The sequence below is a fragment of the Pinus tabuliformis genome, chromosome 6, assembly GCF_031772625.1.
Source record: "Pinus tabuliformis cultivar Carrire ecotype Pingquan chromosome 6, CPIR1, whole genome shotgun sequence".
In the NCBI taxonomy this organism is placed as follows: domain Eukaryota; kingdom Viridiplantae; phylum Streptophyta; class Pinopsida; order Pinales; family Pinaceae; genus Pinus; species Pinus tabuliformis.
In genome coordinates, this window is record NC_142292.1 from 1,798,907,712 (window position 1) to 1,798,979,800 (window position 72,089).

Consider the following 72,089-nt stretch of genomic DNA (forward strand, 5'->3'; position numbering starts at 1 on the left):
CCATTTGAAGGATGTACCTTGGACATACTATCCCCTTTAAAGATAAAAACCACCTAATAGGATACTTGGTTAACTCCATTTGGAGCTTGGAGACGTTAGCACATGCCAAAGCCCACTATGGAAGGGCATGCCATTATGAAGTGCCCACTTGTTGTCCATGGTTTGTAAGTTATTTAACTCGATTTCCTTTGATGAATTATACTGGAAGGCCAGGGGATGCATTGGATTTTATGTAGGATTGCATATGGTTTCCATTTTGGGTCTGGTCTCCCTATACAGGGTCCTAACCCTCTAGAGGGCTACATTGGCAAATGTAGGGTGTGTGTTGAGAGCCATGAACCTCCACAGCGGTAGACAACACTCCATGGATCCCCAGAGTTGTCAGAGATTGCTCGAGATTCACTTATTGGACGAGGAAGCTGCACCCGGTTCACCATACCCAACCAACCTCACAATTGTATCATACACTTTGCAGATCACCCAAGACTTGTATGTTGATGTGGCATCACTTACACCATCATCTGAGCCTTTATAGATGGTCTACAAACATCTTTGACCTACTTGGAGGCCCATGAGATTACCTGTGTGCCCTTACACCCATTAGGAGCACCACAGGTTTATTATTTGGAGAACAAGGGGCCAATCCCTTGTCCACTACTTTTGGGAGTCTTGTTCATCATTGTGGCACTTATGGACTTCATCAGACTTTTTAGAAGGCCCAACGACATGTATTATTGATCATTCGACCTCTTGAGAGGGTTATTCTTTTGTTTATGAGCTAATTTGCTGGGCTTGTCACCAAAAGTTAGTTGTTTTGCACATTACTTTATTTTTGGGGCTAATGTAGGCCCAAGTAGCTAAATCAAACTCATTAGACGTGTATAAATAAAAGTGTTGAGGATTCATTTTAGCATCATCACTTGGATTTGGAACTAGTATCTCTTTAGAGATTTTCACTATCCTTCTTGGAGGATGGAATGAATTTTGATGTTTGGATAATTTTCATATGTTTTGAAGCTTCTTGATGGAAAGTTTTTGGATGGTTGGATATATTCTTATACATGTAAGTACATTTTAATGCTATTCTCTCTTTCTAATTTTGTCACATACATTGTTGCTGGGATTTCGCTATACTAGGGCTTATTTGTTGCATCTCTTATGCAGAGTTGTGGAAATTTTGTTTCTAGATAGTGAATGCTTCATGTATGGGCCATGTATAGTGAATGAATGTTCCTAGGGATGTTTCATTAATGAAATTCATTTTGACTAGCCATTTTTCTTGCAAAATGAAGTATAAAGTCTTTGAAGCTGCTTTTGTTGCTGCCCTAGTGCCAAGTGAAGTTGTCTTTGAGGCCTCCTTGACCTAGAAAATTCAAAGGTCTATAGTCATAATTCTACCCTACTCCAATCTCCCCAAAGGATTAGTCACTAGTCCACCCAAAGGTGATCACCTTAAACCTATTTTCCTCCTCGCCTGAACTCTTCTCTAGGTCTAGTCCTCTAGGTCACCTAGGGCATCAATTATCTCATGATCTAGCCATCCAAATACTTCGATTTTTGGTCCACAACTTCCCTGATGTGTCCTCTAGAAGTCCAAATTTCATGAGATTTCGACGGTGAGGTCTTGAGATGTCGTAAGCCCTAGCTCGAAGACCAATTCTTGCCCTTGGTTTCCATTAAGCTAGAAACCTCACTGGGATCTTTGCATTGCCTTTCATTGAAAATTCATTCCTTGATCCCTTTCTCCTCCCTAATTAGGTCAAGCATATCAATGGTTGCTAAATCCTATCCCCTTGACCGAACCCCAGGTCCACTTGGTCCCGTGTGGTCCCATGCACTATCATGGTTAATTCTTCAAAGATCACCTGGAACCCAAGTTTCCACAAGAATTCTAGGACTTAGAGATTCCCTTTATAAGACATATACTTAAAACCCAACCCTAGAAATTTTCCCCAAGCCCTTCCTAGAGAGCCTTTCATCTTGTCTTCCAAGACAAGCAAGCCACATATTTGAGCCTCTCCTGAATAGGCTTCCAGGATCACCCCTCGCCCTATCATTGATCCATCCATGTCGTGATCCTTATCATAACAGGTCTCCTCCCATCGGTGAAAGTTTGTAAAGAGTAGGGAGTCTTAGCTGAGGTGATAGTGGGCTATCACTCCATTGTTTCCCTTAGCCTAGTAGCAACCCTTTAAGGATTCCCTTTTAGGACGACCCTTGCTAGTTTGAGTGGTAACAGTGCCATAGCCTTATCACAAGGCTAGTATAGTCCACTAGCACTCCAAAACCCTAGGTAAGGAAAACAATGAAAACCTTGGCTTAACCAAGGAGTTCAAACATGTCTTTCAAAGCGAGATGTCTTCTCTTCTTCTTTTGGATGAAATACACCTAGGGTTTCATCACAAAACCCTAATCTCTATCCTTGAAGGGATGAAACCTTAACACTAGATTTCAAGATGCTCCAAGAAGATCACAAAACCCTAGCAACTCAAAGCAAGAGAGAGGCCAAGTATAAATGAATAGGTACGAGAGAGGAGACGACTAGTGTGTTCCTACTCTAGATCACATATCTACACAACAATGAAATAGGAGTGAACATAATAATCATCTCCAACATCTTCTTCTTCACAAGTGCAATCTCCAATAAATATTTCCTTCTCCCATGTATCACTTGTCCTAGGGTTTCTTCGTGAACCCTATTGAACCACTCCAAGAAGACGAGTACAAAGAGAAGAGTATAATGATGAAAGGAATCTCTTATTCCTCTATATATATGAGAGGTAAGGGATGCCAACAATACAATGTGGCCCAAGCCTTTAAAAGCAACCTATAATAAACACTTGTAGGCCCACACAAGTGAATTTCTCTACTCCAAGGGTACATATGTGATGCTCTAAGGTGATGTACACATTAACAATCCCAAGAGGATGTAGCCATAGATGAAGTGTCCATACATTTCTATTAGAAGCCTACACAAATTCCATTGCTCCTCTTAAAGCCATGTACTTCTTTGGGTCCATTCCCCTTGCTTAAACATTGTCGTAACTCGGATCCTTGAGTCCATTCTTGTGACATCCCCATCCCTCCTGCTAGAAAAAACTACGCACACATATATCAACCAAGACATAACTGAAAAAAGTTGCATAATTTAACCAGAACATTTCACCACGGGCATAATGAAGCCATAATAACAAAAAACGGATAAGAACATAGCAACATGCCACAATAATTCATAAACAAGCACATAACAGGTTTCAAGCACTTATCTGTGAACTTTGTGGGCTAGCTATATGGGCCTCAGAGGATCCTCCTAGCCGTAGACCATGTTTCTCTAGTTCTCTCAGTAGTCAGTCACCCTTGATTTGGGGCCATGGCTCCACTTGGCGTCGACTTCTCGAGCCAGGGACATGCCTTATACCAAACACAACAGGGCCAAGGTACCAAACTCAACAACCTCCAACTAGCAGACTCACATCCCCCATCAACCCCACACCCAAGTTGTGCACCCTTTCACTGCACCTGTAGTCCCTTAGCTGTGCCACCACCTCCAGGGTGTCTATCTCAACTGGCCATGGATGTCTAGATTCCTGCGGCTCCAAGAGTTCTTGATGCCCTCACGGGTCTTTAGGTACCCTCCAGGCCCTCACACAACCAAGGTACCAAACTCGCAAGGGGGCTTCACTCAATGAACCTCTGACATATCACGTGCATTCATGGCATACTAAACAATACCTTCAATTTGACTACATATTGGAAAATATCTCTAAAAATCACATTATTTAACCCCTTACCAATACAAACCCAATACAGCTTCCCAATTAATTTTTTTTTTTTTACTTTCACTATATATTGTAAGTATCCATTTTTTCATTAACATTTTTTATAGCCTTTTTTCCATTAACTTTGAGCTTCATTTTTTATACCTGCCAATATAAAATCCCTTTACCCCTTATTATATGCTTAATATATTATGTCATTTTTTCCTCAATATATATCCCCTAATACGAATCCTCAATATATATCCCCCAATACGAATGTACGTGGTATGGTATTGTTACCCCAGTGAAGCCCCTGTGCAAACTTGATAGCCCTCAACCAATAGGTTTACATACCCCATTAGCCCTTATCTTTGTTAGCTAGGGATGTCCAAAGCTTTGTGGCTTTAGGAGTTCGTATTGGCCTCACGAGTCTCTAGTTTTTTACTTAGGTTACCTAGGGACACTTGTCCCTTCATTGATTCATGATCAATTGAATATGGGAACTATCTTTTTATAAGCATGGTGTCCCCTTACTTTTTATTATAATAATATATTACAATATTATAATATACTTTCATATTAGGATGCTTTTCCTGTTGTGGAGTCTTAACCCTCCATACTCCTTTTGCCCCTCGATCCACAACAATAATATGTCTACTAGGCCCATTGATCTTTTACCACACAAGCTCTTTGGCCTAATCACACAGGTACTATGTTGATTTTTCATGACTTTTTAATTTGATAATTACTTTCCAATGATATCTTAATTTATTCATCTTATGTCACATTACAACAAGTTTATGGAGAGACAACCAAACACAAGAAAAACCCTAGGAAAGCCCTAACTAGCGAAAACCCAACAATATTTTCTTAGGAGAAATTATTCAATTCATCAAAAGTACAATCTGGTTTTTCTTAATCAAATATGTCAGACTAACCACAAATAGACCACTTTTTCGGCCTCTTGCAACACCTCATAAATTTGGTCAACTCTGGTCAACAAGGCAAAAATTTGGCCTTTAGCAACTGCCTCAAAAACCCTAGTCCACTGTAGTCAGATTCCCCAAAAACAAATTCGGTCAACTTCCCAAAATCTCGGTCAAATAGAACAAAAGTAGTCTTGGTCAATGCAGGTCAAACTTCTACCTTCTTCTCCTCTCTCTCTTTCGCATGTGGGAACAAAGAACAAATGCTTTTTGGTGAGATACGAATTGCTCCAAGTGAGGGAGGTCGAGTGCCAATATATAGTAGTTTAGGGTGCTCAAATAGGTGTGTTTTTATGGTTGGGCCGACTTGACCTTATGTTGGGTTGACTTAAACAATTTGGAGCCGACCTTACTTTTGGAGGTTAAATTTAAATTTAAATCTATAGTAGTTTAGGGTGCTCAAATAGGTGTGTTTTTATGGTTGGGCCGACTTGACCTTATGTTGGGTTGACTTAAACAATTTGGAGCCGACCTTACTTTTGGAGGTAATATTTAAATTTAAATTTCTTCTTTTCATTCTTCTGTAGTCCCCACTTTATTACCAAAATTCAACACTTCTTCTTAGCTAGGGAGGTATTTGTTGATTTCCTTCGATGTACATTTGGATGAGACAATTTCCTCTGCCCAAGAAAAAAGATTGAAAGAGCTAGCTATGTTGATGTATCCAACCGCTACATGTGGAAAGCATCCAACATCAACATCGTGTAAAGGGATCTTGTCACCCATTAGTCACATCTTCTCTGCAAACGATCTAGTCACCCACAAGCCAACTACCCATTGGTTGGTCAGGTACCCTGAGACACAAGACTAGTTCTTGTTTCACCAACGCACCAAATTGTCACTTGGAACCATGTCAGGTGCCCCTTGAAAAATGGTGAAACCCTGGGCCCATTTACCATTCCCAGATGCCGTCACATGCTATTGAATGGTAAAACACTCGCTCGTTGCTATAAGGCATTCACTCAAGCAACTGGGCCAATCTTCTTAGCCACATTACATGGCTCACAGTCATTGCCCACATTACATGGCTCACAGTCATTGCCCATGACCTAGTAGGCTAATCTCCTTAGCCACATTACATTCCTCACAGTCACTGCCCATGTTGACTGATGATACAACATCAACACTACCTTTAACCAAGGGAAGCATTCTCAACCACCCCAAACTTTTCCTTGAAGTATACAAACTTCATCCTGGGATAGAGGCTTTGTGAGAATATCAACAACTTGTTTATCCATAGAAATGCATTGGAGCCTCATCGCTCCCTTTCGTACAGGATGTGGTGGTACCATGATCTCGATGTGCTTCAACTTGTCATCACGATCGTATCCTGCACCTAATCAAATAATTCTATGCGTAGCTTCCAAAGCCACATTGCTTCTCAACTCGCCAAATAATCTGTAGTATGCTCAACTTTAACAATGCTGAGTGTGACAAATGTCTGCTTCCTTCCCATCCAGGATATCATAGTAGAACCTGTTACTGCTCAAACTAGCAAGGGACCTAAGGGGGATCTCTAAAGGGTAAATGCCAGGCCAAGGACAACAAATGGAGCCTTGGCTAAGGCTCCCTTCTATTTACATATTTTCATCGATGGGAGGAGACTTGATATGTATGGAGTCACTAATGAATGATAAGTCAATGGATATGACTGACCCAAACAAAAGTTTGAAAGATGGAGCTTGCTTGCTCACTAAGCAAGGTAGAATGTATTCGAGGGAGAGGAAGAGAGGATTTTTGGGGGTTAGGTTTATGGGAATAGGCTTGTTTCACAAGCCCTAAAATCCTTGTTAGAATTGATATCCTGGATGGTTGTTGAAGAATGGTCCTTTAAAAGAGCGGGACCACACGGGGCCAAGTGGGCCTGGTCTAGGGTATGAGGAAAGTATGAAGCAACCAATGATATTCTTACCCTACACAAGGTGGGCGAAAGGATGAAGGAAATAATTTCACTTGAAGATGTTGTCTTAACCCTATGAGGTACTAGCTTTGGGGATGGCAGGGCAAGTTTTGATCCCAAAGTTAGGGCTTGACTTTTCTCCCAACTCCATCGTCAGAATGGCTTCAAAATTGGAGGAGAGCTAGAGGAAAGGCCAGTGCAGGAGACCCTAGGAGATCAAATTTTTTTTGATGGCTAGCTTGTCGGGAAATTGATGCCCTAGGCACCCCAATGTGGCTAGTCCCAGAAGGATGTGAGAAAATATGGATTTTAGTGACCACCCTTGGTAGATCAGTGCCTTAATCTTTGGGAGAATGGAGTCTATGTTGAGTAAGAGTAGGATTTCTTGGTTTCTAGTCAAGGAGGCCTCAAGATCACTTCGTTTTCCTTCTAGGTCAAGAAGAAGCAACCTTGCAGCTTTTATACTTCGATGTGCAAGAGAAATGGCTTGTCAAGGTCAAATTTTACCCCTAGGATATTTCACTCATATTAAATGACCCATACATTTGAAGGAATGGTATAATAGAGACAAATTCCACAATATTAAGCAGTAAATGCATGCAACAATTAACCCCAAAACAACGAAAATCCCAATCCAACATATATGACAAAAGTAAACAAGAATAACATCAAAAAGTGCGTACTTACATGTAATAGAGTATATCCAACCATTCACAATTGACAATGAAGAAGCTCCAAGAGAGGATTGACTAATATCCACACATCAAAACTCATCCATAAAGCTCCAATTCATCCTTAGAAAAAGTGCGAAAATCTCAAGAGAGATAAGAGATCCAAACCAAAGTGATGATGAGCAAATGGGCTCATCTCACTTGTATTTATACACAACTTAAGAGTTCGAATTAGACTTCTTGGCCTACATAAACCCCAAAAATAAAATAATGTTTTAATAATGCAACTTTTGGTGACAAGCCCACCAAATTAGCTCATAAATAAAAAGGTAAGCCTCTCATGAGGTCAAATAATAATCTATGCATGTCGTAGGGCCCTTTAAGAGGCCTAATGAGGTCCATGGGTGCCACAATGAAGAATAGGACCCTCAAAAGCAGTGGACAAAATAACTTGTGGTGCTCCAAATGACATGTGGGGGCACACAAGTGTCTTCATGGTTCTCCAAACAAATCGAAGATGCCTGTAGGTCGCTTGCAAGGGCTAGGATGATGGTGCAGGTGATGCCACATCATCGTGCAAGTCCTGGATCATTTGCCAAATGTACGGTGCAAATCTAGGGCCAGCTGGGCATGATGGATTAGGTGCATCCTCTTCGTCCAATAAGTGAACCACGAGTAATCTTTGAATGGCTTGGGGATCCATGGAGTGCTATTTGCTGCTGTGGAGGCCCATGGATCTCATTTCTCACCCTACATGTGCCAATGTAGCCCTCTGAAGGATTAGGACCCCGTATAGGTAAACCAAACCACAAATGGAAACCAATCTGGAGGATTAGGACCCCATATATGTAGACCAAACCACAAAGGGAAACCCTCTACAATCCCGCATAAGATACAATGCATCCCTTAGCCTTCCAATACAAGTCATTAGAGAAATCAAGTAAATGAGCTTACTTAATCATGCACCACAGGTGGGGACTTCATACTGGCCTACCCTCCCATAATGGGCTTCGGGATGTGCCAATGTCTCCTAAACTCTAAATGGGTTTAACCAAGTATCCTATTAGGTGGTTTCTACTTCTAAAGGGGTAATATTCATGATACATCCTTCAAAAGGTGGTGGCATGTGACAGATAGGTGAGTGAAGTAGGGTATGAGAAGGGGCAGCCCTGGGTCATGTGCTGGGGTGGAAGGGTAGCTAATAAGAGGGAAGCCCACACTTGGGTTTATAATTTATAGGAGGGAGAAATCGTGGTACATGAGGTGCCCCAGCCTTGGATTTTCCACCCTTCTTTTATGCCTTTTTCCTTTTTATGATTTTCTTTGATTGACTGCTCGGGAAGGGGTTAGAGCATGATGTATAAGATATAGCAGTGAAATCCCCCTTTTAAGGTGGGGTGTCCAATCACCCACCAGGGGTTGGGACAATCATGGGTTCCTATATGATGAAGAAAGGCTCATAGAACCTATAGGAACCAGGGTGATGGCCATGATGATGGGGTAGAGCTCATGTATTGGATTTTGCCCTCGTGTTAAATGTTTTTGTTTCAACCATCTTTTGCATTTTGTGGCACTTTCCCTGTTGAATGTGGCCATAAATGCTGTTAACTTTCTTTTTAGCTGCATCAACCTCTAGGCTTCATTGTAGGCCATGACCCAAGGTGTGGGCAAGGGGAAGGGGTGAGCTAACCCTATGTGGACCTTATGGAGGAATGTGGACCCAGGTGGGAGAAATGATGGACGGGGCAATAATGAGCGGAAAGAGGGTAATATAAGTGGATAAGGGAGCTAGACCACGAAACCAAAATCGGGGTTTCCCGTGAAATACCATCCTTGGAACCAAATGGTTAGTAAAAGAGATCCTACGGGACTAGAATCCAAGGTTAATTCCTAAAGGGGTTTAGGGGATAGAAGCACAGACCTAGCCCATTCTTTTGACCAAATCCCCCATTAATTCATGCCCATAAGTGTCCATGATAAGCAAACTACAATACTCAATTTCCAAATGACAAGGCATACCTTTAGATTCGGGAGGCCTACATTCAATATTTCGATCATGGCAGATGGGCGAGGGACCACATGGCTGGCTCAGGTGGCGAAGAAGATGGCACAATGAGCTAGCTGATGGCTGCAAGGGGTTGCTGGCTGAGGACCATCTTGGAGAAAAAATTTCTCCTAGGGATATTACCCACAAAATGGTGGGTAACAGAACCCAAACTGAAACAACATCCCCATGTGCTTTTCTTGTCTTTAGTACTTCCTGCCCAATCAAAATATGTGAATCCATGCAACTGTACTTCACTATTTAAGACATCTCTTAATCTATATCCAACTCTACCATGTCGGTACCTCAACACATGTTGTGCCATAGCTACTTTCTGGTCACCTTGACTGGGTGCTCCCTCTAACATTAAAACAGATCCTGTTGTGGCAATTTTGGTTGCTCCCTCTGCCACTCAACTTCTTTATATTAGTTACCACGGAGTGGCCATGGATGGGCTATCCATCATCCCAAATTTCTAAACGATTGTAATAATATGCTTCCTTTGACCAAGGAATATTTCTCCCGGCTTTTGCCACACTTTTAGTCCTAAAAAGTAATGTATCCAACCAAGATCCTTCATCTCGAACTCAGAGGTCAACTCCCTCTGACATTGAAGCTGGTCTTGACTGCTCCCTCTATCATGGAAGCAAATCTTCCTGCCACTGCTACTCCCTCTGTCACATGATTCCTTCTACTTGTCAGAAACAAGTCATATGATAACAAGATCAACCTAGAATCATTAGATATCCATCAATCCAAGAATACCATGCTTGAGGTCTGGACAAAGCTTTCTTCAGTTTTCAGACATGATATTTCCTTTCATGTACCTCAAAACCTTGAGCTTTATGTACACTTCTTCTTCCTCAATTACTCCATCGAGGAAAGTGATCTTCACATCTTACCTAATGTAATTTCTAACCCATAATAGAAGCAATCGAAATAATAGTTTTGATAAAAGTGTACCTAACAACAGGATGAAATGTCTCCTCATAGTCCTCTCCTTCTTTCTTTGAGAATCCTCGAATCTTGCTTTGCACTTCTCTATGTTTCCATCTACCACATACTTGATCTTGTAGATTTATTTGGAAGTCACCATTGACTTTTCTTCGGCACAATTTTCTCCATCATGGCATACTTCAAACTTGCTGGCCTGCCTACTCCCTCTGAACTAGGAGCTCTTTTGGTCATTTGGCCTAGTTATCAATCTTGGGAGAGTCCTCTTGCCACAAACTTTGCTTCGTTCTTCCCGATGCTCCCATCTGTAGCCAAAGCCTTGGTAGCCTTCACGTTGTACGTGCAACCCTCATTATGGAGTCGTGGAAGAAATGATTATAACCAAGCAAAAGATACAAAGACAAGATGTTAATTAAAAAAATGAGCAATAATCAAGGAGGAAAGATATAAAGTACTTATATTTTAATCTGAGATTGTGGGGCATTATCCACATCACAAGCACATCCCCACACAACGTGCCCTATAGAGGAGGTGGGTAAGGTCAAGCAATAAAACATATTGACCCTTCAACCAATCAACTATCGTTATAACATACAACACTATCATTATAACAAACAACACTATCTTTTAATCTGAGATTGTGGGGCATTGTCCACATCACAAGCACATCCCCACACAACGTGCCCTATAGAGGAGGTGGGTAAGGTCGAGCAATAAAGCATACTGACCCTTCAACCAATCAACTATCGTTATAACATACAACACTATCCTTATAACAAACAACACTATCGCCTTGTGGACCCTAGGATTTTGGGTGTTAAATATGTTTAGATATGCTTAGATTCCTTTTTCTAAAAAAAATTACCTATCTTATGAAAACATTATTTGTATTATTTCCAGGGGAAGTACATCTAGTTTAGAAAATTTGTATTATTTTGAGATAGAGAATGGAATATAAATGGACCTGAACTATGTTACATGATCTCTATGTTGCATGATCTCTCTAGTTTAACTTTTATTTGAAATCTAATATTTTATTGTCTTTATTGTAGATGGCTTGTTGCATGTTCTCTCTAGTTTAACTTTTATTTGAAATCTAATATTTTATTGTCTTTAATTTAGATGGTTTGTTCCAAAGAGCATGAATACATGGAATACAAAATGGACCCCCCTCTCTTATATATAATAGTTTCAAAGAAAGGTGTGTTTCTTATTACGATTAGTTATTGTGTTAAACTCTATAGTTTAACTTTTATAACAATTCTAATATCTTATTTGGTATCTGCTGTAGATGGCTTTTCTAATGAGCATGAGCGAGTGGAATACAAAATTGTGTATAAAACAAGCTCGATGGGAGGTGCATTTCCTATTATGAATAAATATTGGTTTTGAAATATGCTTACCATTACTAAATTGTATAAAACAAGCTCGATGGGAGGTGCATTTCCTATTATGAATAAATATTGGTTTTGAAATATGCTTACCATTACTATTTGTGTGTATTTTAAGCCTATTCAACCCACTTTATTTCCTTTTAGCGGAGGAGAGCAACACATTGGTGGATAAGAGATGTGCAGAGGGGATGTTTGCAATCTTTTCATTGTTCTCGTCTACATGTTTTGTTTTGTTGAGTTTGAGCATGGCCATGATTTGTGTTGTAGTCGTTTTCCTTTGTTTTGCTTTTTTTTCCCTTGTTTTTTGTAGTTTGGTCTTGGTTTCATTTGTTGGGTATGTTGGTCTCATGCTTTGTGTTGTAGTCGTTTTCCTTTGTTTTGCTTTTTTTCACTTGTTTTTGTAGTTTGGTCTTGGTTTCATTTGTTGGGCATGTTGTTCTTGTTCTCCTTTGTTTTTCTTTTTCTTTTCATGTTTTTTGTAGCTATGTCTTGGTTTTGTTCTTTTGGTGTGGAAAAAGAAATGGAGGAAGCAAACAGAGAAAATGGAGGTTATTCTTCATAAATGAAGGTGAGTCAACATACCTATATGCAATGCAGTTCACTTAAAATTATCTTTTGCTAATTTGTGGCTCCATTTATTTGCTATTCAATTTATTATATGTTTTATCTATGCTCTCATAATCAACTAGATTGATATTCTTTATGTAGTGAACAAATACAATTATACAGTCTACAATGGTCAAGTGGTGATGATGCACTAGACATTCTACGAATGTGGCATAGAGGGTGAGCAGTACTTTTCTCCTACAAAACACAACTGTCCTTGCATACACTGAAATATTTGTTTCATCCTTTTGTCATGGTTTCGAGGTAGTATGATGTTGTTCATGGGTATCAGATTCAAGATTTTTCCCAAAACTTTGATAAGAAAGAAATGGAAAAGTTATATTGGAGTTCACATTTTCAGGGCTTATTGTTCATGATTGTTGTTGCTATAATATTAGCCCAAGGGAGGGCAGATATGTGTGTGGTTAATTCATTAGGTATGTGTGTGGTTAATTCATCTCTATGTATATTCATTACTTAAGCAAAGAAATGGAAAAGTTATATTGGAGTTCACATCTTCAGGGCTTATTGTTCATGATTGTTGCTGCTATAATATTAGCCAAGGGAGGGTAGGTATGTGTGTGGTTAATTCATCACTCTGTATGTTTGTTACTTAAGCTCTCCTGGTTTATTTGTAAGCTTATATATGATATTACAATGTGCAGTGAGTGACTACAATTGTTGTGTCTGACAGAGTAGAGTGGAGAAGACGTCTTAGGCAATGTAGATGCAGTGCAGAGGATGGGTGAGTCATGTTCTTTTCTAACATAATTAGTGGTTTGACATTTACATCAAGTGCAGAGGATGGGTGAGTCATTTTCTTTTCCAACAAAATAGTGTTATTATTATTCGTTTGTTGGACTTTTTCTCCTTCTAACACAATTAGTGTTTTGACATTTACATCAAATGGTATGCTTAGATTTATATGCTTTGCACTTCTTATTATGAATAAATATTGGTTTTGAAATATGCTTAACATTACTAATTGTGTGTATTTTAAGCTTATTCAACCCACTTTATTTCCTTTTAGCAGAGGAGAGCAACACATTGGTGGATAGGAGATGTGCAAAAGGGATGTTTGCAATCTTTTCTTTGTTCTTGCCTATATGTTTTGTTTTGTTGAGTTTCAGCATGGCCAGGCTTTGTGTTGTAGTTGTTTTCCTTTGTTTTGCTTTTTTTTCTCTTGTTTTTTGTAGTTTGGTCTTGGTTTCATTTGTTGGGTATGTTGTACTTGTTCTCCTTTGTTTTGCTTTTTCTTTTCATGTTTTTTGTAGCTATGTCTTGGTTTTGTTTCTTGGGTGTGGAAAAAGAAATGGAGGAAGCAAACAGAGAAAATGGAGGTTATTCTTCATAAATGAAGGTGAGTCAACATACCTATATGCAATGCACTTCACTTAAAATTATCTTTTGCTAATTTGTGGCTCCATTTATTTACTATTCAATTTATTATATGTTTTATCTATGCTTTCATAATCAATTAGATTGATCTTCTTTATGTAGTGAACAAATACAATTATGCAGTCTATGATGGTCAAGTGGTGATGATGCACTAGACATTCTACAAACGTGGCATAGAGGATGGGTGAGCCGTACTTTTCTCCTACAAAACACAATTGTCCTTGCATACTTTTCTCCTACAAAACACAATTGTCCTTGCATACACTGAAATATTTGTTTCATCCTTTTGTCATGGTTTCGAGGTAGTATGATGTTGTTCATGGGTATCAGAGTCAAGATTTTTCCCAAAACTTTGATAAGAAAGAAATGGAAAAGTTATATTGGAGTTCATAGCAAAGAAATAGAAAAGTTATATTGGAGTTCACATCTTCAGGGCTTATTATTCATGATTGTTGTTGCTATAATATTAGCTCAAAGGAGGGCGGGTATGTGTGTGGTTAATTCAACTCTATGTATATTCGTTACTTAAGCAAAGAAATGGAAAAGTTATATTGGAGTTCACATCTTAAGGGCTTATTGTTCATATTGCTGCTGCTATAATATTTGCCAAGGGAGGGCAGGTATGTGTGTGGTTGATTCATCGCTCTGTATATTTGTTGCTTAAGCTCTCCTAGTTTATTTGTAAGCTTATTTATAATATTACAATGTGTAGTACAACCCTTGACTAAACGTGCGACATGCCCCTGCCACCGATGTGCGGTGTGACCTATTCGTGCACTCTGTGTGCGCTCTGCCTGCTACATATGTGCTGTGTGAGTTATGAGCGCGCTCTTAGAAGGACAAAAGCACCAATACCAGTTAGAACCCACTTAAGCGCATTGATCCGGCACGGAATAAGTATCAATTCGAATCAGTTGGACCACAGAAGGAGTGAGTGACTACAACAATTGTTGTGTTTAACAGATTAAAAGTGGAGAAGATATCTTAGGCAATGTAGATGCAGTGCAGAGGATGGGTGAGTCATTTTCTTTTCCAACTAAATAGTGTTATTATTATTCGTTTGTTTGACTTTTTCTCCTTATAACATAATTCTCGAGTAGTACTTCTCAATTAGTGGTTTGACATTTACATGAAATGGTATGCTTAGATTTATATGCTTTGCATTTCCTATTATGAATAAATTTTGGTTTTGAAATATGCTTACCATTACTAATTGTGTGTATTTTAAGCTTATTCAGCGCGATTTATTTCCTTTTAGCGGAGGAGAGCAACACATTGGTGGATAGGAGATGTGAAGAGGGGATGTTTTCAATTTTTTCTTTGTTCATGTCTACATGATTTGTTTTGTTGAGTTTGAGCATGGCCATGCTTTGTGTTCTAGTTGTTTAGCTTTTTTTCCTTGTTTTTTGTAGTTTGGTTTCGGTTTCATTTGTTGGGTATGCTGTACTTTTTTTCCTTTGTTTTGCTTTTTCTTCTCATGTTTTTTGTAACTATATTTTGGTTTTGTTTCTTGGGTGTGGAAAAAGAAATGGAGGAAGCAAACAGAGAAAATTGAGGTTATTATTCATAAAGGAAGGTGAGTCAACATACCTATATGCAATGCATTTCACTTAAAATTATCTTTTGCTAATTTGTAGCTCCATTTATTTGCTATTCAATTTATTATATGTTTTATCTATATGCTCTCATAATCAACTACATTGATCTTCTTTATGTAGTGAACACTTACAACTGTACAGTCTACAATGGTTAAGTGGTGATGATGCATTAGACATTCTATGAACGTGGCATAGAGGATGGGTGAGCAATACTTTTCTCCTACAAAACACAATTACCTTGCTTACACTGAAATATTTGTTTCATCATTTTGTCATGGTTTCGAGGTAGTATGATTATGTTCATGGATATCAGATTCAAGATTTTTCCTAGAACTTTGATAGGAAAGAAATGGAAAAGCTATATTGGAGTGCACATCTTCAAGGCTTATTGTTCATGATCGCTGTCGCTATAATATTAGCCCAAGTGAGGGCAGGTATGTGTGTGGTTAATTCATCTCTATGTATATATTCGTTAATTAAGCAAAGAAATGGAAAAGTTATATTTGAGTTCACATCTTCAAGGCTTATTGTTCATAATTGCTGCTGCTATAATAATAGCCAAGGGATGGTAGGTATGTGTGTGATTAATTCATCGCTCTGTATATTTGTTACTTAAGCTCTCTTGCTTTATTTGTAAGCTTATTTATAATATTACAATGTGCAGCGAGTGACTACAATGATTGTCGTGTTTGACATATTAAAAGTGGAGAAGATATCTTAGGCGATGTAGATGCAGTCTTAGAGGATGGGTGAGTCATTTTATTTTCCAACAAAATAGTGTTATTATAATTCGTTTGTTTGACTTTTTCTCCTTCTAACATAATTCTCGAGTAGTACTACTCAATTAGTGGTTTGACATTTACATGAAATGGTATGCTTAGATTTATATGCTTTGCATTTCCTCTTATGAATAAATTTTGGTTTTGAAATATGCTTACCATTACTAATTGTGTGTATGTTAAGCTTATTCAACGCGCTTTATTTCCTTTTAGCGGAGGAGAGCAACACATTGGTGGATAGGAGATGTGCAGAGGGGATGTTTGCAATCTTTTCTTTGTTCTTGTGTACATGTTTTGTTTTGTTGAGTTTGAGCATGGCCATGCTTTGTGTTGTAGTTGTTTTCCTTTGTTTTGCTTTTTTTCCCTTGTTTTTTGGTTTCATTTGTTGGGTATGTTGTATTTGTTCTCCTTTGTTTTGCTTTTTCTTTTCGTGTTTTTTGTAGCTATGTCTTGGTTTTGTTTCTTGGGTGTGGAAAAAGAAATGGAGGAAGCGAACAGAGAAAATTGAGGTTATTATTCATAAAGGAAGGTGAGTCAACATACCTATATGCAATGCATTTCACTTAAAATTAACTTTTGCTAATTTGTGGCTCCATTTATTTGCTATTCAATCTATTATATGTTTTATCGATGCTCTCATAATCAACTACATTGATCTTCTTTATATCGTGAACAAATACAATTGTACAATCTACAATGGTTAAGTGGTGATGATGCACTAGACATTCTACGAACGTGGCATAAAGGATGGGTGAGCCGTACTTTTGTCCTACAAAGCACAATTGTCCTTGCATACACTGAAATATTTGTTTCATCCTTTTGTCATGGTTTCGAGGTAGTATGATATTATTCATGGGTATTAGATTCAATATTTTTCATAGAACTTTGATAGGAAAGAAATGGAAAAGTTATATTGGAATTCACATCTTCAACGATTATTGTTCATGATTGCTGTTGCTATAATATTACCCCAAGGGAGGGCAGATATGTGTGTGGTTAATTCATCTCTATGTATATTCGTTACTTAAGCAAAGGAATGGAAAAGTTATATTGGAGTTCACATCTTCAGGGCTTATTGTTCATGATTGTTGTTGCTATAATATTAGCCCAAGGGAGGGTTGGTATGTGTGTGGTTAATTCATCTCTATGTATATTCGTTAGTTAAGCAAAGAAATGGAAAAGTTATATTGGAGTTCACATCTTCAGGGCTTATTGTTCATGATTGTTGTTGCTATAATATTAGCCAAGGGACGGCAGGAATGTGTGTGGTTCAGCTTGGCGAACATGAATAGGCAGACGCACCCCAACATCTATCTAAGACTTCAATCTTCCCCGATCTCTGTTCATGTGGGGAGCCTTCCTTCTTTCGGTGAGGCCCCAAGGGAACTACTAAAGTCGATCCATCCCATCCTTTGATCCAGTCAAGTTTATGGGGATCGCTCCCGAGCGAGCAGCACCCACATGTAGAAGTACTCCAGCGCGAAGAAAAGGAAACACACACATCATCGGGAACATTCAATGCTCTGTATATTTGTTACTTCAGCTCTCCTGGTTTATTTGTAAGCTTATATATAATTTTACAATGTGCAGTGAGTGACTACAATTGTTGTGTTTGACAGAGTAAAGAGGAGAAGATATCTTAGGAAATGTAGATGCAGTGCAAAGGATGGGTGAGTCATGTTCTTTTCCAACAACATAGTGTTATTATTATTCGTTTGTTTGACTTTTCCTCCTTCTAACATAATTCTCTTGAGTAGTACTACTCAATTAGTGGTTTGCATTTCCTATTATGAATAAATATTGGTTTTGAAATATGCTTACCATTACTAATTGTGTGTATTTTAAGCTTATTCAGCTCGCCTTATTTCCTTTTAGCGGAGGAGAGCAACACATTGGTGGATAGGAGGAGGGGATATTTGCAATCTTTTCTTTGTTCTTGTCTATATGTTTTGTGTTTTGTTTTGTTGAGTTTGAGCATGGCCATGTTTTGTGTTGTAGTTGTTTTCCTTTGTTTTGCTTTTTTCCCTTCTTTTTTGTAGTTTGATCTTGGTTTCATTTGTTGGGTATGTTGTACTTGTTCTCCTTTGTTTTGCTTTTTCTTTTCATGTTTTTTGTAGCTATGTCTTGGTTTTGTTTCTTGGGTGTGGAAAAATAAATGGAAGAAGCAAACAGAGAAGATGGAGGTTATTCTTCATAAATGAAGGTGAGTCAACATACCTATATGCAATGCACTTCACTTAAAATTATCTTTTGCTAATTTGTGGCTCCATTTATTTGCTATTCAATTTGTTATATGTTTTATCTATGCTCTCATAATCAATTATATTGATTTTCTTTATACAGTGAACAAATACAATTGTACAATTTACAATGGTCAAGTGGTGATGATGCACTAGACATTGTACGAACGTGGCATAGAGGATGGGTGAGCCGTACTTTTCTCCTGCAAAATACAATTGTCTTTGCATACATTGAAATATTTGTTTCATCCTTTTGTCATGGTTTTGATGTAGTATGATCTTGTTGATGGGTATCATATTCAAGAATTTTCCCAGAACTTTGATAGGGATGATAGGAAAGAAATGGAAAAGTAATATTGGAGTTCACATCTTCAGGGCTTATTGTTCGTGATTGTTGTTGCCATAATATTAGCCTAAGGGAGGGCAGGTATGTGTGTGGTTAATTCATCTCTATGTATATTCGTTACTTAAGCAAGGAAATGGAAAAGTTATATTGGAGTTCACATCTTCAGGGCTTATTGTTCATGATTGTTGCTGCTATAATATTAGCCAACGAAAGTCAGGTATGTGTGTGGTTAATTCACCGCTCTATATATTTGTTACTTAAGCTCTCCTGGTTTATTTGTAAGCTTATATATAATATTACAATGTGCAGTGAGTGACTACAATTGTTGTGTTTGACAGAGTAAAGTGGAGAAGATATCTTAGGCAATGTAGATGCAGTGCAGAGGATGGGTGAGTCATGTTCTTTTCCAACAAAATAGTGTTATTATTATTCGTTTGTTTGACTTTTTCTCCTTCTAACATAATTCTCGAGTAGTACTACTCAATTAGTGGTTTGACATTTACATCAAATGGTATGCTTAGATTTATATGCTTTGCATTTCCTATTATGAATAAATATTGGTTTTGAAATATGCTTACCATTACTAATTGTGTGTATTTTAAGCTTATTCAACCCACTTTATTTCCTTTTAGCGGAGGAGAGCAACACATTGGTGGATAGGAGATGCAAAGGGGATGTTTGCAATCTTTTCTTTGTTCTTGTCTACACGTTTTGTTTTGTTGAGTTTGAGCATGGCCATGCTTTGTGTTGTAGTCATTTTCCTTTGTTTTGCTTTTTTCCCCTTGTTTTTTATAGTTTGGTCTTGGTTTCATTTGTTGGGTATGTTGTACTTGTTCTCCTTTGTTTTGCTTTTTCTTTTCATGTTTTTTGTAGCTATGTCTTGGTTTTGTTTAATGGGTGTGGAAAAAGAAATGGAGGAAGCAAACAGAAAAAATGGAGGTTATTCTTCATATATGAAGGTGAGTCAACATACCTATATGCAATGCACTTCACTTAAAATTATCTTTTACTAATTTGTTGCTCCATTTATTTGCTATTGAATTTATTATATGTTTTATCTATGCTCTCATAATCAACTCGATTGATCTTCTTTATGTAGTGAACAAATACAATTGTAGAGTCTACAATAGTCAAGTGGTGATGATGCACTAGATATTCTACGAACGTGGCATAGAGGATGGGTGAGCCATACTTTTTTCCTACAAAACACAATTGTCCTTGCATAATCCTTTTGTCATGGTTTCGAGGTAGTATGATCTTGTTCATGGGTATCAGATTCAAGATTTTTCCCAGAACTTTGATATGAAAGAAATGGAAAAGTTATATTGGAGTTCACATCTTCAGGGCTTATTGTTCATGATTGCTGTTGCTATAATATTAGCCCAAGGGAGGGCAGGTATGTGTGTGGTTAATTCATCTCTATGTATATTTGTTACTTAAGCAAAGAAATGGAAAAGTTATATTGGAGTTCACATCTTTAGGGCTTATTGTTCATGATTGTTGTTTCTATAATATTAGCGAAGGGAGGATAGGTATGTGTGTGGTTAATTCATCGCTCTGTATATTTGTAATATTAGCCAAGGGAGGACAGGTATGTGTGTGGTTAATTCATCGCTCTGTATATTTGTAATATTAGCCAAGGGAGGACAGGTATGTGTGTGTTTAATTCATCGCTCTGTATATTTGTTACTTAAGCTCTCCTGGTTTATTTGTAAGCTTATATATAATATTATAATTTGCACCGAGTGACTGCAATTGTTGTGTTTGACAGAGTAAAGTGGAGAAGATAGGGCAGGTATGTGTGTGGTTAATTCATCGCTCTATATATTTATTACTTAAGCTCTCCCGGTTTATTTGTAAGCTTATATATAATATTACAATGTGTAGTGAGTGACTACAATTGTGGTGTTTGACAGAGTAAAGTGGAGAAGATATCTTAGGCAATGTAGATGCAGTGGAGAGGATGGGTGAGTCGTGTTCTTTTCCAACAAAATAGTGTTACTATTGTTATTAGTTTGTTTGACTTTTTCTTCTTCTAACATACTTCTCGAGTAGTACTACTCAATTAGTGGTTTGACATTTACATCAAATGGTATGCTTAGATTTATATGCTTTGCATTTCCTATTATGAATAAATATTGGTTTTGAACTATGCTTACCATTACTAATTGTTTGTATTTTCAGCTTATTCAGCTTGCTTTATTTCCTTTTAGCGGAGGAGAGCAACACATTGGTGGATAGGAGATGTGCAAAGGGGATGTTTGCACTCTTTTCTTTGTTCTTGTGTACATGTTTTGTTTTGTTGAGTTTGAGCATGGCCATGCTTTGTGTTCTAGTCGTCCTCCTTTCTTTTGCTTTTTTTTCCCTTGTTTTTTGTAGTTTGGTCTTGGTTTCATTTGTTGGGTATGTTGTACTTGTTCTCCTTTGTTTTTCTTTTTCCTTTCATGTTTTTTGTAGCTATGTCTTGGTTTTGTTTCTTGGGTGTGGAAAAAGAAATGGAGGAAGCAAAAAGAGAAAATGGAGGTTATTCTTCATAAATGAAGGTGAGTCAACATACCTATATGCAATGCACTTCACTTAAAATTATCTTTTGCTAATTTGTGGCTCCATTTATTTGCTATTCAATTTATTATATGTTTTATCTATGCCCTCATAATCAGCTAGATTGATCTTCTTTATGTAGTGAACAAATACAATTGTACAGTGTACAATGGTCAAGCGGTGATGATGCACTAGACATTCTACGAATGTGTTATAGAGTATGGTTCTCCTACAAAACACAATCTTCTTTGCATACAATGAAATTTTGTTTCATCCTTTTGTCATGGTTTAGAGTTTGTATGATCTTGTTCATGGGTATTAGATTCAAGATTTTTCTGAGAACTTTGATAGGAAAGAAATGGAAAAGTTATATTGGAGTTCACATCTTCAGGGCTTATTGTTAATGATTGTCCTTGCTATAATATTAGCAAGGGAGGGCAGGTATGTGTGTGGTTAATTCATCTCTATGTATATTTGTTACTTAAGCACATAAATGGAAAAGTTATATTGGAGTTCACACCTTCAGGGCTTATTGTTCATGATTGCCACTGCTATAATATTAGCCAAGGGAGAGCTTATTGTTCATGATTGCTGCTGCTATAATATTAGCCAAGGGAGGGCAGGTATGTGTGTGGTTAATTCATCCCTCTGTATATTTGTTACTTAAGCTTTCCTGGTTTATTTGTAAGCTTATATATAATATTGCAATGTGTAGTGAGTGACTAGAATTGTTGTGTTTGACAGAGTAAAGTGGGTCAGTCATGTTAAATGGAAAAATTATATTGCAGTTCACATCTTCAGGGATTATTGTTCATGATTGCGCTTGGCTATAATATTAGTCCAGGGAGGGCAGGTATGTTTGTAGTTAATTCATCCCTCTTTATATTTGTTACTTAAGCTCTCCTGGTTTATTTGTAAGCTTATATATAATATTACATTTTGAAGTGAGTGACTACAATTGTTGTGTTTGACAGAGTAAAGTGGAGAGGATATCTTAGGCAATGTAGATGCAGTATAGAGGATGGGCGAGTCATGCTATTTTCCAACGAAATAGTGTTATTATTATTCGTTTGTTTGACTTTTTCTCCTAACATAATTTTCGTGTAGTACTAAATTAGTGGTTTGACATTTAGATCAAATGGTATGCTTAGATTTATATGCTTTGCATTTCCTATTATGAATAAATATTGGTTTTGAAATATGCTTACCATTAGTAATTGTGTGTATTTTAAGCTTATCCAACCCGCTTTATTTCCTTTTAGCAGAGGAGAGCAACACATTGGTGGATAGGTGATGTGCAGAGGGGATGTTTGCAATCTTTTATTTGTTCTTGTCTTCATGTTTTGTTTTGTTGAGTTTGAGCTTGGCCATGATTTGTGTTCTAGTCGTTTTCTTTTCTTTTGCTTTTTTTCCCTTGTTTTTTGTAGTTTGGTCTTGGTTTCATTTGTTGGGTATGTTGTACTTGTTCTCCTTTGTTTTGCTTTTGTATGTTTGGTCTTGGTTTTGTTTCTTGGGTGTGGAAAAAGAAATGGAGGAAGCAAACGGAGAAAATGGAGGTTATTCTTCATAAATGAAGGTGAGTCAACATACCTATATGCAATGCATTTCACTTAAAATTATCTTTTGCTAATTTGTGGCTCCATTTATTTGCTATTCAATTTATTATATGTTTTATCTATGCTCTCATAATCAACTAGATTGATCTTCTTTATGTAGTGAACAAATACAATTGTACAGTCTACAATCAAGTGGTGATGATGCACTAGACATTCTACGAACGTTGCATAGAGGATGGGTGAGCCGTACTTTTCTCCTACAAAACACAATTGTCCTTGCAGACACTGAAATATTTGTTTCATCCTTTTGTCAGGGTTTCGAGGTAGTATGATCTTGTTCATGGGTATCAGATTCAATATTTTTCCGAGAACTTTGATAGGAAAGAAATGGAAAAGTTATATTGGAGTTCACATCTTCAGGGCTTATTGTTCATGATCGCTGTTGCTAATAATATTAGCCCAAGGGAGGGCAGGTATGTGTGTGGTTAATTCATCTCTATGTATATTCGTTACTTAAGCAAAGAAATGGAAAAGTTATATTGGAGTTCACATCTTCAGGGCTTATTGTTCATGATTGCTGCTGCTATAATATTAGCGAAGGGAGGTCAGGTATGTGTGTGGTTAATTCATCGCTCTGTATATTTGTTACTTAAGCTCTCTCGGTTTATTTGTAAGCTTATATATAATATTACAATGTGCAGTGAGTAACTACAATTGTTCTGTTCGATAGAGTAAAGTGGAGAAGATATCTTAGGCAATGTAGATGCAGTGCAGAGGATGGGTGAGTCATGTCCTTTTCCAACAAAATAGTGTTATTATTATTCATTTGTTGGAATTTTTCTCCTTGTAACATAATTCTCGAGTAGTACTACTCAATTAGTGGTTTGACATTTACATCAAATGGTATGCTTAGATTTATATGCTTTGCATTTCCTATTATGAATAAATATTTGTTTTGAAATATACTTACCATTACTAATTGTGTGTATTTTAAGCTTATTCAGCCCACTTTATTTCCTTTTAGCAGAGGAGAGCAACACATTGGTGGATAGGAGATGCAAAGGGGATTTTTTCAATCTTTTCTTTGTTCTTGTGTACACATTTTGTTTTGTTGAGTTTGAGCATGGCCATGCTTTGTGTTGTAGTCATTTTCCTTTGTTTTGCTTTTTTTCCCTTGTTTTTTGTAGTTTGGTCTTGGTTTCATTTGTTGGGTATGTTGTACTTGTTATCCTTTGTTTTGCTTTTTCTTTTCATGTTTTTTGTAGCTATGTCTTGGTTTTGTTTCTTGGGTGTGGAAAAAGAAATGGAGGAAGCAAACAGAGAAAATGGAGGTTATTCTTCATAAATGAAGGTGAGTCAACATACCTATATGCAATGCACTTCACTTAAAATTATCTTTTGCTAATTTGTGGCTCCATTTATTTGCTATTGAATTTATTATATGTTTTATCTATATTTATTATATGTTTTATCTATGCTCTCATAATCAACTCAATTGATCTTCTTTATGTAGTGAACAAATACAATTGTAGAGTCTACAATGGTCAAGTGGTGATGATGCACTAGATATTCTACGAACGTGGCATAGAGGATGGGTGAGCCATACTTTTTTCCTACAAAACACAATTGTCCTTGCATAATCCTTTTGTCATGGTTTCGAGGTAGTATGATCTTGTTCGTGGGTATCAGATTTAAGATTTTTCCCAGAACTTTGATAGGAAAGAAATGGAAAAGTTATATTGGAGTTCACATCTTCAGGGCTTATTGTTCATGATTGCTGTTGCTATAATATTAGCCCAAGGGAGGGCAGGTATGTGTGTGGTTAATTCATCTCTATGTATATTCGTTACTTAAGCAAAGAAATGGAAAAGTTATATTGGAGTTCACATCTTTAGGGCTTATTGTTCATGATTGTTGTTGCTATAATATTAGCCAAGGGAGGACAGGTATGTGTGTGGTTAATTCATCGCTCTGTATATTTGTAATATTAGCCAAGGGAGGACAGGTATGTGTGTGGTTAATTCATCGCTCTGTATATTTGTTACTTAAGCTCTCCTGGTTTATTTGTAAGCTTATATATAATATTACAATTTGCACCGAGTGACTGCAATTGTTGTGTTTGACAGAGTAAAGTGGAGAAGATCGGGCAGGTATGTGTGTGGTTAATTCATCGCTTTGTATATTTATTACTTAAGCTCTCCCTGTTTATTTGTAAGCTTATATATAATATTACAATGTGTAGTGAGTGACTATAATTGCGGTGTTTGACAGATTAAAGTGGAGAAGATATCTTAGGCAATGTAGATGCAGTGGAGAGGATGGGTGAGTCGTGTTCTTTTCCAACAAAATAGTGTTATTATTATTATTATTAGTTTGTTTGAATTTCTCCTTCTAACAGAATTCTCGAGTAGTACTACTCAATTAGTGGTTTGACATTTACATCAAATGGTATGCTTAGATTTATATGCTTTGCATTTCCTATTATGAATAAATATTGGTTTTGAAATATGCTTACCATTACTAATTGTGTGTATTTTAAGCTTATTCAGCCCGCTTTATTTCCTTTTAGCAGAGGAGAGCAACACAATGGTGGATATGAGATGTGCAGAGGGGATGTTTGCACTCTTTTCTTTGTTCTTGTGTACATGTTTTATTTTGTTGAGTTTGAGCATGGCCATGCTTTGTGTTCTAGTCGTTTTCCTTTCTTTTGCTTTTTTTCCCTTGTTTTTTGTAGTTTTGTCTTTGTTTCATTTGTTGGGTATGTTGTACTTGTTGTCCTTTGTTTTGCTTTTTCTTTTCATGTTTTTTGTAGCTATGTCTTGGTTTTGTTTCTTGGGTGTGGAAAAAGAAATGGAGGAAGAAAACAGAGAAAATGGAGGTTATTCTTCATAAATGAAGGTGAGTCAACATACCTATGTGCAATGCACTTCACTTAAAATTATCTTTTGCTAATTTGTGGCTCAATCTATTTGCTATTCAATTTATTATATGTTTTATCTATGCTCTCATAATCAACTAGATTGATCTTCTTTATGTAGTGAACAAATACAATTGTACAGTGTACAATGGTCAAGCGGTGGTGATGCACTAGACATTCTACGAATGTGGCATAAATTATGGGTGAGCGTACTTTTCTCCTACAAAACACAATCTTCCTTGCATACAATGAAATTTTGTTTCATCCTTTTCTCATGGTTTTGAGGTAGTATTATCTTGTTCATGGGTATTAGATTCAAGATTTTTCTGAGAACTTTGATAGGAAAGAAATGGAAAAGTTATAATGGAGTTCACATCTTCAGGGCTTATTGTTCATGATTGCCCTTGCTATAATATTAGCAAGGGAGGGCAGGTATGTGTGTGGTTAATTCATCTCTATGTATATTCGTTTCTTAAGCACATTAATGGAAAAGTAATAATGGAGTTCACACCTTTAGGGCTTATTTTTCATGATTGCTGCTGCTATAATATTAGCCAAGGGAGGGCAGGTGTGTGTGTGGTTAATTCATCCATCTATATATTTGTTACTTAAGCTCTCTTGGTCCTGGTTTATTTGTAAGCTTATATATAATATTGCAATGTGTAGTGAGTGACTACAATTGTTGTGTTGGACACAGTAAAGTGGAGAAGATATCTTAGGCAATGTAGATGCAGTGCAGAGGATGGGTGAGTCATGTTAAATGGAAAAGTTATATTGGAGTTCACATCTTCAGGGCTTATTGTTCATGATTGCCCTTGGCTATAATATTAGCCAAGGGAGGGCAGGTATGTGTGTGGTTAATTCATCCCTCTTTATATTTGTTACTTAAGCTCTCCTAGTTTTTTTGTAAGTTTATATATAATATTACAATGTGCAGTGAGTGACTACAATTGTTGTGTTTGATAGAGTAAAGTGGAGAAGATATCTTAGGCAATGTAGATGCAGCGCAGAGGATGGGTGAGTCATGTTATTTTCCAACAAAATAGTGTTATTATTATTCGTTTGTTTGACTTTTTCTCCTTCTAAAATAATTTTCGAGTGGTACTAAATTAGTGGTTTGACATTTACATCCAATGGTGTGCTTAGATTTATATGCTTTGCATTTCCTATTATGAATAAATATTGGTTTTGAAATATGCTTACCGTTAGTAATTGTGTGTATTTTAAGCTTATCCAGCCCGCTTTATTTCCTTTTAGCGGAGGAGAGCAACACATTGGTGGATAGGTGATGTGCAGAGGGGATGTTTGCACTCTTTTCTTTGTTCTTGTCTACATGTTTTGTTTTGTTGAGTTTGAGGTTGGCCATGCTTTGTGTTCTAGTCGTTTTCCTTTCTTTTGCTTTTTTTTCCCTTGTTTTTTGTAGTTTGGTCTTGGTTTCATTTGTTGGGTATGTTGTACTTGTTCTCCTTTGTTTTGCTTTTGTATGTTTGGTCTTGGTTTTGTTTGTTATGTTGTATTTGTTCTCCTTTGTTTTGCTTTTGTATGTTTGGTCTTGGTTTTGTTTCTTGGGTGTGGAAAATGAAATGGAGGAAGAAAACAGAGAAAATGGAGGCTATTCTTCATAAATGAAAGTGAGTCAACATACCTATATGCAATGCACTTCACTTAAAATTATCTTTTGCTAATTTGTGGCTCCATTTATTTGCTATTCAATTTATTATATGTTTTATCTATGCTCTCGTAATCAACTAGATTGATCTTCTTTATGTAGTGAACAAATACAATTGTACAGTCTACAATCAAGTGGTGATGATGCATTAGACATTCTACGAACGTTGCATAGATGATGGGTGAGCCGTACTTTTCTCCTACAAAACACAATTGTCCTTGTAGACACTGAAATATTTGTTTCATCCTTTTGTCATGGTTTCGAGGTAGTATGATCTTGTTCATGGGTATCAGATTCAATATTTTTCCAAGAACTTGGATAGGAAAGAAATGGAAAAGTTATATTGGAGTTCACATTTTTAGGGCTTATTGTTCATGATCGCTGTTGCGAATAATATTAGCCCAAGGGAGGGCAAGTATGTGTGTGGTTAATTCATCTCTATGTATATTTGTTACTTAAGCAAAGAAATGGAAAATTTATATTGGAGTTCATATCTTCAGGGCTTATTATTCATGATTGCTGCTGCTATAATATTAGCGAAGAGAGGTCAGGTATGTGTGTGGTTAATTCATCGCTCTGTATATTTGTTACTTAAGCTCTCCTGCTTTATTTGTAAGCTTATATATAATATTACAATGTGCAGTGAGTGACTACAATTGTTGTGTTTGACAGAGTAAAGTGGAGAAGATATCTTAGGCAATGTAGATGCAGTGCAGAGGATGGGTGAGTCATGTTCTTTTCCAACAAAATAGTGTTATTATTATTCGTTTGTTTGATTTTTTCTCCTTCTGGCATAATGCTCGAGTATTACTACTCAATTAGTGGTTTGACATTTACATCAAATGGTATGCTTAGCTTTATTTGCTTTCTTGCTCCACATCACACGCACACTCCGTCAAAACTTCCTCTAGAGAGGAGGATGGTAAGGTTGTCCTTCTAGCATAATTCTCGAGTATTACTACTCAATTAGTGGTTTGACATTTACATCAAATGGTATGCTTAGATTTATATGCTTTCTTGCTCCACATCACACGCACAGTTCGTCAAAACTTCCTCTAGAGAGGAGGATGGTAAGGTTGAGCAAGGAAGCATACTGACCCTTAACCAATCAACCATTGTGCTAATAGACAACACTACCAACTTGTGGCCCCTGGGAGAGGAGGATGGTAAGGTTGAACAAGGAAGCATACTGACCCTTAACCAATCAACCATTGTGCTAATAGACAACACTACCAACTTGTGGCCCCTAGGATTTTTGGTGTTCAATATGTTTAAATATGCTTAGATACCTCTTACAAAAATAATGATTTCTCTAATGATAACATTGATTGCATTATTCGTAGTAGAATTACATCTAGTTTAGAAAATTTATATGTTTTGAGATATAGCATGAAATCTAAGTCGAGTAGAATTAAGTTGGATGACAAATTCATGCCTTCAAATCAAGTTTAAATTTTGTTAGAATTTTAATATTAAGTTGGATGACAAATTCATGCCTTCAACTCAAGTTTAAATTTTGTTAGAATTTTAATATTTTATTGTGTATCTAATGCAGATGGTTGATTCTAGTGAGCATAAATATGTGAAATTCAAAATGGATTATCCCCCGTCATATAAAAAATGCCAAAGATAGGTATGTTTCATATTATGATTGATTGTTGCGTTCAACTTTCTAGTTTAATTTATATAACGATTCTAATATCTTATTATCTATCTACTATAGATGGCTTGTTCTCGTGAGCATGAGTAAGTGGAGTACAAAATGGAGTGTCTATCATTATAAAACAAACTCTAGAGGAGGTATGTTTCCTATTATGAATAATTATGAGTTTTGAAATATGCTTACCATTATTATCTATTTTTGTATTTTAATCTAATGCACCCCACCTTTTTTTCTTTCAGTGGAGGAGAGGACACTTCAATAGAGATAATGCACAAAGGGGGAGTTTGCAATATTTTATTGTTGTTGTTTACATGTTTTGTTTTTGTTGAGTTTGAGCGTGGGCATGCTTTTTTGTTTTGCATTTTTTCTCATTTTTTGTAGTTTGGTCTTCGTTTTGTTTGTTGGGTGTGTGAAAGGAAAGGAAGGCGACAGGGAGAGAAAATGAAAGGAATGAGATGGAGGTTATCATTCATAAATGAAGGTGAATCACCTTAACTATATGCATTGCACCTCAATCATAATTATTGCTAATTCGTGACTTCATTTGCTTGCTATTCAATTTATTAAATGTTTATATGTGGTCTCATACTCAACTATATTGCTAAGTGACTACAGTTTTATAGTCAATGAAGGTCAAGTGGTGAAGATACTTGAGAGATTCTACGAACCCAATGCAAGTCATCGGTGAGGAATACTTTTTTCCTACATATTGATATTGTGTTTTAATCCATTGAAATATTTGTTGTTTGCGCAACAATTTATCCTTTTGTCATAACTTCAAGGTAGTATGATCCGGTTAATGTGAAAGGAAAGGAAGGCGGCAGGGAGAGAAAACGAAAGGAATGAGATGGAGGTTATCATTCATAAATGAAGGTGAATCACCTTAACTATATGCATTGCACCTCAATCATAATTATTGCTAATTCGTGACTTCATTTGCTTGCTATTCAATTTATTAAATGTTTTATATGTGGTATCATACTTAACTATATTGATTCGCTCTATGTACTAAGTGACTACAGTTGTATAGTCAATGAAGGTCAAGCGGTGAAGATACTTGAGAGATTCTACGAACCCAATGCAAATCATCGGTGATGAATACTTTTTTCCTACATATTAATATTGTGTTTTAATCCATTGAAATATTTGTTGTTTGCACAACCATTTATCCTTTTGTCATAACTTCAAGGTGGTGAAGATACTTGAGAGATTCTACGAACCCAATGCAAATCATCGGTGAGGAATACTTTTTTCCTACATGTTAATATTGTGTTTTAATCCATTGAAATATTTGTTGTTTGCATAACAATTTATCCTTTTGTCATAACTTCAAGGTAGTATGATCTGGTTAATGGGTCAAGGGCAAGTAGGTATGTGTACAACTAATTTATCACTCTGTATATTTGTTATTCAAATTCTCTCGTGGTTTATTGGTAATCTCGTAGATAATATTACTTTGTGCAGTGAGAGACTACAATTATAGTGTTTGGGATGGTTGATTGGAGAAGATACCTTAAGCAATGCAGATGCAACAAAGATGATGGGTGAGTCATGTGGTTTTACAACAAAATAGTATTATTATTATTTGTTTGCAAGACTATTTCTTCTTCTAGCATGGTTCTTGGGTAATGCTACTCAATTATTGGTTTGACATATATATCAAATGGTATCTTTAAATTTGTATGTTTTCTTGCTCCACATCATATAGACACTCCCACACAGTTCCCTATAGAGGACGTGGGTAAGGTTGAGCAAGCAAGCATACTAACCCTCTAATCAATCGACCGTCGTGCTAACATACCACCTTGTGGACCCTAGGATTTCGGGTGTATATGTTCAGATATGCTTAGATTCATTTTTCGAAAAAAGCACCTCTTATGAAAACAATGTTTTAATTATTTCGAGTAGAAGTATATCTAGTTTAGAAAATTTATAATTTTTTGACATATAGCATGGAATATAAATTGACTCGAATAACATAGTTCAGGCCGTCAAACTCTCCAATTTAACTATGATTAGAAATCTAATATTTTATTATGTATCTATGGCAAATGGCTTGTTCCAGAGACACTAAATATGTGAAATACAAAATGGACTCTCCCCTTTTATACAACAATCTCAAAGAAAGGTGTGTTTCTTATTACGATTGATTATTGCATTCAACTCTCTAGTTTAATTTATATAATGATTCTAATATTTTATGTTGTATATGTTGTAGGTAGCTTGTTTGGATGAGCAGAAGCAAGTGGAATACAAAAGAGAATGTCCACAGTTATAAAACAAACTCTAGCGTGGTGCGTTTCATGTTATAAATAATTATTGGTTTTGAAATACACTTATCATTACTAACTGTGTGTGTATTTTAACCTTATTCAACCCGTTTTTTTCCTTTCAGTGGAGGACAACACATTGCAAGGGATATGATGTGCAGAGAGGATATTTGGAATTTTTTCTTTGTTCTTGTCTGCATGTTTTGTTTTGTTGAGTTCAAGCATGGCCATGCTTTTTGTTGTACTCATTTTCCTTTGCTTTGTTTTGTTTTGTATTTCCCCCCCACTTTTTGTAGTTTGGTCTTGGTTTCGCTTATTGGATTTGTTCTACTCCTTTGTTTTTGTTTTTGTTTTTGTTTTCATGTTTTTTATAAATTGGTCTTGGTTTCCTTTTTTGGGTGTGGAAAAGGAAATGAAGGAAAAAAGCAGTGAAAATGAAGCTTATTACCTATTAATGAAGGTGAGTCAACATGCTTATATGTAACACACTTCACTTAAAAATATCTTTTACTAATTTGTAGCTCCATTTGTTTGCTATTCAATCTATTATATGTTTTATCTATGCTCTCATAATCAACTATATTGATCTTCTTTATGTAGTGAACAACTATAATTGTACAACCAACAAAGTTCAAGTGGTGAAGATGCACTAGACATACTATGAATGTGGGACAAAGGATTGGCGAGCCATACTTTTCTCCTACAAAATACAATTGTTCTTTGATGCATTAGATATACTATGAATGTGGGACAGACGATGGGTGAGCCATACTTTTCTCCTATGAATACAAGTATTCTTTAATACACTGAAATATTTTGTTTACACACTTATTTATCATTTTGTCATGGTTTTGTGGTAGTATGATGTTTTTCATGGGTGTGAGATTCAAGTTTTTTCCTCTGATATGAAAGAAATGGAAAAGTTATATTGGGGTTCACATCATGAGGGCTTATCGTTCATGATTTCCACTATTATAATATTAGCTAAGGGAGGGCAGGTTTGTGTATGGTTAATTCATTGTTTTGTATATTTGTTATTTAAGCTTTCGTGGTTTATTCGTGATCTCATATATAATATTACTTTATGTAGCGAGCGACTACAGTTGTTGTTTTCTAGCAAAATAGTGTTACTATTATTTGTTTGCTCAATGTTTTTTCCTTCTAGCATCGTTCTTGGGTAGTACCACTCAATTAGTGGTTTGATATATACATCTAGATTTATATAATTTCTTGTTCCACATCACACACACCTTCACACATGTTAATTTTTCATCAATTTGTTTTATGTTGCAGCTATCACTTCAACAATATCCAATAGCATCTATTTTAACATTTCACTTCCACTTCAAATGAGAGTAGAGCAATAGTAGATAGAACAATTAAACAAATGCACAATGAAAGACAACCAAGAGACAAGAGACACCAAATTTGGTTAATGACCAGGGCAAAACCCTTATTAGATTGTCTTCAAATGTTCAACAAAGAGAGAGTACATCATCTAAGATCAATTTCAATATCCAATATCCAATGAGCTATCCAAATCAGAGACAGAGTCAACAAGAGTCAACTCAAGTGAAAATTTGTCTAGTCAACAACAGTATGTGTCCTAACCAGTCAACTTTCCATGGTCAAAACAACTCTTCAGCAGTTCGATCAAAGGCAGTCAAATGCGGCCTTGAATGAGGGTCAAAGTCAACCCAAAACAATCACTAAATCAACGGTCAAACTCGGTCAAATTCTGCACTTGAAGTCTGCGGTCAACCTCAGTTAGTGTGCCTAGAATTCCTCAGTTCCTGTGCCAATCAATGCAACCTTGGTCAGTGTGCCTAGAATTCCTCGGTCCCTGTGCCAATCAGTGCGCCCTTCATAAACCAAAATTTGTACCCAAAAATTGTAGTCAAATTGTTGGTCAAAGTGTCGGGTCAACGCTGGTCAACCCTGCAACAAAAGTTTGAAATTTTCGACCCTCTAATTTGTCTGGAAATTCGTCCTTCTTGCCCCACGTGTGAGAGAAATGATATGCCCAGTATGCTGTACGAACCAATCAGAGAAGGAGAGAGAAGATTGCGCATGTTGAGATTATGCCAAATGAGGATGAAGGTCTCTTGTATAGACATGTTGTTTGGGCTTCATGACCCTACATGAGGTTGAAGTTGACCTTGACAATTTGCACGAGGGTGAATAGACATGTTGTTTGGGCGTCATGACCCTACATGAGGTTGAAGTCGACCTTGACAATTTGCACGTGTGGGATTTAATTCAAAAACACACTTCTCCTTGTCTGATTTGAGTGATCTTTAGGTCGATTTTGGTCCTCTTGAAAAGAGGAATTTCATGCAATAATTATTTTCATCGAATGAGTTGTCCAAAGTGGAATTTACCCTAGTTGCATAATATAACACTACCTCTCAACTAGGGAGAATTCCCTCTGTTATGTGTGCTTTTCTCTTCCACCCGACGCGGATAATGCTTCTGCAACCTGCAACAAAACCCTTTGCGTTCAAATAGGAATCTGCTCAACGAAACTTTGAGTTGTAGCTGCTCCCTTTGACTGTTGGAATCACTCCCCTGGGCAAATCAAATTTTCTGCACTCCTGCAACTGAAAATCGAATCTTTGCCCAACAATTCGATCGGCTTGTCTGAGCACTACACTGCCTCAAGAATTTCGGCCAGTTGCTCCCCTTGAAATTCTGATGCGGATAATGCTTCTGCAACCTGCAACAAAACCCTTTGCGTCCAAATAGGAATCTGCTCAACGAAACTTTGAGCTGTAGCTGCTCCCTTTCACTGTTGGAATCACTCTCCTGGGCAAATCAAATTTTTTGCACTCCTGCAACTGAAAAATCGAACCTTTGCCCAACAATTCGGCCGGCTTGTTTGAGCACTACACTGCCTCAAGAATTTCGGCCTGTTGCTCCCCCTGAAATTCTCTTCTTTCGCTTCTGAGCTCTCGATTGATCACTCACGCTTTGATGCCATGTGAAAATTCCTACAACTGGAATCCTATTGTAGCAAATGGTATTATTTCTTCTAACTGATAAATTAATTATTCAATTTATTGCTACGACAACATCGAAATAAATACACTGCAACCTTCACAAATAAAACTGTGGAAAATAATAGCGTTGGAAATTGAGAAAATACTAGCGCGCACACAATAAAAATGACACTGTTATTTTTGGACAATTGTCCTCGGAAAAACCCAATTTGGGAAAGTCGGTGCAATATTGAGGGTTTTATTATTATTATTATTATGCAACAGTGAAATCTGAGTACAATCTATGGATGCCCAATTGGCGGTAGGTGGGGCTACCTCCGGTATCCTAGATTATAGGCATAGGCGTTGTTTCCCATACTTTTATGCTAAAAAATAAAAAATATTGTTGTCCTTTAATACACTGGAATATTTGCTTTTTGCACAATGATATCTCCTTTTGCAATGGTTTCAAGGTAGTATGATCTTACTCAAGTATGTGAGATTCGAGAGTTTTTCCTAAAACTTTGGTTTCAAGGTAGTATGATCTTACTCAAGTGTGTGAGATTCGAGAGTTTTTCCTAAAACTTTGATATGTAATAGAAAAGTTATACTTAGGTTCACATCTTTAGTGCTTATTTTTCATGATTGTTGCTTTTATAATATTAGCCAATGGAGGGCAAGTTTGCGTGTGCTTAATTCAAGCGTAAGCTTGTTGATTTTTCCACGACACTCAAGAATCTGGTTTGAATCTAAAATCGTGAACACAAACACTCTTGTGGCTTGCATGGCCAACCTGTACATTCTTGTAGGTCTGTAAAATTAAGTTTGTATTGAAAGTATATTTATTAACATTGATATAATTTAAACACATGTTGGTGGTGTGAATGATATTGCTTGTTCACACCCTAAGAACTTACTGAGAAGTATGAGATAAGATGTAGGTAAGGCCTAGTATGATCTTACTCAAGTGTGTGAGATTCGAGAGTTTTTCCTAAAACTTTGGTTTCAAGGTAGTATGATCTTACTCAAGTGTGTGAGATTTGAGAGTTTTTCCTAAAACTTTGATACGTAATAGAAAAGTTATACTTAGGTTCACATCTTTAGTGCTTATTTTTCATGATTGTCGCTTTTATAATATTAGCTAATGGAGGGTAGGTTTGCGTGGTCTGTAAAATTAAGTTTGTATTGAAAGTATATTTATTAACATTGATATAATTTAAACACATGTTAGTGGTGTGATTGATATTGCTTGTTCACACCCTACCTACTAGCTCTTTCATAATTACATGAGGGGATGATAAGACCATCAAGGTAATACGCTTTATGATGCAGGAGCATCCGACACTCTTCATTAAAGAAGGAATCCAAAGCGGAGCAAGGAAGAGGACGTGGACCATCGGAGCAAAACATGGGAAATTCTGTTAAAACATGGCTAAAATGATGGAAGCGATAAGTCTCTAGAAGACTTTATTAAATGTAATCTACCATATGTATGCATTAGTTGAGAGATTTGAGGAAAGGATGTGATTAGATCCTTCCCAGTGCTCCGATCCAATGTTTCCTTATATACATATATATATGATGAACCTGCGTGTTCAATAGAGATAGAGAGCAATAGATAGAATTTTTGTAACCAGAGTGTGCGATACAATGTAGTTGAGGGAGAACTTGTGCCTAACGCTGAAATGCCTTAGCTTGTAATCGACTCTATATAATATAAAAGTATGTGTTCAATGTGAATTTGTGCGTCTGTGTGTTGTTTCATAGATAAGCTGAATATTCCGTGTGCAGGTTTGATCGACCATCGATCACTGTAAGGATTGATGGCGATCAAATGTTAAGCGAGTTATTGTGTATGGTGTGCTGTGAGAACAGAGATGGTAGAGCAAAGCCGTGTTAAGTGCAGAGATCCATCAAATAGCAGAAGATCAACGACGTAGGCAAAAAGGAACGGGAACCGTTAGATCGTTTGGATCGACGGACAGTCATGGAGGAAGGTGAAGAGAACTGGAAGTAGATTTGAACCGTCGGATCTCATAGATCAATGGTCATCGCAAAGCTTAGATGCGTGAGCATTAGAGCGCGAGGAAAGTAGTTTCGCCACAGGAATGGTATTTCGGCCGAGGTCTAAGTGGTAAGTGGTAATTCGGGTTGGGCACCTGATTACACTAACCGTTCGACACATAGCAGCGAAGAGGAGAGAGGAAATCGCTTTTCTGGCGGGTAATTCTCGTGCTACTTGTCCACCCGAAATCATCATGGACCGTTGGATCCACAAAGTGTAGATCAATGGCGGAGGATCTGTCGAGCAAGTTTGTTGATCGGTTGAATCAACAACCGTCGGATCAAGATTCAGATCGACGGTTAAGATTTAGTCGCAAATCGCATTAGACAGAGGTCAAGGGACGACGTGGTGGAATGCTAATATGCGATTAAGCAATGTGCCGATAGCCTTTGGATCGGAGAAAGAAATGGACGGCGGAGATTAGGCAGATCGGAAATCGGAGAAGTAGCACTGCAGAGATGTCTTGGATGTGCGGACCCGACGATTTATAGATGCAGGTGTATAATTTTTGAAGTTCGGCTTATGGTTCGGTTGCGGGTTTTCTTGTGTAATCCTGTGTATTCCAATTAAATGAATGGTCCCGGGTTTTTAAAGGAAAATCCGATAAAGTGTTGTGGTCCGAGTTTAAAGGCTTAAGGCCTTAGTTAAATGCTTCTGATAGGTTTGTGGGTCCATAACCCACAGGCCTCAGGATCAAAATTTATAAAGAAAGGGGAAATTGGTATACCCCCAAAATCTCCTTTCATCAAGTGGTATCAGAGTAGGGAAAGGTTAAGGGAAGAAGATTTCCTGCGAGAAGGAAAAGAGTGCAAGCAGAAGGAGAAGGAGGTACAATTGTTGAAGTATGGTGAGTTTATGGTTTTTACTGTCGAGCAACGAACGACAACAGGAGGTGAGAAGACTTGCAGCAACCTAGACCAAGGAGTGCTCAATTGGTTCCAGAGGAGAGAACCAGAAGGATGCCAAAAGACTAAAGCTCAGGAGAAAGCTTGGTGAGGTATCCTGTAGTAGAGAAGACTGTTACTGCAGAGGTTGGATGCAACTCACAAAAGATCATAAAGGCAATTCCACAGGGATGTGAGTAGAATTGCTAAGGATAAGGAGAAGCATATGACCAGGAGGTCATAAATTTTTGTGCCTCGGGAGTATGATGCAGGAGCATCCGACACTCTTCATTAAAGAAGAAATCCAAAGCGGAGCAAGGCAGAGGACGTGGAGCATCGGAGCAAAATAGGGGATATTCTGTTAAAATAGGGCTAAAATGATGGAAGCGATAAGTCTCTAGAAGACTTTATTCAATGTAATCTGCCATATGTATGCATTAGTTGAGAGATTTGAGGAAAGGATGTGATCGGATCCTTCCCAGTGATCCTATCCTATGTTTCCTTATATATATATATATGATGAACCTGCGTGTTCAATAGAGACAGAGAGCAATAGATAGAATTTGTGTAACCAGAGTGTGGGATACAATGTAGTCAAGGGAGAACTTGTGCCTAAGGCTGAAATGCCTTAGCTTGTAATCGACTCTATAATAGAAAAGTATGTGTTCAGTGTGAATTTGTGTGTCTATGTGTTGTTTCATAGATAAGTTGAATATTTCGTGTGCAGGTTTGATCGACCATCGATCACTGTAAGGATCAATGGCGATCAAATGTTAAGGGAGTTATTGTGTATGGTGTGTTGTGAGAACACAGATGGCAGAGCGAAACCGTGTTAAGTGCAGAGATCCATCAAATAGCAGAAGATCAATGGCGTAGACAGAAAGGAACGGGAACCGTTAGATCGTTTGGATCGACGAACAATCATGGCGGAAGATGAAGAGAACCGGAAGTAGATCTGAACCGTTAGATCTCATAGATCAACGATCACCACAAAGCTTAGATGTGTGAGCGTTAGAGTGTGAGGAAAGTAGTTTCGCCACAGGAATGGTATTTCGGGCGAGGTCTAAGTGGTAAGTGGTAATTCGGGTTGGGCACCCGATTCCACTAACCGTTCGACACGTAGCAGCGAAGAGGAGAGAGGAAACCGCTTTTCGGACGGGTAATCCTCGTGCTACTTGTCCACCCGAAATCATCGTGGACCGTTGGATCCACGTAGTCTGTCAAGATTTAGTCTCAAATTGCATTAGACAGAGGTCAAGGGACGACGTGGTGGAATGTCGATATGCGATTAAGCGATGCATCGATAGTCGTTGGATCAGAGAAAGAAATGGACGGCGGAGATTGGGCAAATCAAAGATCGGAGAAGTAGCGTTGCGGAGATGTCTTGGATGTGCGGACCCGGCGATTTATAGATGCGGGGGTATAATTTTTGAAGTCTGGCTTGGCTTATGGTTCGGCTGCGGGTTTTCCCGTGTAATCTTGTGTATTCTGATTAAATGAATGGTTCCGGGTTTTTAAAAGAAAATCTGATAAAGTGTTGTGGTCCGAGAAGGCCTCAGTTAAACGCTTTCGATAGGTTTGTGGGTCCATAACCCACAGGCACAGGCCTCAAGATCGAAATTTATAAAGAAAAGGGAAATTGGTATACCCCCAAAATCTCCTTTCATCAAAATGTTATAGAGCTCTGATTCGAAAAGTGCTTTTGCAGGAGGAGGCTGAAAATCAGGGATTGTGTTTGTTAGGATGTGAGTGGAGTGAGAAATGGAGGCTGAACTACTTTAAGTCGCATTCACCGCAAGAACTTTGTGAGCGTATCAGAAAAGATTTAGGTAAGGCCTATTATATTATCTTAATTGTTGGAATGTTTAGACACAAGATGTGTGGATGCATTTATGGGCTTGCATCTAATCATAATAGACCTCTGGTAACGAACAATTACGACAGCAGACGGGAGAGCGATGGAGGCGGTTTTTGGTCTTAGGGTTTCAGAAAACTATCTCTGCGCCGCCGCGGATCTGAAAACTCTGCTCTGCCTCGGATCGGATAGAGGATTGGCCGATGGTTTCTCTGAGCTCGGAGCCCCCATTGAGTACTGGATTGTATTGGCGGATGGCAAGGAGTTACACGCATCAAACCTCAGCAATCTGCGCTCCCCCGCCTTCAGGGTGCAGACAGTCTTCACGGCGGCTTCAGAAATTTTATGTTCGGCCCCAAAACAAATAGTTTTTACCCTGACGCGACTTGATTCGCCAACGTGCAGGTATGGAAAATCTGATAGCGAGTATGAAAAGAAAGGACAGCTGTTAACTTTCATGGGCCATCCAGGAATCCTGGGGATTCGATCTGTCGTCCGAGGTCGATTCTTAGAAGGAAAAGATGCAGATCAGGCTGAGGATGGAAGTAGAACCCTGGAACCACGGCGTATGGAAACTTTAATGGCCCCTGCAGCGCAGATCTGGGCATATATCACATCGTTGCAGCAATACATGCTCAGGTATGGGAAATATGTTTGGCAGGCTGTTCCTATACCCCCTCTCGGAGAGCAGCGAGCCCGATCTATCACATTCTGGCTGCCGGCAATTAATTTGATTGCAGATCAAGCATGGGACGAGACCTTGGCTTTGGATCCCCTGCGAGACACAGTACTCGGACTCAGATCGGGACATAAACTTCCAGATCTAGACCTCTGTAGAGCAGATCTAACCCCATGCAGATCAGATCTGGAAACACACCCATCGGAAAAGAAGATTCAGGGCAAAATAAGCCCTCTCTTTATCAGATCTATGGGAGGGCACACAATATGCATTGAAATAGGGCTATGGGAGGCAACAGAAATCCTCAAACAGAGGATACATGAAAAGACGGGAATCCCACCATGCAAACAACTCCTCCTCTACGCAGGGAAGGTAATGCAGGAGGGGTTTAAACTAATGGATTACGGTATAGCAAAAGACTCTACAATCTGTCTCAGCTCAAGATTGCGCGGAGGCTGCCCCGGCTCAAGTTCAAAAGGACCTGTTTCCTTCAAAGATGCAGTCAAAGGGAAGATGGAATCACAAAAGAAACCAGAACAGCAAGATACAGCACCAGGGGCATACATTGTTGAGCAGACAACACAGAACCCTGCATTAGTAATCTCCATACCAGAGGTAAATGAAATACAATCTGATTATTTGACTAAAGCAGTGATATGCAGGTTCAATGGATTTTGGCCCAAACCGGAAGCCCTTCGTCAATGGATCTACTCCATATGGACAGAAAACTGTGATATCCATCTCTGTTCAAAGGGATTCTTTATTGTCAAATTTGACACCATAAAGGACAAAGATTATGCTTTGAACGAAGGGCCATGGTTCTGGGGTAACGCTGGCCTGTTCGTGAAATCTTGGTTCCCGGATTTCGATCCAAACAGCATGGTGGTCACCAAAATGCCAGTATGGGTAAAACTGTTTAATCTTCCTATACACTTCTGGCACTACAAAGTACTGGAAGGAATAGGCAATACCCTGGGATCCTTTTTAAAAGCAGATCATGAGCGCCTATCTAAGGATATCTACACATTCGCCAGGATATGTGTGGAGGTAGACCTCAGTCAAGGTCTACCAGAGCACATTATCCTAATTCACAATGGAAAACAATGGGCACAGCCATTGGATTATGAAAACACCGCCTTCCGTTGCCGCATATGTCGACAAACAGGTCATCTACAGAGTACATGCCCACAAAACAAAAAAGACAGGAAAAGGAGACAACCACCGAAACCGAAAGGATGGCAATTTTCAGCCACATGGACAGAGGATGCAGAAGAGGAAAAAGAAGAGGAAAGGAATGAGGGAACCAACAACAATATACAAGAAGATGAAGACGGAAAGATAAATACAGAAATCAGCAATGCAAGCTATCCACACCACCTACAGAACAACGAATATCTGATCGAAGGAGCAATAGACACAAATGCAGGTAACCCACAGCAGCAAGATGAGAACACCAGGCAGGAAATTGGAGGCAGCAAGCGTGCTTACTCGCCAACAAGTACAGATTCTGAAAAGGATATCATGGCTGCCACAAATGAAACACAAATGATTATTGTAACTGCTCCGCCTAACAATGAAGGTTGGCGGAAAGTGGAAAAAAAGAAGGGTAGGAAAGTCTAGATTAGCTAGTTTTTTGACATTAGCTCCTGATTAACAGGACAAGTTTTGATATTATGAACATTACAGCAATGCCAAGGGCATCTACTATATGTAATTTTCTAATCTTAATGAAAATTACTGATTTTTCCAGTGGAAAAAAATAGACCTCTGGTAACCAGAACTGTATTTGCAGGATGCATTTATGGGCTTGCATCTAATCATAATAGACCTCTGGTAACCAGAACTGTATTTGCAGGAAGAAGAGGCCGAATGAAAATCAGGGATCATGTTTATTTGATGGATGACAGACATTTCATGCTCAAGTTGTAGCGACTATATGATTGAGATTGTTTTCTCAAGTTGTAGCAATTTATAAGATTGAGATTGCTAAGAGTCACAACATCATGGATGACCAATTTTGTTGGTAATCGATTTGAATGGCATTTGATTTAACAGTCTCCTTGATGGTGAAGGGGCCATTTTATAAAGGTTTAACTTCATGATGACGATGTTATAGTTCTTTATATGCCATTTGAAAAATATTTCAGTGCTTTTAAAATGTGTATTTTCTTGTTGAGTTCTGTTATTGGGTTCAGAAGGGATGACTCTGGCTGTGCCACTTCTCATTGTGTTGAAGTTGTCCTGCACTCTCTAGGAACTATATTAGTAACTTTGTTAGTAAGATTCACTCATCTTTTAGCATAAGGGTTAGATACTAGTCAAAGATGAGATATGTTAAAGTGCACTTTCAAAAGAGCGTTATTATGGCAGAATTGGATAGGCTTGCAATAGGTCCGAGTGGGGAGGGTTTGTTTGGAGCATTATTGAAATTGGTATAAAGTGCCTTGGAGATGCCGTGTCTAATCACGAGTTTTTTCAGTTTGTTATTCATGCACACTGCCCAATTATGCATAAAGTTGTACATTCTAATTTTAGGGAAGAGAAGGTATCACACTATACCCCACGATCCAGGTTTGGTAATCAAGACTAAAGAATTGTATCCTTGCAGTTTTATTCAATTTTTGAATGGTGAATGGTGTATTATTTGATGATGCCTACTGCCTTTCTGAGGAAGGTTGTATCCCCTGGAATCCTGGATAGCGGGTGCCGCAATTAGTGATTAATTTTTATTCTCCTGCCTATTTTCATGTTATACAGATTTATGGTAGTCTTCAAACTCTTTGCAATGCGTTTCTCCCTCTTAGATTATAGGCATAGGCGTTGTTTCCATATATCTTCATCAGTGTTGCCTGAATTCTTGATTGTTTGTGAGGGCAAGACTTACAATATCTGCATTTTTCCTTGGACAAATATGAATGGTAATTTTGATTTGTTGTATCCTGCTTCTATGATGGGGTTGCTGCAAATGTTTGTGTTTTTCAGATGAAAAGTAGTTGTGGCATCTATGGGTCTGCAGTGTTTTGTTTTACTTTCTCTTCATTAAACTCACTGCTTTGCAAAAGAAAATTCTACTTCGATTACCTTAATAATTTTCTTTGAACATTATTAATGCCAAGCGTCTGGATAGTTTCTTTAATTAGTTAAATAGCTGTTTAGAATACGGTGCCCTCTCACACATTTCGGCTGGCACACTGCTATTTTTAACTTTTTTGGTGTATTTTAAACGTTTTACATTTTTATCTTTTTCCAGGTACATTTTTCCAACTATTTTTGCCAAAAATTTATTCATTGGGATTGAATAAAGTTTTTTAAGATGTCACCAACAATTGCGTAGAAGATTTCCAATGATGCTTACCCCCCAAAAAAATAAAAGACTAAAAATACTTAAACATGTGAGGAATATAACCATAAGAAATCAAGAAAAATACTGTCTAATTTTGCTCGTTTAGATCTCAGTAACTGTAAGGATGAATTGCCTTTGGTTAAATTATTAAGAATGTCCACCGGTTTGGATGGATGAGAGTTGAAGGCAATTTTATTGTGGAATTCCAGAATCTTAATCACTGATCTCAACTTTCTTTCGAATAAGAAATGGCGCGACGTCTTTTCATTCCTCTGCTGGTAACTCTCACTAATTTTTTGTGCATATATTCTATTTGACCTACCCTAGGCGTTTCTAGTACAGGAGTTAAGAGATGCTCTCCACCGGAAGCAGAGCTAAATGTGAGTTGCTAGGTACCATAGCACCAAGAAGTGATTGATAAAACTTGTTCAGCTGTATTACTTCAAGTCCAACATTGAATAGATTGCTGGAATCAACGGTTAAATGAGCTCTTGATAGTACCCCCAAGTTTTCTTCATGCTCTGGCTCTCAGTGATGAAATCAACAGTGGCTGATGGTTTATGTTATAGAAAATGTATTTTTATGTTATAGAAGAGCTTACATTTGGGAGTGCATGGGTTGTATATCATATGGCGCATGAAATGCAGTTTCAGCACATAGAAATTCAAGTAAAATTTAGATGTATGCTTTCACCTCCATCCTATTTTCCAGTAAATTTTGTATGGATTTCCAGATTCATTGATATAGGTAGATATTATTATGTATAAAAGTCGGTATTGTCTTTTATCAAGGAACGAAGAATTATTGTTCAATATATTTGTATTTGTATAATTGTTTCTGAATTTCATTATTCTGCTAAAGTATATATATTTTTGTCTTTTTTCTTTTATCTATGTGGTTCACCAATCTGAGATTACATTAAAGGCTGACATTACAATTTTATGTGCTACAAATTATGTCGATATTGATCCAAACAAGTAACGTGCAATGTGCTATTTCTTGCAGGTGGTAAAACTGATATATATTATACACCAATTCCGGTGTTGTTGTTTTAGCACTGACATCCAATGCTCTCCATAAGCTATGGAAATGGCCGCGGAGTGACGAGAATCCATCCGGAAAGGTGGGGTTCTTTAGTAGTAGTTGTTTGTTTGTTTTTATTTTAGCATGTTTTATTTATTTATTTGTTTGTTATGATTTTGGATATATAATTTGCAGCTGTATTTAGTAACTAAGAGTTAATATTTTGTTCCACGGTCTACAGCGAGTATTCCACCACAGGCAGCCAGCTAGTGGGATTGTTATGAGTAATGACTTGGGGATACAAATCCAGAAGAAGTTGTTGCTTGTATAGCTTACTGAGAATGATTCCTATGTGATGTCTACTTACGGTGGCAAGGTCTCCTTATTCAATATGATGGCATTTAAGGTAAGAGAGCCTTTTACCTAAAGAGCAGTTTCATTTCAATGTTTCTGATGATATATATGATTTCAGTTTTGATACATTGGTCTGCTTAGGGTTTATTATCTAATGTCTCACCTTTAACTTTCAAATTATGAACGTAACGGGGTTCACTTCAGGATCACTCTAGGTTCTTGTGTAATGTTCCTCGCTATAGACTACGAATTCAAAGGCTCCCAATTTATCTAAATCACTGGTTTCATGGGATACTAATTAGTGATTCATTGCATGCCATGACAACTTAGCCACATTTCTGGCTGTCCACCCTCAGCACAATAACATCATTGCAATTGGCATGGAGGATTCATCAATTCAAATATACAATGTTCGAGTTGATGAGGTGCTGCCTGTGAATATATCTTTGAATTTAAAATTCTTATCTTTTTTCTTCATTGTGCCATTTTATAAAAAATGACCTAAGTGGCATGCTCTGAACTTGCTACAATTTTTATAGGTAAAAGCAAAGCTCAAAGGCCACCAAAAGAAAATCACAGGCCTGACTTTTTCACATGTTTTGAATGTGTTGGTATCTTTTGGAGCTAATGCTCAGGTATACGGTTTCTTTTATTATTATATGTAGTCTGTCTCCATGATGTTCACTTTAAAGTTTACATAAATTTACCGAGTTGAAATGTTCATGTTCTCACAACCACGTCTTTTGGCAGTTATGTCTCTGGGGCATACATGGTGGGACAAGCGTAAGTCAGAAGTTGTGCGAGTACAGCCACGAAGATCATCACCACCAGTGGGGATTGGGGAAACAAGAGTACAGTTTCATAAGATCAAGTTATGTCTCTGGGGCATACATGGTGGGACAAGCGTAAGTCAAAAGTTGTACCAGTACAGCCACGAAGATCATCACCACTAGTGGGGAGTGGGGGAAACAAGAGTACAGTTTCATAAGATCAAATTCATTTGTTGGTTGTGCATGAGAGCCAACTTGCTATGGAGAGTGGGGGAAACAAGAGTACAGTTTCATAAGATCAAATTCATTTGTTGGTTGTGCATGAGAGCCAGCTTGCTATGGAGAGGGGGGAAACAAGAGTACAGTTTCATAAGATCAAATTCATTTGTTGGTTGTGCATGAGAGCCAGCTTGCTATATATGATGCTTCTAAGTTAGAGCGCTTGCGCTATGTAATTACTTGTAAGCGGTGTTGAATTCAAACATAAACAGTTATATAATGTCACTTACCTTCTGTATCTGATTGGATGACCTTGTTACATGGTTGCATTGCAGTGGACTCCTCATGATTCCCTATCTGTTCCTATTTCAAAGTGCTATATACTCATGTGACAACGGCCTAGTTTATGTGAGCTTCTGTGATGGTGCAGTTGGAGTGTTTGATTATGAAAACTTGAGGCTTCACTGTCGCATTGCACCCTCTGCATATTATTCATTTACCATCGGGAATGAACAGGTAAATGAGCTCCTTCATTCTGTCATGGTTGATACATCTATTTTTCAGATTTGCCTTTTGACCAGGCATATTATGATTTAATTTATTGTTTGGTTATTTTTGCAGTAGTAATGCCTATCGTCTAGTCGTTGCGTCATTGCATCACATCCAGACATCCATCCGAACCGAATCAATTTTCTCAAATTTCTCTTAGAATAAGAGATGGCGGAGTTCATGTTATTGAGCCTTCAGAGTAAGAAGGGAAGTAAGATGGGAAATGGGGTGTTGGACCACCCCCATATAATGGAATTGTCGATCAAATCCAACATGAAGTAGTAACCAAGGTTCGGAGCCACCCTGAAGGTAGTTCAATGGAAACATAAGAACAATTTGCATTACACTGTACTACTTTGTGTCTACCGGCTCTTTATTTACAAGAATACCGTGAATAATGGTAGCGTCCTGTCAGTGAAATGCCTCACTTATGTTCCAGTTGTTGAGGCATTCTATCAAGATTGTAACTTTCATCAGATATTGTTCAGCACACATCTCGCTTGTGTTCCATTTGTTGAGGCATTTTATCAAGGTTGTAATTTTCATCAGATATTGTTCATACTAAATGAGTATCTAGGTGCAGTATATTCTTTCTAGGTCGTGTAAAAATTTAAAGTCTGGCATTGGAGCATAATTCATGAATGTTCTTTCCGAGGGTTTCTCAGTGTCTATTTTAAAACCTTTTTTGAACCACATGAGTTTTTTTCATAATGTTCATGTGCATTCGGACCAACCTGGTTTATGCGGAAGCTTTGTCATTGTCTATTTCCTTTCAGATCACTATATCTGCAAAAAGAAACCACTCCCATCAGCCCACCAACCCGCTACCGATAAAAGCAGCACGAGGTACAGGAGACATACGATCAGCCCAGCAATCGGAAAAAGTCAATAGGTTGGGCAGCTATAGGTTTTCATGATATTATATGATCCTACAACTAGGCTTATAGCGATACATTTTCATCACCTAAGCAACCCTGATTAGCCAACCAGGCTCACGAGGTTTCATTTTGCTGAACAATCAGACCAGCCGTATGGGCTACTGGTGGTTCTCGATCTTCAAGTGTAGGTGATGCGCTGCCTGCGGGAATATTATAGTTATTAACCAAATCAGCGTTTTTGGGTTGAATGCCCACTTTGATTGAAGTAATGCAATTGATAAAACATTAATTATGCACGAGTTTCTGCAATTGACTCAACGAACTGTTTTCTTGTATGATGACTATTGTTTAAACATGTTGCTTCTGAAATTGACTCAACGAACTCTCTTGTTTGATGACTATTGTTTTAATCATATTGACACATGTATACTTAATGCAAGAATTTTTCAGTTTATGGGATAATGTTTTGTTTTTGATGGACTCTCTAAGCGGACATTGTTTCCTCATATGTACGTAATGCAATAATTTTTCGGTTTATGGGTTAATGTTTGTTTTTGATGGACTCTCTAAGCGGACATTGTTTCCTCTTATCTGTTTGTTGTGTTTAGTTTTTGATGGACTCTCTAAGCGGACATTGTTTCCTCTTATCTGGAAATAATGAACTGGGGATTTTCATACCATCTAGATGTTTACAGTTGGAGATTTTGATTTACTATGTTTTTTTCCTGAAGCCTTGTTTTATAGCATATACAACTTTCTTTCTTTCTTGACATTCCAAATGGAAATAATGTCATGTTAGTTGGTGGATGTTTTAAGAGATTTAGAGACATAATGCTATACAACTTTGTTTCTTGACATTCCAAATGGAAATAATGGAAATAATGTCATGTTAGTTGGTGTATGTTTTAAGAGATTTAGAGACATAATCATAAATGATGAAACATTGACATTGATTACGTATTGATAGGATTTAGCATGAATTTTTATTGCTCATGATTTTTTTTCATAAATCAATGCTTTCAACTCATATTTAACTGACATTGATTTTTATTTCATTAGGATTTTATTCACAACCCTCAAGATGGAGGGGAAGGGGCTTTTTTTTTCATGCAAATAAAATATTCATGAAAGTTTTTAGAATGTGCTATTGTTATAAGTAATTTTTATTGAGCAAATTTAAGATAGATTGCAAACTTGTTCTATGGGTAACAAGATGATAAAATCATCAATGTTCACTTTCTTGTCATGCAAATACATATTCCAATGTTCACTTTCTTGTTATGCAAATACATTTTTCCATTGTGCAATGAAGAGAGTTTTTACAAATTATTTGTCAAATTAAAAGACAAATTGGATTGGAAATTCAATCATTTTTCTTACCACGTGTACAAAAAAAAATCAAATTATAATTCTTTTTTCATCTTTAAATAAAAAGAAGAAATCTTAGATAAGAGAAATATTCAAATAATAGAAAAAATAATCATCAGAAAGTTTAAAAGTTAAAGTTCAAAGTTATTTATGAATTGTATCATGTCTAGTTCAAAGTTATTTATGGATTGTATCATGTTTTTCTTACCATTCTTGCCAATGGAATGAAATTTCTTGAATTTTAATAATATATACAAATATTTGTCTCTTTTTATAAAATATAAAATTATCTGATATATTTTTGTCTCTTTTTATATTTTAAAATAAAATTATCTGATAAAACTTTCTTAAACAACACCAAGACTCACACTAATAAAATAAAATTTGAAAATTTAAATTATCTTAAACAACACCACACTCTCACCAACCAATAAATAGAATAAAATTTGAAAATATACAACACCAAGACTCACACTAATAGAATAAAATTTGAAAATTTAAATTATCTTAAACAACACCACTCTCACCAACCAATAGAATAAAATTTGAAACCAACAGAATAAAATTTGAAAATTTAAATTATCTCAAAAAATACAAATAGATAATAAAAAGTCATCTTAAGCAGCACCATACTAATACCATAGAAAAAAGTTTGAAAGTTAAATAATTTTTTATGTTAATTGGGTTGAATAATAGAATAAAGTTTGAAAGTTAAATAATTTTTATATGTTAATTGGGTTAACTGAGGTTTGTGACACCATACTAATAGAATAAAGTTTGAAAGTTAAATAATTTTTATCTATTAATTGGGTTAACTGAGGTTTGTGACACCATACTAATAGAATAAAGTTTGAAAGTTAAATAATTTTTATCTGTTAATTGGGTTAACTAAGGTTTGTAACACCATACTAATAGAATAAAGTTTGAAAGTTAAATAATTTTTATATGTTAATTGGATTAACTGAGGTTTGTAAAACCATATTAATAGAATAAAGTTTGAAAGTTAAATATTTTTTATATGTTAATTGGGTTAATTGAGGTTTGTAACTTTTTCTATCCAAATCCAAATCTTTGCTAGTAATAAAACCTTCATTGAAACACTCTATGTGACGTTTTTAGCTTAATAAAAGCTTAATTGAAACACTCTATGCGACATCGTTTTTGAACTTAGAGCAAAGGTTTTAAGGTTTTGGTAACATCACTTTACTTCCAATCTTATTAAAAGCATGAAATGCTCTATGTGAAGTTTTTGAACTTTAAATAGAGCAAAGGTTTTAAAGTTTTGGTAACATCACTTCACTTTCAATCTTATTAAAAAGAGGAAACACTCTATGTGAAGTTTTTGAACTTTTAATAGAGCAAAGGTTTTAAGGTTTTGGTAACATCACTTTCAATCTTATTAAAAACATGATTTTATTTTATTATTATTATTATTGTGGGTTTTTTTTTTTTTTTTAATCCTGCCGCAATGACCAATGTCAAAAAAGATATTGCAATAAAAGGAATAATAATTATGTCTTAGAAATATCAATTATTATATTCCAATTTTTTTTATTTTTTATTTTTTTTTAACAATAATATTGTAATTGAGACATAATATTAGTTCCGTTGTCTTCTTTTATTACTTAGAATTCATACTTGTATTGTAAAATTAAGCATTCATAAAAATTAAGCATTCATACAATGTTTTAATTTGTTGTGGTAATGTTTAGCATATAATGAAAAACCTCTTATGTGAATTAAAATATGATTTAATTGAACCTCTTATGTGAATTAAAATATGATTTAAGATTAATGATTAAGTGAAGAAAATTAAAGTTAATATTATAAGATTATTTTGTTTAAGGAAAAATCATAATTTTCATTGAGGTGAAAATTACATTTTTACATATGCACTTTGTACATGCCAAAAAAATTGTTTTTATATGCAAAATAGTCACCCATTCACAAAACAAAAATTGGGTTGTAAAGCTCGTATTATGTCTCATCATATCATATGGTCCACAAAATAAATACATATCCTCTTATAAATAATACACCATCAAACTCTAGCTATTTGGAACATCAAAATTTAACTAGGAATGTAACAAAAAAAAACTAATAATATCAAGAAATTTAATAAGTTTTTGTGATAATATTAAGTATGCATAAAATGAAAACTAAAATCCATACATTATAGCTTCATTATGAATGATCTCATTGTTTCTCTAAACTTTATCTTAATTATCATAATAAAAAGAACTCTAAACTTTATCTTAATTATCATAATAAAAACAAAAATCATAAAATGAATATTATTTCTAATACTTTGATGAGTTTAAAATACTAATTTTTCTACTTCATTTCATTCATTTTTATAATTGACTAAATGTCATAAACTCTAAACTCATAAATTTTTATAATAGTTTTTCTAAACTCTAATTGTATAATAAAAACAAAGAACATAAAAAAAATATTACTTTTAATAATGATTTAACTTGTTGAATTTGCATGTGTAAGAAAATGGTAAAAAAAATACTAATTTTTCTACTTCATTTTTATAATTGACTAAATGTGATAAACTCTAAACTCATAAATTTTTATAATTGTTTTTCAAAACTCTATTTGTATAATAAAAACAAACATAAAATAAATATTACTTTTAATAATGATTAATTTGTTGAATTTGCATCTGTAAGAAAATGGTAAAAAACAAAATAGAGACATTATCTTACTATTACCATTTCATATATTTAATCATTCATTAAATTAATCATTTTTAGTCATGTTTTTTCAAATATTATGTTTAAACAATTTAATTTAACATAATAACATGAGAAATACACTAACAATATATTCTACATTCAAAACAACTTACCACAAACATTACTATTCTTTTTTCCATTTAGGATGGAACTCTGTTCTTGAGAAAGTACTAGTAAACCATTACTAACAAGTCATTGCTCTCAAAAGCTTTACAACTATTAACATTTTTAATCTTAAAAATTTTAAAATAAAAATTGACTTTATTTTAATTTTAAAATATAAAAAATAATAAATTACATTGAAACAAACGTAATTTATATAATTATAAGAAGATTGATATGTGAAAAAAAGACAAATTTCCTAAAATCTGAAACAAACATGATTTATATAATTATAATAAAATTGATATGTGCAAGTTTCTTAAAATCTTAATTTATATAATTATGATAAGATTGATACTTGAAGAAACAAGTTTCAATAATATAAGAATATAATAAGAATATAGCCCCGAGAATATTATAAGAATATTAGGGATCTGGGCTATCTTTCAGGGAATAATGGTGCTGTGAGTCACTCAACGAAGGAAAATAAATGCGCAAAATATGTCACTAATATCGTCTATTTTTGTAGGTGGGTGGCTCGTTCTGCCCTGCTGAGGGTTTGGAAAGTGTTTGAGAACCCTCTCAGCACTGGCCGGCGCAGCTCCTCTCCCGGTTTTTTTAAGAACAGGCTTACATAATGGTGCAGTCAGTTAGTAGCCCATAAATTCATTCGTTTCTCAGTCAAAACATTATGCCCCATCTGATATTTGCGATGAATCACATGTTTAGCCGGTTGCGCTGAACTGCACCCACCAGAATCGATCTGAAATGCGCCGACGACCAACAACGGATTTGAGATGCTGCACTATCAAATTTTCCCACACGGTGTTTCTTCCACCGATGTGGCGCCTCCCGTCGAACCATAGCCAATCTGACGGTCTAGATTTAGCGACATCTGACGGTCAAGATTTAGAGAGATTCAACGGCCCAGATCTTCCGGATGCGAACGGCCCAGATCTGCTGAATCCGAAGGCCCAGATCTGCCGAGATCTGACGGCCCAGATCTGCCGAATCTGACGGCCCAGATCTGCCGAATCCAACGGCCCTGATCTGCCGAGATCTGACGGCCTAGATCTGTCATATCTAACGGCCCATATTGGGCGAGATCCAACGGCCTAGATTTATTAAAACTCGACGGTTCAGATTGACTGAGATCCGACGGTTCAGATTGGGTGAGATACGACGGTCTAGATCTGCAAGATCTAACGGCTCGGATTGGGCGAGATCCAACGGCTGAGATATATCAGATCCGACGGCCCAGATTTAGTAAAACTCGACGGTTCAGATTGAGTGAGATTCGACGGTTCAGAATGGGCGAGATCCGACGGTCTAGATCTGCAAGATCTAACGGCTCGGATTGGGCGAGATCCAACGGCGCGGATTGGGCGAGATCCAACGGCCCCGATCGGGCGAGATCTGACGGCCCAGATTTACCAGATCCAACGGCTGAGATATATCAGATCGGACGGCCCAGATTTAGGAAAACTCGACGGTTCAGATTGAGTGAGATCCGATGGTTTAGAATGGGCGAGATCCGACGGTCTAGATCTGCAAGATCTAACGGCTCTGATTGGGCGAGATCCAACGGCGCGGATTGGGCGAGATCCAACGGCCCCGATCGGGCGAGATCTGACGGCCCTGATTTATCAGATCCAACGGCTGAGATATATCAGATCGGACGGCCCAGATTTAGGAAAAATCGACGGTTCAGATTGACTGAGATCCGACGGTTGAGAATGGGCGAGATCCGACGGTTCAGAATGGGCAAGATCCGACGGTCTAGATTTGCAAGATCTAACGGCTTGGATTGGGCGAGATCCAACGGCGCGGATTGGGTGAGATCCAACGGCTGAGATATATCAGATCCGACGGCCCAGATTTAGGAAAACTCGACGGTTCAGATTGAATGAGATCCGACGGTTCAGAATGGGAGAGATCAACGGTCTAGATCTGCAAGATCTAACGGCTCGGATTGGGCGAGATCCAACGACCGAGATATATCAGATCCGACGGCCCATATTTAGGAAAACTCGACGGTTCAGATTGACTGAGATCCGACGGCCCAGATTTAGAATAACTCGACGATTCAGATTGACTGAGATCCGACGGCCCAGATTTAGAAAAACTCAACGGTTCAGATTGATTGAGATCTGACGGTCCAGATCTGACGGCCCAGATATACGTGAATTCGACGGTTAACCGACGGTCCAGATTTACCCGATCTAACGGACCTGATAACTTATTGGATTATAACTTATCAGGTTATAAATTATACTGTGATAAGTATTAACAGATCAGTTACAAATATTATCATACGATAAATTATCATATGATAAGTTATGAGACATTACGTTATCAAATGATAAGTATTCAGAGTATAGGTTATCAGACGAAAAGTTATAATTGATATATTATCATTCAATAAGTTATCAGATGATAGGTTATCGTACTATAAGGTCTTATATAATAGGTTATCATTCAATGATAATTTAGCGGCTAATAAGTTATAAGCTGATAACTTATCAGGTCATAAATTATCATACGATAAGTTATCAGATCAGATGATAGGTTATCAAACGGTGAGTTATAGACGATAGGTTATCACGATATAAATTATCAAACGATAAGTTATACAATGATAGATTGTTAGACGATAAGTTTTGGGATGATAGGTTGTCAGATGATAAGTTATCGGATGATAGGTTGTCAGAAGATAAGTTATTGGATGATAGGTTGTCTACCAAGAAGTTATACGCTGATAATGTATCGTCATCATCCGATAAGACATCTACGAATAACTTATCTTCATATAAGTTCATATATTATCGCACATCAAATGGATCCGAGGGGCTTGTGCGACCATTCGATCTGTGCCACCTAGCTGGTCCTCACTAGCCAGATCAGGGCGATTGGCAGTGCATGGACACGACATCTGGGCCATTCTTACTGTGCCACTTGGCAGTTCAGTGGACACGAACAGTTCCTTCGACACGACATCTGGGCCATTGTACTGCGTTGGACACGCCATCTGTGCCATTGTACTGCACAACGTGGCAAATCTTTGCCCGCGAGATCTTGGCCCTTGGGTCTCCGCCACTTGGCAATGCCCTGGCTGCTACATCATCGCCATTGGATTTGCGGGGCTGGTTCGCTACTTGGCCTGTTACTGATGGTCGTTTACCTATCCAGCAGAGCGCCGAGACCTACAGCGAGAAAGAGGGTAAAGTCAGAAATCGCAGGGGGATTTGAATAGAGGAAAAAACAAATAGAGCTGTCGCTCTGATGCATGGATTGTCGTTTTATTTGTGAAAAATATCGTGCATCGTGCGTGGCTTTCCGAGCACGACCTTCAAACTGGATTCCCGGAAAAAGGACCCACTTATGGCCGATAGTTGAGTGCAAGGAATCCTGGGTCGCTTAAATATGGGAACCATCTTTCTTTTGGCCCTGCAGACCTGATAGAAGAAAGTTCGTTATGGATTTTCATTGGTTGCCTCAAACTCTTCCTCCGCATCTGCCTGCAACATGGAGGGCAACGGCTGGATATGGGGCTCTCCTATTTTTTTCCTTCTTTTCTATTCAAATCCCCCTGCGATTTCTGACTTTACCCTCTTTCCCGGGTTGATAACAGTGCCAGTGATCTTGCTCTTTTGATAGTGTTGTGATATAGTACACCTCTTACAGGTGCTAAGTTTGAAAAGGTGTTGTGTGATGTATAAGCCTAGAATCATGACAGTAACCAAGTCTTTATCACTCCTGGATTGATATATTGCCCTGATAGAGATCTATGTTCATAAGACATGACAAAAGAGATGAACTCTCTTTGTAATTCTCAGAATTTTTGCCATATATAAGTATGAAAGATAAAAGGAAGTTAGACAGTATGCTTATGATGATGATATGAACTGTGTTCCTAGCTCTATCTAGGATAATGAGCAACGGATCCCTTATAGTTGTCTCATCACTGTAATCCTAATCAAAGGTGTTGATTACAAATCTCCCACCATAATTGATCGAATGGAAAGATCTCCTGTCATAAATGTTGCAATTGTCGAAGAAGCTCTTGAAAGAGAAGTCATGTAAAGATATGAATATTGGATCATATGCCCAAATTTTGAATGGAGAAATGAATTGCTAAAGCAATGTCAAAAGATAAGCTCTACCTCTGCCAGATAGAATTGACCACTAACATTAATCATGTGAAAAGACTGTGACATATAATGATGGATCTACGATATGAAAGAAGACATGTATACATCTCTACTTGTACAAAGTTCCCTAGACCTGAATAGAAAGACATATTGGTGTGAATGCCCTGCCGAAATGTGGTATACCTAAAAGATCATATTGTGATCTTTAATGATTAATTTCTTGGAATAACTTAGATATGCAAAACCCTAGTAAGGGTTTGATCATGAAAATCCCTAGGTTTTGTGAATCCCTAGGATACAAGGATGTTGATATCAAATTCGAAATAGCCCTTGTCTAATCCTAAAAGGTCATTAGGTTTTGGAACCCTTTCAAGTCAATAAGGGTTAGAAATGAATGCCATGTGCATGTGGATTGATAAAATAAACGAACCCTAGAAAGATCTAACATCTTGATCTTGAGGTTGATTTTCAGGTTGGATTCCAAAAGAACTGAAGACCAAGAGGGAGTTGTATTGATCTTAAAAGATAAGTATCATGTATTCCTTCTGTTGTTTTTTTAATTAATATTAGCATTGGATTGTCTATGATTTGTAAAACCCTAAATTAGGTTTGGAGAGGAAAAATCTAAGACTAGTGGACCTAACCCTAATTCCTTGATGATAACATGGATAATATGAGCCTCTTGATGAAGTTGACTCTTTAATGATGACATGGACACGTTTATCGCCTTGATAGTATGGACCATTATGTCTGATTAATAGAAGAAGCCCTAACACTTTAATGTTGATATATAATTCTTGATGTATATTCCTTATTGTTGATTATGTGAACTCCTTATTAATTTGGACTCCGTCATGTCATGGATGATGTGGATTCTTCTAATAATATTTGCTATATGACTCCTTGTTGTTGAATGATGCATACTCTATGATGTTGACAATGTGTACTCCGTGCTGACAATGATGTATGACTCATTGATGATGTGGATGATGTGATTGGACTCCTTAATGTTGATCTGGACTTCTTGATGCTTACTCTTTGATGATGATGATGCTTGATGTTGATGACATGGACTTCTTGATGATATGGAGTCTTTTGATTATGACTTACAAGTTCAACTCCTTGACGATATGTACAAGATTGGATCTTTGATAACACTGATGAAGTTGTCTTCATGATGGTGATATAGATTCCTTGTTGACATGAAAAAGAATGGATTCCTTGATGATGTGCGTTGACTCCTCGTAGAGATAGATTCCTTTGATAATGATGATGATTTGGAGCCGTTTGATGATGAATCTTGGATGACCTTAACAAATTTATCTTCTTGATGATATGGATTGTTCCCCTGATGATTGGCCTCCATGGTCTTGTTGATGTGGACAAGGTTGATTGGTTGCAAGAAGGTTAAGATTAAGGAGGAGTTGGCACACTCTCAAGAGATAAGTCCTTTATTATTTGTTTCTATTATTGTTTAATTATGAGTCTCTTGTCTTTGTATATCTTGTTTGGTCATATTTGTTCTTACATGTTCTCTTAGTGATGGTACATAATGAAGATTGCCAATGTGTGGCAACCATTGAAAATGGATGCAAGAACAAAGTGAGAAGATGGCACGTGATTGGATGAGCTCTTGATTCAGAGGGAGTAGACATGATCTGCCTTATTGAAGCATGTTTTGACCTACGAAGCTCAATATGAAGATGGCTTGAAGTCTTAAAGGAAGATGCTGGTCTGCTCAATATGAAGATGGCTTGAAGTCTTAAAGGAAGATACTGGTCTACTAACGATGAGTTCATGATCTACTCTGCCATGTGTTCATGATAAGTTTATGACAAACACTAAGAACCTCTTCAGTGTAAGAGGGATTTGATCGAAAGTATTGCATGAGCTTGATAAGATACTTGCTGAAAATGTGGCATGATGAACTATGAGTCCATGGATACTTGTTTTAGAAGTTGTAAGACTTCATTGCTAATGTGTTGATTTAGCTCGTTAAGATAAGAAAGAGCACTAATAGGTTGTTGATGTTTTCTTATATACAAAGCTCTAGTTAAAGCTGGATGAATAGCTGGATATTGTTACTGAAACAAGTGCTAAAATCCACCATGGCTACTTTTTTGCGTTTGAGCTAGTTGATGATTATGTAAGAAGCCCGAAGTGGCTAAGGATCCTTTGAGAGGGAGCATTGGTTTGATAGCATCATTAGGTTACTATAAGACCTATGTGGTCAGGAAATTTGGTTCTGAGGCTTGCAGTGATGAGGTACAAATTTCATCTCTCCCTGAGAGGAGATTGAAGGTGTATTATTTTCATCTCCCCTAAGAGGAGATTGATGGTATATTATTTTCATCTCTCCTGGGAGGAGATTTATGGTTTATTGTCTTCATCTCTCCCTAAAAGAAGATTGATGGTGTACTATTTCATCTCTCGTGAGAGGAGATTGATGGTGTATTATTTTCATCTCTCCCTTTGTCAGGGGATTGATGGTATTTTCATCTCTCTCATTGAGAGACCTGTGGTATGGTCAGGGATATTGATGGTGTGATCCCTTCCTTTGATGTTCCATGAGATCTATGATTTGGTAAGGAAGGATGAGTCATCTTTGTGAGAGATTGGAATGAGTTATGGCCTCGTGAACAATGTTGTTTGGTTTGATGCTATCAACTTTTCTTGTGTTAACACTGATGATCTCTCCCTTAGGTTGTGGGCCAAGAGACCTATGGATTGGTCGGAGAGATTGATCTTGAAAGAGAGAATGAAAAGTACCTCCTTGACTAAGAGGGAGTGTTGAAAAATATGGTATTCATGGTCAATATTTCCATTATGAAAAAAATGGAAATTATATTTATGCCGCTCAAAAGATGCTAGTCGGCTCCACTAAAAGTCAAGTTGGTTAGGCCTCTTGGAGGCACCCATGTCGAGGCTTGTTTCTTGATATTGTTTAGGTCAATTATCATGATTATCATTTTGTTCTTGGATATTTTGGTGGACATTGGATTCTCTCTCATAAGGAAAGCAATTTTGGGTTTTCCCCTTTGTGGGTTTTGCCCTAGCCTCAAGCCTAATTTTTGTATCTCTTGTTTATTGTCTCACTGTGGATTTTACTGCTCACTTCATGTTTGGTAGTTGTAATTTTCTTTTATGTAATTGTTTGATGATGTTATAAATAATGGAAAAATATTGTCAAAACTAATCATTAAAAGTAGTTACCTATTGAAAAAAATATTGTTCTAGTTGTGCCCTAGAAAAACAACAATAAGATTATACTCAAACACATATATAGTCATTTTTAGCGAATGCATACATCATTTTGTAATCATTATTGTCTATGTTTCTAGGATTGGCTAAGGACGACATAGTCAACATTCACTTATCACATGGCTAGGTTTGGTGAATGTTGACAAGGTCAATGTTGACCCATAACCCTTCTTGGGAAAAATTCCCCACTCTTGAGTTGTGTGTAGACACAACTCCCATTTGTAATTTCATGTATCTTGTTATCATTCATTCATTCATTATTTACAAAAGTGATTTGGCTTATAGTTACCTAGAGTGGTGTGCTCTTGTGATTGGATTATTTCTCTCTCTAGTACACTGCACTTTGATTAATTTCTCTCTAGTTTTGTGCCTCTCTTAGTGGCCTAGTGTTGTTTTTCATTCTCTTTATCAAACAACTAGGTTTTTCTAGTTGGTTCCATTCAATCCTCTCTCTCATGAATCTCCACTAGTATCAACGTAGATGTGAACCTCCCTTAATTATACAATTGATCTGAGGCTATTTGTCTAATGGCATCATTGATTTTGTCAATGTGGAACCAAGGTTTCAAAGCATCTTTTTACAACAAAATTTCAATAGCTCTATTTCACTAGTGGCACCATTGATTTTGTGACTATGGAATCAAGGTTTCAAATCACCTTTTACTGCAGTTGATCAAACAATGTTTCGGCTAGTGGCATCACTAATATTTTGTGACCATAGAATCATGGTTTCATATTATCTCATTTACTCAATTCATTACGTGATCCAAAGAATTTTGGCTAGAAGCATCACCTAGGGGTTGAATACCAGGGTTTTCGAATAATCCCTTTTAATGATTCCCTAAGGTTTTAATCCCCTATTTCAAGGGCTCACTTCAGCAACTGATAAGAGGATTTTTCGCCAATGGAATCACTTAGCCATGGTTTGTTGTTGAAAATGTAAACATTCATGGTATAAACACAATTATTATTAAAGCCATGGTTTGTTGTTGATAATAAATGGAAATGCTCCAAGGGGTTGCACATTGCGCAATGATAATATATGAAAATGGTCCAAGAACTTGCACATTGCTTTGGTCCATTTATTAAAGTATGGGCCACAATGGCTAGATATTTTTCTATTAAACAATCTGGTTTGAGTTTGGTTATTTAAATGCATTCTGAGGTCAGCTTGAAATACCATCAAATATTACCATTTACTCTTGCCCATGATAACCATGAATCGACGTGATCTAATCGATCCTCCGAAGACTATAAGTATAGTGTGTGATCGAACAATAGGGGTGCGCATTTTCGGAGGTCAAATATTCTGCCTATTGCACCGACACCCATTTTCTTCAAGTTTCTTTGAATTGTTCTAGCACAAGTACTTGAAAAATTGGTGGCAATATGATTATATAGCAAGTTTGTCTCATCTAGTGTGCATTGTCTTATAGGTGTGATTAGGTAAATCGTTGTGGTGTTGGGCACCATAGTTGAATATGCCTACATGTTAATCTGGTATTGCATCAAGTGTATTTCATTTTACTTGTGCAAATGACAGAGGAACAAGAAGCTTATATCTTCTGCATATGGAGTAAATTTTATTGAGTCAAGGATTCCATATGCCAAGTTTTGATTTGATCAATGTGTATGGTGCAATATGTCCTGTAGTTTGGGGTTATGGAAGAGATCAATTTCCAGACATTATGATACAATGGTGTTGTGTGTGCATTGTGGGATACAGTGCGATGATGAGTTGAGTAATTGTTGATGTGCATAGCCTGAGAGACAGACAGAATGAGATCAGAGTATGGTGTTGGCAATGAGTTAAAAAATAGAGCTTACATACTTGTGCCATAGAAATAGAAATCGATGGATAGCTCAAGAGAAGTGCGATGGATCAGAGCTAGAATAGAGGATACATTCCTATAGTATGTTTTGAATATCAAATGACAAAAAGGTAGAGCGATTAGCATCAAAAGTAGCTTGCACCAGTTGATGACAGACAAGGAGGGTTTATATTAGTTGATTTTGTGTAACAACTTCAGTGTGTTGGAGAGTTCAGCATGAGAGACAGAGATGTTGTTGGTTGAGTTTGTGAGCTCAATCTTGTGTTTTGTATTGATTCATATCTCTATGGCAGAGTCTTTTAAAGTGTCATGGCTAAGCGAGAGGCTTTATATGCATGTTATCTTTTCTAGTTTATTTGGTGGTGTTGTAAAGAGAGTTGTTGATATGTTGTTGTAGAGTTATGTTGTGTAATGTTTGATGTTGAGAGGGTTTGGTTGCGTTGTGATTGAGCTTGCGAGAGAAAGAGAGATTGTTATGTATACTATTGGTTGAATTTGTGACAAAGATGTATGTAAGATGTATTGATGTATTGAGCAAGAATGTTTGTGTGATTCGAGTCTAAAAATGAGTGAAACATGGCCTATAAGATTTGAATTTGTTGCAAGTGGACCCAGTGTGAAATATTTTGAAATGAGGTTCACAAAAGTTTGGGGGTTGGAGCCTTCAGTGAGAGGGAGTGGTAGCGTCCTTCCGGTGGTGGCCAAAGTATTCGATCAAGGAGTGGTGGCTTCCTTCCGGTGGTAGCTACATAAAAAATTGGAGGTGGTGGCCCACACATTGGTTGTGGCCAATGTAAGATGTAAAAGAAGATTTTCTAAATATTAATAAGAAGAAAAAGATAGCAACAATAGTGGTGGCTTTTCCCAATTGGGTTTCCACCTAATATTCAATGTCACTAAGTAATGATGTGTATGTTGACTTGATGTGTTGTGCTCTTATGGTTAAAATGCATTTATGATTATATATTGCTCATGATTTACAGTGTTATCCACTTATGATTAGATTTATGGTCATAATGCGCTGCTAGTAAATCAATACTTCAGTTAACATTGTAAAGAAGAGTGAAAATTGGATAAAAGTTAAATTATCACGAAATATTGAAACACCCCCTCTCAATGTTTCTAACAGATCATAAAAATACACCCAAGCAAAAAAGAGACAACAGATTTATCCTTGGAAAACCCAACCTTCAAAAAAACCCAACAAAATTTTCTTCTTAGGAGAAATTTATTATTTAGCAATATTTACAACTCAAAATATTCTAGGAATCTCTGGCAAAATCCAAGTAAAACATGTTGAAGAAAGTGTAACTAGGTTCAGTCTTCATAAATGTAATTTTGATATTTATATTTATAAAAGAAAAGAAATATTATTTTTGTTATTTATATCAATGAGTTTCTTGCTCATTGAATAGGTCTAGCACATGTTAAAGTGCTATAGGAAAGTCAAAGCGTCAAAAGAAATGATGAAGACCCTTAAGGGCATGTTACACCATGTATATACATGTATTAGAGTCAAAAGAAATCCTCCAGGCAAAGTCACAAGTCTCCTCCATGCAACGACATCACTAAAAGAAGTTATCCAAATTATATATGACAAGTCGGCCTCATCTCTACAAGTCGGCCTAAATAAGGGACAAACCTCTATTTATAAGAGGTTTTCCACTCCTCCAATGACAACACAATCTACCTCTGAAATCAATGAAGTAAAGGGACAAGTTAAGGGTGAGAAAGGGACGAAGAAATGAGCCTCTAGTGCAGTTAACATTGTAAAGAAGAGTGAAAATTGGATAAAAGTTAAATTATCACGAAATATTGAAACCCCCCCTCAATGTTTCTAACAGATCATAAAAAGACACCCAAGCAACAAAGAGACAACAAATTTACCCTTGGAAAACCCAACCTTCAAAAAAACCCAACAAAATTTTCTTCTTAGGAGAAATTTATTATTCAACAATATTTACAACTCAAAATATTCTAGGAATCTTTGCCAAAATCCCTGTAAAACATGTTGAAGAAAGTGTAACTAGGTTCAGTCTTCATAAATGTAATTTTGATATTTATATTTATAAAAGAAAAGAAATATCATTTTTGTTATTTATATCAATGAGTTTCTTGCTCATTGAATAGGTCTAGCACATGTTAAAGTGCTATAGGAAAGTCAAAGAGTCAAAAGAAATGATGAAGACCCTTAAGGGCATGTTACACCATGTATATACATGTATTAGAGTCAAAAGAAATCCTCCAGGCAAAGTCACAAGTCTCCTCCATGCAACGACATCACTAAAAGAAGTTATCCGAATTATATATGACAAGTCGACCTCATCTCTACAAGTCGTCCTAAATAAGGGACAAACCTCTATTTATAAGAGGTTGTCCACTCCTCCAATGACAGCACAATCTACCTTTGAAATCAACGAAGTAAAGGGACAAGTCAAGGGTGAGAAAGGGACGAAGAAATGAGCCTCTAGTGCAGTGAAGAAGGAAGAACATCAAGCCTTAGAGGATTGTTCTAAGGTCAACTACAGTCACACATGCGAAGGAAAAGAGGATCTCTCTGTTGTCATAACAGCCCTCCACCACAGTCATACATATCTCATTGTTTGGGCTAGAAAAGTAGGCCTATAAGGCCTCTCACTCAAGCGAAGAAGAAGCTCACTCAAGCGAAGAAGGAAAGAGGACTTACACATAAGATTTTTGAAGGAATCCCCTCACACGTGTGAAGAAATAGTGATACATTGTTGTCATATCATACCTGCAACTATATCTCAAGAAAGAGCTCGGTTGAAGGAGGGATAAAGTACTCTTCATATGTGAAGGAATCTACCAAGGATCAAAGAGGAATATCTCTTAAGAAGCATAACAAGGACTACTATCAGTTGTCGGAAGAAGGATAAAGTGTCGGAGGAAGGAGGACGAAGTGTCGGAAGAAGGACAAAGACTTGACTTGTGCTTGGAGGATATTCTTGTCAAGGGTCTAGGGTTTGGCATTTATCAATAGAAGCTTCAATAAGAGAAATTTGAAGAAGGGTTTTCCTCTCTAAGAGAGAGAGGTTTTGCCCTGGCAGAGAGCCAACATCTTGTGTTCTTGTCTTTTGTATTTTGATAGCAGTTTGATGAAGTAAAAGAACATACACTAATAATAAGAAAAAGATCATGCTAACAAGAAAAAGCAACAATGCTTCACAAATTTTTATCATTGCTAGAAGAATCTTATCTTAACTATGATGCCCTAGATTCTTCAACATGGTATCGCAGCTAAGGTGACACGTCAAGGAAAGGGCATCTCAAGAACATCTACAAGGTTGAAGCATCAAGCTAATAAGTCTCAAATACATGAAGGACAAGAAGGTCTACCATCTACTATTCATCAAGGAAGACTACAAAGCAAGAAGAGAATCATTTGATATAAAGGCACCCACAGGAAGATCCAATCAAAGAAGGACCTACATCAAGCTACACCATCTTCAACAGAAAAAGCACTACAAGTGAAGTCCTTCTCTCCAACAAATCTCATCATCAAGCAAGTCTATTTGAAGGAAGCAATTTGAAGATCATCAAGATCCAAGAAGGCAAGCCATCTAGTCTTCAAGAAGAAAGCAAGACTACTACATCAAAAACTCTATCAAGTAAGTATATATATGTCCCCTCCTGAACATACATCAATATATTTTTGCAAGGAAAGCAACAAATTGGTTGGGACCACTAACTTCCTTGCATGGAAGAAGAGAATTGATTTACTTCTCAAGGAGAATGAACTTCTAGACCTCATCAAAGGGAATATCACTATCCCTGCTAAGGAACAAACTCAAGCCTTAACAGAGTACAATAAGGATGAGACAAGAGCTCAAAGGATCCTAATAGAATCTTTCAAGGACTCTCTCATTCCTTATGTCTCCAAATTTGAAACATCAAAAGGAATCTATGATAAACTAATATTCTTGGTAAGCGCAGTTGGAGAAGTGATATCTCTACGTAATGATTTGTTCAAGATGAAGATATCAAAGGAAGGAATAACTCCCTACTTCATTAAGATCATTGAGATGAGAGATCAACTTAAAGAACTAGGAGAAGTCATGTTTTACAAAGAAATGACAATTGTTGTACTCAATGCTCTACCTGAGGATTGGGGAAACTTCAAGTCAAGCATATATGCCAAGAAGGAAGCTACCCCACTAAGTGAACTTTGGTCTCTATGCAAAATTGAGGAGACTAGACTCAAAGCCAAGGATGATGTGGGATCAAAAGAGCAAGCATTTGCTACCATGGCCAAGAGAAAGGGAAATTTGGCAAATTTGGTCCACGAAGAACAAGCAACAGAGATATGTCCAAAGTCCAATGCTTTGGTTGTTAAGAATATGGACACTACAAAAGGGATTGTCCCAAGCTTAAGAAGGACAACAACAAGAGAAAAAGAGAAGAAGCTCACATAACTCAAGAAGTGAAAGAAGAAGACAAGAAGCAGAAGAAGGAAGATCCTCCAGATCTCTACTATGACTAAGTCAACTTCTTTACATAAGTCTTCTTTCAATGTTTTGAGTATCATAGGAGCATATAGAAATAGGATAGAATGCATGGTTTAAAGATATCCTCTAGAATATAGGATCATGATGTAGATATAGCTCAAGATATTCATGTACAAAGAATATACCTATTAAAGGACCTCATCCATGACGAAAGAAAATTGATCATGAAAGCCTCCATCATCAAAAAGGAAGAAGCATTTGCAAGATGAAGGTCTTCAAGGTCCTCTGACAGAATATTCAAAAGAAGGTTCATAAATAAGAGCAGATGTCTCAATAGGAGTTCCATTCATGGGATTCAAAGAAAGGATGATATGTAGGCGGGAAAAGATGAAGCAAGAAAATTGAGGCAATCTCAATCAAGAAGGACCAACAAAAGAAGTTGAGATGATCAAAAGAAGAATCAAGATGAGGTATGTATGCATCAATATTTAGACATGTCATCATATGTATTATTGAATCATGGGAATAGTTCTAAACATGATCAAGTATAAAAGGATCTCTTTCACCAATGACATGCTCGAAAGCATGGATTACAAACCAATGAAGGTCAACATGAAGAAGTACCCTCATAAGGAGTATGAGATGGTTGACTAAACAATCTATGAAGAAGCAAATGAAGAAAGAGATCAAAGATGTAAGAACACCATGGTCACAAAGAATCATTATCTGACAAGATCCATCAAAGACATCTCCCGAAAGAAGGCATGACAACTCTGACAAAGAAAAAGATCAAAGGACCCTTGACACCCATGAAGATGCAAATAATTGATTCAAGTCTACAAAGATGTCATGATGGAAGGCCATCCAACAAAGCACTATTTGATGAAGTAATATCAGGATGAAGTCAAGAAGGGCTACTAAATCGAAGTATTGGAAAAGACAGGCATAACTAAGCATCCATATGATACACATTCCGAAATATAGTCAAATGACAAAGGAGTAGCCAGATGACGAAATATCCTGACATATCTCAAGAAGACCACTTTCCACAAAGGAAGAAATTACATGACAAACTAGGAAGGAAAGTGATCGATGGTCGATGCCCTACAAAGAAGAAGCTCAACAAAACTTCATGACATCAAAGGAAGAAGGAGATCCAGTAGTTGAAGGACCCATGGAGAAGAAGTTCTTGATGAATGGACAAGTCCCCTAGCTAAGAGGGAGTTCCAACAAGTTCCTTGTCAGAGGAAACTTGGGCATACCTTCCCCAATTAAGAGGAAGAGATAGACACAACATTCTTGTCTTCACTTTGGAAGAAAAAATGGAGGATTGGGTAATCATCTGGAATCCGGTGCTCTTTGAGGATGTGTAGGGCATCCAAGATAAGAGTAGGCGAGAGGGTCGATATTCTTTGAGGGTTGGAAACCCAAGACAAGAATATTCCTGGAAGGTCATACTCAGTGAATACCCGGGTGGGTATGTACCTTGAGAGACAATGATAAAGGTGTCTGTAAGTCATGGGTCTCGCCAACATTGTGCTCCGATCTTATGAGAAGTAGAGTTGTTAGTCAAGGCATTGCTATAAAACAATGTTGGTTACTATGATGCTATAACAGATGGATTGTCAATCCGATTTCTCTTATGTGAATTCTTCAAGATTGAAAAAATAGCCAAACACCTTGTAATGATTTATGAATACCTCTCTAGTTAAGAGGAAGTGTTGAAGAAAGTGTAACTAGGTTCAATCTTCATAAATGTAATTTTGATATTTGTATTTATCAAAGAAAGGAAATATTATTTTTGTTATTTATATCAATGAGTTTCTTGCTCATTGAATAGGTCTAGCACATGTTAAAGTGTTATAGGAAAGTCAAAGAGCCAAAAGAGATGACGAAGACCGTTAAGGGCAGGTTACACCATGTATATACTTGTATTAGAGTCAAAAGGATACCTCCAAGCAAGGTCACAAGTCTCCTCCATGCAACGACATCACTAAAAGAAGTTATATGAATTATATATTACAAGTTGCCCTAAAGTAAGGACACACCTCTATATATAAGAGGTTGTCCACTCCTCCAATGACAACACAATCTACCTCTAAAATCAACGAAGTAAAGGGACAAGTTAAGGGTGAGAAAGGGACGAAGAAAGGAGCCTCTAGTGCAACGAAGAAGGAAGGAAGAACATTGAGCCTTAGAGGATTGTTCTAAGGTCAACTGTAGTCACACGTGCAAAGGAAAAGAGGGTCTCTCTGCTGTCATAACAACCCTCCACCACAGTCATACTTATCTCATTGTTTGGGCTAGAAAAGTAGGCCTATAAGGCCTCTCACTCAAGTGAAGAAGGAAAGGGGACTTACACAAGATTTTTGAAGGAATCCCCTCACACGTGCAAAGAAACAATGATACACTGTTGTGATATCATACCTGCAACTATATCTCAAGAAAGAGCTCAATTGAAGGAGGGATAAAGTACTCTTCATATGTGAAGGAATCTACCAAGGATCAAAGAGGAATATCTCTTAAGAAGCATAACAAGGACTACTATCAATTGTTGGAATAAGGATGAAGGGCTGGAGGAAGGAGGGCGAAGTGCCGGAAGGAGACTTGACTAGTGCTTGGAGGATATTATTGTCAAGGGTCTAGGGTTTGGCATTTATCAATAGAAGCTTCAATAATAGAAATTTGAAGAAGGGCTTTCCTCTATAAGAGAGAAGGTTTTTCCCTAGCAGAGAGCCAACATCTTGTGTTCTTTTCTTTTGTATTTTGATAGCAATTTGATGAAGTAAAAGAACATACACTAATAATAAGAAGAAGATCAAGCTAACAAGAAAAAGTAAAAGTGCTTCACAAATTGTTATCATTGCTAGAAGAATCTTATCTTAACTACCATGCCCTAGATTCTTCAACAAAACATACCAGTCAAACTTGGTCAAATACCAGCTAGTCCAAGCTAGTAAACCTCCAAAAATACCAAGATTCAATGCTAGTCAACAATCTGAAATTCAACTTGAGATCAAGCTCGAACCTGCGATCAAAGGGTTTGTGATCAACTGCAATCAAAGTCTGAATTTCCTACAGTCAAAGTATGAATTTCCTGCGGTCAAAATAGTCTCCTTTCAGCAATCAATCTTAAGTCAAAATCTCGGTCAAACAATAGCCTAATTCTCAATCAGAGTGAAGCAGATCAAATTCAATCAAACTGAGGTCAAAAAGTAGCTTCTATAATTGATCAAACAATCCAATTCATCCTCCTTAAATTCGCACGTGTGAGCAGAAGAATAAAAGAAATGTTGTGTCTGAATTGGTCAAAGTGGAGGAGGTCATGTTGTATTTATATTATAGTTAAAAGGGGTGACTTTTGACCAAAAGTCACACCCCTTCACTTATTGGGCCGACTTGAATTTTGGGGCCTACATGAAGCCCAAAATAATAATTTTCATTTTCATTTTGTACAATTTTCTTTACTTGACTTGGGAGGCTTTTTGGCATACAGGAATACCTGCTAACACTACAAGGTAGGTATTCTCTGCAGCAAATTTCCCTTACTAAAATTTATCCCTAAGAAAAGTTCATGAGCTTGTCAAGTTGATGTGTGTCTATAAAATAACTCCATCTTGGAGTGGCCAATGTAACTTCTCATATATCCAGGGTTGGCCAAAATCGTTTTTGGCTCCTTAGGCAATGTATTAATCTCCTTTGGTCATGACCTGGCCTAGGCATCCAAAATTTTCTAGCTTCTTTGGACAAAATTTTCCTTTGGACCATTCACTTTTCTAGTCAAAGTCCCTTATGACATAGCCAAGTCCTTCTAGATCTAAAGGTGAACTGTATTTATCTCCTTTAGTCAACGTAGCCAAATCCTTCTGGCTTCTAAGGAGAAGATATGTCCAATATTATAATTTCCCTAGCACATTCACCTCTGGTCGACCTAGTCAAGTCCTCCTGGCATCAAAGGTGAATTTTTTTGTAAATTCCCTTGCCATTCATCTTTCCGGTCAAAGTCCTTTATGACCTAGCCAAAATCCTTCATTTCAATCTCTACCCTTGCCATTATCATGGGACATTCATTTTTCTAGTCAAAGTCCTTTATGACCTAACCATAATCCTTCACTTCAATCTCTGAAGCCAAACTCCCTTTGTCATGGAAGCAAATCCTCTTGCCACTATTGCTCCCTCTATCACGCAAGCAAGTCATTTTGTTGAAGTTGTAAGTCCTGTTGTAATTTCTCCCTCTTACAGGGAGAACCTTCTTGTTACAAACTTTGCTTTGTTATTCCCGATGTTGCTAGAATTATTGCCTTGGCAACCTTCACAATGTACCTTTTGGTTAAACTACTAAGAGTTGTATGGAATTGTCAACTCCCTCTTGATCCTTGCTTCCTTGCAAAAATCAACAAAGTCCATTTGCAATCTCATCAAACTTGGATTCTTTCATCTTCTCCTAAGGTGGATGGTCATCCTCATACTTGGCATCAACTGCTAAGGGTTTCTTCATTAAGTCATGCATGACACAAACCCTAGTACTTTCTTATCTGGAAATTAGCCTTTGATTGACCTAAAATATCCTTAGCGTCCAACGACAGCCTAGCTTCTTGGGGGTTGAACCCAAAATTGTCATAAAAATATTCTCTTGTCAAAATCTCTTCGATGACATTTTTTACTTTGTACATATCAACAAAGATTCATCTCCCTCTGGACCAGCAAATGATTCTAACATTTAATTATGTTTATAGTTTGTCATATCACCAAAGTCACTTGATATAACGTTAGGAGTATTTCGAATCCTATTAAATGTCTCAGGTAGAACTACAATGCTGCCCTCTCTTGTGATTGGGTTATTTTTCTTTATCTCATGCTGCTCTTGGGTTATTTTTCTCTCTAGCTGGGGTTGCTTTTCTTTCTCTTTACTGCAGATTTAGCATTTACTGCTTGCTTCCATTCAATCATTTCTCACTCCTATGAATTATCCGCTGGGACTCCACAATCATAGTTTGAATTTAAAATAGATAAGAATGGAACTTAACTATGTTCACTTGCAGTCTATTTCTAACCACAGTAATGTATGGTAAATTTTTAACTGAAATTAACAGTGATCAAGAGCAGGGATATATATAAGTACATATACCCATACCATTTTCAAAATTCTTTGTAACAAGGTGTATTTATCTATTCTTTTTATATATTTTAACATGCACACAGGCACACATATGGGAATATGTGCCTATATCAACACATAATACTCAAGAAAGGAAACCACCAAATTACCAAAAAAGTTGAGACTGTTCTGCTTATGTCGCAGAATATTCTCAAATTTTAGACTGCATTTTCAAACAAGAAGGACTCAAATAAGTAGCCAATATCCAGAAATTGGTCAAGAATTCTACTTGGATGCATTGTTCTTGGATTCATTCTACTCATAGCGCTAGTTTTCAATGAGAAAAGACTTGTTCTCATGCAGATCCCTAAATTTCTTTTCACTTGAATTATATCTTTTAGGATCTTTTTGTTGTTCTAAGAGTTGTACCATGCAGACTGAATAGTTTGATGTTGCACAAGCCATGTCACCACTTGCCAGAATAAGTTGAATTACACATTTAGGAATCCACACGAATAAACCCTTAGTTGTCAAACTGTCTTTAAGATCCCACTTATTCATTAAAACTAAGTTAGTAACTTAACTATTACTATTATTATTATGAACAAAATTTGGACTAACTTTCTCCGATCTACCACATAAATATTTCTGATAAAATGTGTCTCTGTCCCAATTTCCTTATCAGAAATAGGAAGTTTAGCACCTGGGTGGAAAGGCATTGGTCAGTTTGTTCCGTTCCAAGAGAATTCTTTCTATGATCAAATCCGAATCAGGAAGGGCTCCATGAGATCTGGACAATGGGACAATATTTTCATATATTCAATAATTGGACTATATGACTTTACTTCTCCTTTTCATAGTGTGAAAATGCATCCATTTCCCTTGCATCCATTTCGATGGGAAAACTATTGGAGTGAAAGAAGGGATCTAAGGAAGGAGAGAGGCCGGATCAATAACAAGTCAATACCTTGTATGCTAAAAAACTTTTGAGGTCTATTCGTGGTGATAAACGCAAATTACAAGGACTAAGATGGTCCAAAAGGCATATCGATCATGATCAAATTTGTGAGCTTACTTGGGTCATGAGCATTTAACTGGAATAATAAAATGACCAATGATGGATGATCATAGACATTATTAGTTCCTATTTTTCCAATTCGTCTTCCATCACGGGAAAAATAAGTGATATATACTTCCTCTAGTTATTGTTCGAGCCGGATGATAAAAATTGGCATGTCCGGTTCTTTCGGGGGATAGATCCATAAAGATCTACTTATCCCAATAACAAAGAAACCTGACCTAAATGATCCTGTATTAAGGGCTAAATTAGCTAAAGGTATGGGACATAATTATTATGGAGAGCCCGCTTGGCCCAATTATCTTTCATATATATTTTCCAGTAGTAATTTTAGGTACTATTGCACGTATATAGGTTTAGCGGTTCTAGAACCATCAATGATTGGTGAACCAACAAATCCATTTGCAACTCCTTTGGAGATATTGCCCGAATGGTATTTTTTCCCTGTATTCCAAATACTTCGTACAGTACCTAAAAAATTATTAGGTGTCCTTTTAATGGGCTCAGTACCCGCGGGATCATTGACGGTGCCTTTTCTAGAGAATGTGAATCAATTTCAGAATCCATTTCGTCGTCTAGTAGCTACAACAGTATCCTTGATCGGTACTGTAGTAGCCCTTTGGTTAGGTATTGGGGCAGCGTTGCCTATTGATGAATCTTTAACTTTAGGTCTTTTCCAATTTGATCCAACTGTCGAATATAAAAATATTTCAATTTTTTTATTCATATATCTAGGGAGTAGTTGCTTTAAGACAAATTATATCTCCCTAGATATACCCATCTTGTCAGATATTTATTTCGAATATTCCACGAAAGAGAGATATGTCAAAGATTCTCATGACTCTCCAAAAGAACTTGGGGAAAGGAAATGAAGAGATGAAATGAAACCAACCATTTTATGAACCCGAAACTAATTCCTGGGTGGATCAATTGCAAAAAGTTTTTGTAGAACTTCCAATACCTGTTCGACAGATTCCTTCCCGAAGTGTTCAATTCTCATTAGATCTTCTCGACTGTAATTTAAGAGGTCCAATAATGTATGTATATTGGCTCTTCTGAGGGAGTTATAGGTTTTGGGGGGTAACTCTAATTGGTCAATGAA

The 72,089-nt window shown here is 37.0% G+C and overlaps 1 protein-coding gene across 22 annotated transcripts; it reads left to right on the forward strand.

Annotated features, from left to right (window-relative positions):
• The first annotated feature begins 13,046 nt into the window (after positions 1–13,046).
• On the forward strand, positions 13,047–47,081 carry LOC149266215 (topless-related protein 4-like). Of its 22 annotated transcripts, none has more exons than XR_016260128.1 (25): positions 22,121–22,791; positions 22,932–23,244; positions 23,330–23,380; positions 23,502–24,122; positions 27,460–27,538; positions 27,858–27,908; positions 28,030–28,080; positions 28,913–28,990; positions 29,081–29,157; positions 29,260–29,501; positions 29,636–29,704; positions 29,807–30,256; positions 30,485–30,564; positions 31,086–31,148; positions 31,239–31,291; positions 31,416–31,750; positions 31,891–32,051; positions 43,304–43,372; positions 44,100–44,217; positions 44,359–44,523; positions 44,802–44,896; positions 45,011–45,106; positions 45,222–45,702; positions 45,796–45,976; positions 46,082–47,079. XR_016260128.1 is itself a non-coding variant. In XM_089430140.1 (23 exons), exons 19-22 carry the CDS (start codon positions 44,473–44,475, stop codon positions 45,378–45,380), a joined length of 375 nt encoding a protein of 124 aa, XP_089286266.1. In that variant the 5' UTR covers positions 22,253–22,791; positions 22,932–23,244; positions 23,330–23,380; positions 23,502–24,122; positions 27,460–27,538; positions 27,858–27,908; positions 28,030–28,080; positions 28,913–28,990; positions 29,081–29,157; positions 29,260–29,501; positions 29,636–29,704; positions 29,807–30,256; positions 30,485–30,564; positions 31,086–31,148; positions 31,239–31,291; positions 31,416–31,750; positions 31,891–32,051; positions 44,100–44,217; positions 44,359–44,472; the 3' UTR covers positions 45,381–45,702; positions 45,796–45,833. The 22 variants fall into 22 exon arrangements, 4 of the variants coding, with proteins under 4 accessions (XP_089286266.1, XP_089286274.1, XP_089286269.1 ...); XR_016260124.1 differs by lacking the exon at positions 43,304–43,372 and having other exon boundaries at positions 22,172–22,791; positions 29,807–29,893; positions 30,034–30,256; positions 46,082–47,075; XR_016260123.1 differs by lacking the exon at positions 43,304–43,372 and having other exon boundaries at positions 22,172–22,791; positions 29,807–29,893; positions 30,043–30,256; positions 46,082–47,074.
• Positions 47,082–72,089: the final 25,008 nt, after the last annotated feature.

Coding starts and splice junctions, on each gene's coding strand:
- LOC149266215 (XM_089430140.1), top strand. CDS start 44,473: ATGTCTACTTACGGTGGCAAGGTCTCCTTATTCAATATGATGGCATTT. Junction 44,524..44,827: donor TCAATATGATGGCATTTAAG/GTAAGAGAGCCT, acceptor GTCCACCCTCAG/CACAATAACATCATTGCAAT. Junction 45,107..45,221: donor CTTTTGGAGCTAATGCTCAG/GTATACGGTTTC, acceptor GTCTTTTGGCAG/TTATGTCTCTGGGGCATACA.